The sequence below is a fragment of the Pseudopodoces humilis genome, chromosome 1 (assembly GCF_049639895.1).
Source record: "Pseudopodoces humilis isolate 2021_Gansu_Grassland_sample_001 chromosome 1, ASM4963989v1, whole genome shotgun sequence".
In the NCBI taxonomy this organism is placed as follows: domain Eukaryota; kingdom Metazoa; phylum Chordata; class Aves; order Passeriformes; family Paridae; genus Pseudopodoces; species Pseudopodoces humilis.
In genome coordinates, this window is record NC_142200.1 from 147,520,250 (window position 1) to 147,581,197 (window position 60,948).

The 60,948-nt window shown below is 47.9% G+C and overlaps 2 protein-coding genes and 1 long non-coding RNA gene across 8 annotated transcripts; 2 read left to right on the forward strand and 1 right to left on the reverse strand.

Annotated features, from left to right (window-relative positions):
- Positions 1-4,158: 4,158 nt before the first annotated feature.
- Positions 4,159-23,969, reverse strand: LOC148185261 (uncharacterized). Its single transcript, XR_015774431.1, has 3 exons — positions 23,797-23,969; positions 22,521-22,628; positions 4,159-4,278 (listed from the first exon to the last, which is right to left on the reverse strand). It is a non-coding gene; the product is annotated as an uncharacterized LOC148185261 (long non-coding RNA).
- XIRP1 (xin actin binding repeat containing 1) lies at positions 7,561-41,118 on the forward strand. 6 transcript variants are annotated; one of them, XM_014256766.2, is made up of 8 exons: positions 7,561-7,691; positions 9,070-9,209; positions 10,430-10,484; positions 11,798-12,214; positions 13,687-13,768; positions 29,394-29,626; positions 30,812-30,865; positions 32,459-41,118. In XM_014256766.2, exons 2-8 carry the CDS (start codon positions 9,082-9,084, stop codon positions 40,145-40,147), a joined length of 8,658 nt encoding a protein of 2,885 aa, XP_014112241.2. In that variant the 5' UTR covers positions 7,561-7,691; positions 9,070-9,081; the 3' UTR covers positions 40,148-41,118. The 6 variants fall into 6 exon arrangements, with proteins under 6 accessions (XP_014112241.2, XP_087922311.1, XP_087922309.1 ...); XM_088066185.1 differs by having other exon boundaries at positions 29,394-29,548; XM_088066183.1 differs by having other exon boundaries at positions 7,677-7,691; positions 9,073-9,209.
- A 12,920-nt stretch (positions 41,119-54,038) lies between these two features.
- On the forward strand, positions 54,039-60,023 carry LOC102100192 (solute carrier family 22 member 13-like). Its single transcript, XM_014256731.2, is given in 10 exon segments — positions 54,039-54,410; positions 55,670-55,773; positions 56,225-56,379; positions 56,483-56,651; positions 57,087-57,207; positions 57,803-57,897; positions 58,398-58,612; positions 59,373-59,481; positions 59,601-59,811; positions 59,937-60,023. Coding segments are annotated over 10 exon segments (1,638 nt in total).
- The last annotated feature ends 925 nt before the right edge of the window (positions 60,024-60,948 follow it).

Sequence of the window (60,948 nt, forward strand, 5' to 3'; positions counted from 1 at the left end):
TGTGTTTGGCAGCTGTGGGATGCACACAGGCAGCCCCTGAATCCCTCAATGCACCATTTCCTGTGGCCAGAGAGCATTTTCTGTATTTTGAGTTAATGGTGGCACCACAGGCTGGGTGGTTTCAGGCTTCACAAATCTGTTTACAGAAAAAAAAAGAAAAGAGCTGGAAGCAATCTCTTACCTTTTCTGCCTTCCAGAGACTGGCAGAAGCACGCCACTGTTAATAATAACAATAATAATAATGCTGAATAAATCTCACTTGGAGCCTACTTTGGTATGCAAATGCTTCCTCCTTATTTGCATCTTTCCAAAGATGCATGCAGATACGAAACCAGATCTATTCCTTAATGGTTGCATAAGGTTGGGATGTGAAGACCTTCAAGAAAATTATATAGGATTCAGGAATACAGCTCTTCAGTGAGGACTTGCAGGTGTAAAAATGAAATAAAACTGATACCCAGATAGTTCATCTGTAGTCTGCAAGCCCGCTGCAAAAAAAAAAAATAAACATCTGCACCTTTCAACCTTATAGTTCCATGTGGTGTCTGACCTTGAAGGTCAAATTAGGCTTGATGGAAGGAAAAAAAAAAAGCTGTTTTTTAGGCTAACATGAGCAGTTTGGAGTCCTAGCACATGGACACTGATCCAATTCTGCCCCATTCCACATCCCCCGGCCCAAAGCCCTTTCCCTGCCCCTAACCACGTACCAGGAGGGAAGTGAACCCGAGGATCGAGAGGAGGGAGGCAGTGACAGCTGGAGAGAGGCTGAGGATGGAGCAGGGCTGTGTGAGCTGGGCTCTGGGGAGGTGCCCCAGCACTTCCCAGCATCCTGGATCCCGATCCTTGTGCCCCAGATGTGCTCAGGGCCAGAGCCCAGCTGAGAGCGATGGAGCAGACACATTTTCCTCCCCGTGAGACAAGGGGAGCCGGGTGTGCTGCCGGGGTTTCAGCAGCAGTGCAGTGATGCAGGACTGGAGCTGTTCCTTGGCTCCCAGCCCACTCTGCCCAGCCTGAGTGGGGAGCAGCTCCCTCTCACCCAGATACACCCCTGCTCACATTCCCCGGGCAGTTCTTAACAGATTCCTCACCTCTTTGCTGCAAGGCTCGTGGTCAGGGCTGGCAGGCAGCTGCTGTTCAGCCAGCTCTCTCAGAGTTGCTCCCTTTCCTCTCAGTCTGCATTTTCAGGTACAAGAGTTTTTGCTGCCAAGAGCTTCTAGTGCACAGGGGAAAAAAAAACCAAAAACCACAGTCGTGGTCACCAAACCTTTGCACTCTTTTCAAACAACCCAAAAATACCCTGCAAACTGTGCCCAAAGGCGTGTTTACCAGGGATGCTGAGAGGCTGCAGCTGCCTTTCCCCTTCCTTTAGCATAAGTCAGGGAAGGGTATATGCTCCAGGCCTTAAACAAAACAGGGATAAGCCTTATATTGTGTGGCTTTTGCCCCATATCTGCCCAAAGAGTAAAAAAGCACAGGGTATGCACAGTGTGCAGCTTGCAGACACACACACACACACACAGAGCCCCCATGGTGTCTTAGAGGCAGCCAGGAAATATTTCCTCCTCACAAGAAATGTATTTTTGCTGGTTTTAATTTGCAGAGCTTCCCAGGGGGGAAATAAAAAAAGATACTTTTCAATGAGAAACTGAAGCCTGAACAATCTGCAGTTTCGAGTTTTGCTGGGTAGAAAGAGGGTGGAAGGAACATCCACCTCCAAACACTTTCATAAAACCATCACAGGCAATCACCCCTTTTCACGGGGAAAAGCCTGTGAAATAAAAACATGATCAGCCTGAAGGGACACTGCAGCCTCATACAGTCAGAAGATGATGGTTTATACACTAAAGATTGAAAAGATGAGGTTTTCCCTTGAGAAAAAGCAGTGCCTGGGATGAGCAGAGCACTCAGCATAAGGAGAATCACCCAGCTTTTTGCTGCATGGGCTTATTGTATTCAGAATTAAAGGTAGCTCTAGTTCTTCCTTTCTTTCCTTCTTTTCTTCCTTTTTTTCTTCTTTGCTTCCACATAAACAGGCAATTTCCCTGCTGTGATGGGTGGGTGAAGACTTAGGGGATGTGACCAACACCCATGGAAAGGTATGGGAGAAATTAAGGGGATGGTCATTTGACTTTGAGAGCAGCCCAGGAAAGTCTGGGGTGTTGATCCACAGACATGGTTGCAGCAGTGTTTCCTGCTGTGTGGGGGAAAGCTGAAGTTCCCCTTCCAAACATCAGCATGGGAGGTCCACGGTCAGTCCGTGGATCCAGGAGGGGCGGACTCAGCTCAGGATTCCCCCAGATGGAGCCAGCTGTGGGGGTGGGCACAGAATCCACCTGGGAGCAGGGCAAAGCAGGGTTTAAGCAGCAGCATTCTGGGGAGATGAGTCACGTTCTAAGAAGGGGAGCTCACACCCCTGGGATTAAGCTGCACCACAAGAGGTTGTGAGCATTGAGAGGAGCCCGCCAAGGTGCAGCATCTGTCCATGGTGGAGATGACTGACCTGCAACAGCCTGGAAGGAGCAGTAGAGAGGAAGGGGTTGGTCCCTTCTCCCAGGTAACAGGGATAGGATGAGGAAATAGCCTCAAGTTGCGCTAGGAGAGGTTGTGGTTGGAACAGTTTCTTCACCAAATGGATTATCAGGCACTGAAACAGGCTGCCCTGGGAAGTGGTGGGGTCACCAGCCCTGGAGGGATTTAAAAGCTGTGTAGATGTGGCACTTGGGGACATGTTTTAGTGGTGGAACTGGCAGTTTGGGGGTAATGACTGGGTTTGATGCTCTCAAAAGTCTTTTCTAACCTAAATGATTCTCTAATTCCCTTTCATGCAGAGGGCAATGCTCTGGTGTGGCAAGGGGAGACAACATCAAGTAGTGCTCAAGGCCAGCTCTGGTCCTCAGGGAGGTGGAGGCTGTGTCTGAGTGCAACCCCACCCTATCAAACACTAAAAACCATCCAACACCAAATAGACCTACTGCTGTCCCTCAGCTTGGTCTTGTGCACCATGAGACACTCAAATTTGGGCAGCATTTCAGGGTGTTATCTACTCACAAACCCTGCCAGGTCCTGCAGGCTGTACCAGTGCTGTTCTCAAAGTCAGACCCTAAAACTCTAAACTAAGAGCACTAGAAGCCTTCTTTCCTCTTCAGGAGACCAGTGTTTCATTTCTTACAGTCCAGAATGAGCTTCATTTCACACACCCTGTGGTGGTGGGTGGATCTATGGCAACATTGATGTCCCAAGAGCCACCTCTTGGCTCCACTAAAATCCAAGATTTGCTGCATTCCACTTCCTGAGGCCAAAGAGGAGCTGGAGTTGGCCTGGGATGTCCCCATACCCTGAGCTCTACATCCTTGGCCATCTCTGCAACTCAAACACCACCTGAACTTGAGGGCACAGGGTCCAAAAAACTTCAAAATTTGTATCTTTTCATTTCCTTGGGGAAGCCAGGGGCTTCTCGAAGTGGAAATTGCCACCACAAAACCCAGCAACTACAAAGTGCCCCCCAAAAAATTCTTAGCTTTCCACCCTGCATGAAAGAAAATCAGAAGAAAACTGTGGCAATCAGGGGATACTCAAAGGGAATGTGCATTCATGAAGGCTCTTGCAGAAGTTTTCCCATGCTTCCCACAGAGCAGGCATTTGTGTTCCTACATGTTGAGGTGAAACTGGAGCCCACAGTCCCAGGGGCCACGGGGTGAGCACACGTGGGTCCCTCCCCAGCATGTGCCAGGGCTGTGGAAGCTCATTAAAATGGACCAAGGAATGTTCCAGCTGCAAATGCAAAGACAGGTCTTTTCAAATAAGCCCCATTAGCTCCACATGTGCATTTAATAGATAATTTATTTTTTTTGGGGGGGGGTGTTACATAACGTGAAACCAATAATTATAGAAATGAGTGTGAGGATCCAGACAGTCTCCAGAGGAAGAAGGCAGAGAGAGGGAGAGCAAACAATACCAGACTTTGCAGGGATTTTTTCCTCTCTTAATGCACCCATCCTTAGCAAACTGCTCGTGCAGATCCCTGCTCACTCAGCAGACCAAAGGAAAGGAATTGGCTCTGGGAGCTTCACCTCCCTGGAGCTGCACTGGGCCTTCAGCTGCAGGATTAAAATCTGGCTGTGCAGTCACATACCCAGCCCTGAGGCCACACAGGCAAATGGCTCTTCTCTTCTCATCGCCAAAAAATGTGGAGAATGTGCTGGAAAGAGTGCAAAATCTGGTTCTTCCCTCAACTGCTTGTAGCTAGTTTGCTGTGAATTCCATGGTTGGGGATCAAATCTGGAGGAAACAAACATCACAATCAGTATTTTTCAGAAAATCATTTATGCATCAATCTGTTTATAACAAATAGCAGATCTCTATTCACACCCAAATTGATTTATTCTCTCATGCTTGCTCACACCCCACTATCCCCTCTCACACTCCTCTGACATGCAGAGTCCAAATCTGTGTGCAGCAAAGCTGGGCACATAGGGAGGCAAGAAAGAGGAACACACAGGTTTTTAGTGAGAATACAGCTATCAAAACAATGTTATATAATTGGGGGGAATAAAAATTCTATTTAAAAAAAGAAAACTAGAGGCGATTATGTAAACTGCTGTCCCTGTCTGGTCAGCACAAATCTCCTGTGGGCTTAGGTCAGTCTGTTTGACACAGCTAGAAATAATTGTCTGTGTTAACCATTAGTAGTTCCCAGTTCAAAGTTCCCTGTGAGCTGCCTCTGTTCCCTGCCAGTATTCCCTATGCCTGCCTCAGGTAGGATGCAGGCAGCACTGCCCACCCCTGTCTGTGTCTGTGTTGGAGAGCTCAGCACTTCAGCAGGGAATGAGGCACCAAACCTCAGCTTCCAGCCTGGATACTCCCCACAGAGTGTCTGGCTACAGCAAACAAAATCAAAAATCAGAGCTTATTGCTCTTAGTGTAGTGGTCAGGAGATGTCCTGGGCAGGCAGTGGGGCCTCAGAGTGCCTGGAATAAAACTCCAGCCCCTACCTGGAAATGTCCTGGGATGTAAGCACAGGACAAGGAAGGGTGGGTGGTTCAAACAGGTAGAGGTGTGACCCAAAGGAGAAGCATGGAAGTGGCATCATCTGCTGCCTGTGGAAGCATCTGGAGGACTATCTACCACCCTGCTCATATTCTGCAAGGAAACCCCCTCTGTCTGAGGGAAAAGGGTGTGATTTGGCTGCTTTTCACCAGAGGAGAGAAAAGGAAGCTGGATTCTTAAAACCTCTCAGCTGCCTTTTCTGTCCAGATGCCATCAGGATAGAGACACACATAAGGAATGTGGTTGTTCCCACCTTTCTGCAGGAAACAGAGGAGGTATTTGAGGCTGGCTGCTCTTTCTACCTCAGCAATCAATTTTTAATTTGAGTTAAGGACATCTGGAAAGGCCCTTCCAGAGGTACAGTCAGTGCTGAACTGTTTGATTCCCTTGGAGAACAGGAGCAGAGCAGCCAGAACACAATCTGTGTCTCAAATTTGTCAAGGGTTGCTGGAAAGAGCATTTGGGGACCACAGAGATGCTGGATGATCCTCACAGCACCTCCTTACCCGTTGTCCTTCACCTGGGGAACTGCTGAAGCTCAAAAATTACATCCCAGCAAAGCTTCCAGTTTCTTCAAGGTGTCTCTTCCAAGTTCTCACAAGGCAAGACACAAACCCCAGGAGTCTTTAAGAGTGATTATTTCCCTTCCTTGGTTGCTGGAAGAAAAGTTGTTTTGGGGACTGGTACATCCAGTCCCTCCATCCTCTAACAGTCCCCCACTGCCTTGATTTGCTACCTGGAGGCAAATCAATGTGATTCAGGCCCCTCTTCCTAGAGACATCTCAGCATGAAGAATTCCTTCCCATCTTCCCACAGATCCTTGCCAACAGAGCACCACTAATGGCGAAGGCTGAAATCACTGTGAGATGAGCAAGGCTCCCAGCAGAGACAGTAGCTGAGGAATCAGCCTAAGGCTCTGTAATCCTGGCAAAAACAGTTTCAAAACACACTTTATCTAGTGAGGGTGCCTCAGAGCTGTGCAGGGAATTGTTTCATGCAGCCCTTTTATGGAGAGAGGAGCTGGAGAGCAGTAGTCCCCAAAATAATTCACGAGGCTTTTAGCAGCCTCTATTACTCACTATTGGAAGGACTGCAGCGCTCATTGTTTCATTCTGGCAGCCAAATCCTCCTCCACTAAAATAAATAACGAGCAAGGATGCATCCCAGCTTCAGAGCTTTGGGTTGCCCACAAAATTCAACTCCTTCTATCCTCCATCAGGTTTGTCTCTTGATAATCCAGCAGCTGCTACAGTCACTGGAATTTTCCCATTGCCATGCAGGGCATCCTGCACAGTCCTCCAAGAGCTGAATTGTCCCTCAGTTCAGGGACACCCTGGGAGAGTGTCTGGCACAAACCTGAGCACATACAAAGCCAGGGGTCAGCTCCAGGCTGGTCTTAGGCACTGCTGAAAGGAACACAACTGACGCCATGACCTGGGTCCACCATGTGGAACCAAACTTGTGTCTATCCACAGGACAGAGAATTAAAACCATTAGGGCTTCTCAGTTGTTTTAGATGCTGAAACAAAAGCTCAGTAAGGAGGTTAGTTCCACCAAGAGCTGAATCAGAACAGATGGAGAAGTGCAAGTTATTATTTCCTACAGCAATGACATGGACAATCCATTTTTATATCCAGATCTCTGCCTTGCCCTGACTCACTGGCTTTCTCATCTCAAGGGTTTCTTGCTTAGCTTAGTCATTTCTGGGTAAATTATTTTCCAACTTTTGATGTCAAATGTAGCTTTTCTTGTTCATTATAAACCAGCACAGTGATCTGCTCTTATTTGTGCACTGGTTCTGCTGCTTGGTCAGCTTTCCTGTGTGGAATAAATCCCAGGGAAAGCTTCACAGTAACCCAGTTATTGTTAAGGTGAAAAGCAGCTCTTTTTGTGGCCATGGTGCATTTTGAGAGATTGAGGAGGCTACTTTTGCCAGACTTTGCCTTAAATCCAACTTAGATTTTGGCTAAATCAAATCTCCTCAGATGGTCCTGCCCTCTGCTTCCCTTAATGGTGAATTATTTCAATTAATTCCATCTGGACCCTGGCCTGCCTTTCATTTCTGCCAGGAGGAGCAGTGTGCTCCCTGGAGCTGTTGACACCCCAGAGAGAAGCCCTCTCCTGCAGCTCCTGCAGAACCTCCCCAGCAAAGCCACAAGCCCAGGGGACAGATTGAACTGAAAACATTCTCTGGTTTGGAGTATGGGTGTATGACCTGTGCCAGAAGCATCCATTTAAAAATCCCCTTATTACAGTGGACCTCATTCTGAGACAAGGTGGGGACATGGATTCCAGCAGCTTCCCACCTAAATCTGACTCCAGCTTTGGGACTAGATGGCTGTGGGTGCCCCAGCCAGGATCTGGACTTATCTGGTGATTTTATGGGGAGGAATGAGACCTCAAAAATTGGCTAAAAAGGAGAAGGGAGGAAGCTTCATCTCCTCTGCTCTTCATTGTCAGCTCTCCAATTCAACACCATCCCCATTTGCACATCAGCTTTTAATATTTAATTGCAGCTCTGCCAAGGGACTTTGCCTCCTCTCTTGCACAGGAGAGGGAGAGGAAGGAGTCAGCAGTGTGGTGCTGGAGAGCCCCAAGGAGACTATCAAATGGCAGATCTCAGGCAGAGGGAAGCGCTCTAGCATGTAAGTGATTTTACACAAAACCCCCTCCCAGATCACAGGAGTTGGAATGAATTAATATCAGAAAAATCCTGTAAACCCTTAGCAACTGGAGGGATGCTGTGCTGGCTGTGGGAACTGTTCAGGGTGGGCTGGGAAGGGTATTTTCCTCGACTGCCTGTATTTAAGGGAAAGGAGGGATAGGGAATACTGCTCTCCTAACAGGCTCATTTTGCCACAAAGTAAATCCCTGGAGGGCCCTTAACCTGGAACTGTTTAATGTTAGACACCACCAGAAAAATGGGAAACAATCCCTTAATTGTGGGAGGTGGGAGCCTGTGATCTGACAGATCTGTCTCTTCCCTAACACCATGGGAAATGACCTGAAAAACAAAACAAAACAAAAACAAAACAAAAACAAAACAAAAACAAAATAAAAAAAGGAAATTTTTTTTAAGCAATTAATTCAAAATGTATTCCCCTTCCTCTGGTCCTTATTTCAGATGTCTTAACAGGCATTAGAAGGGAAGCAGATATTCACAATTTGCTGAACAACATTCTTATCCCCCAGAAAATCTGTCCCTTTTGAGTGCAGCTGGAAGTGGACACCCAAACATGGGTGGACAATGACTGGACACTGAATAATATTCAGGCCAGAGCCGCAGAAACTGCTGATGAAACACTTTTTTTACAAGCAAAGTGGCTTTTAGAACAAATACTTTCAAAATGTAAATACAAGTACTTAATAATCCCGTAGTTCAAATGTCTGTGTCAGTAATTAAAAAGCAATTATGTATAACTTGTAGGTCCCCAGAGCTCTGTCTACATTCAGAAAATGAACCCCAGATGACCTAATGTACTTCCAAGTGTCAGATCAGTCACTGAAAATACAATTCCTGAGACTTCTCCTGCACATTGCTGAAGTCTGGAAAACAAGAACATTTTTGGCAGAAGAGGCCAAGGGGTATTTAAATCTCCAGTAACTGTCTGAATCCAGAGCTGGTTCAGGTCTATGTGACACTGGAAACATCAGAAAATTTTAAATAATGATGCATATGCAAATTACATTAAATAACTTTTAAATTATTTAAAGCTAATTTTCTTCACATCTTTTCTTCACGTCTCTCACTGTCATAGAGATGAACTTGGGGATCTAAGAGAATAAGTGGTAGACAGAGTAGAAAAGACAAATTCTCTGCATTAATTCAACTTGTGTCTGCTTTAACCCCATTTTGTTTTTCAAAAGTGAATTTCAGTGGTGAGGTTTGCAGATGTACCCGTGAAGACAACATTTGTTCCACAGCCCATTACTGATGCCCTGGTCCCCTGAGTGGAGATGGACACTCTGATTTTGGCCTCTTTTCCCTGCACCATAACCTTTGCTCTCTTGTTTCAATGCCAGCAGACAGAAAACATGGGAAAAGCTGAGAAGCTGCAGCCAGCTCAGTCCTTCCCTTCTCTGTGCCACCCTCCAAGGAGCAATCCAGAGCTCAGGACAGTTCTTCTGAGGAAAGCTGTGTCCGTCTCAGAACTGGTTGCCAGGTGGGTGTTTAATCTGTGGTTTCAGTTCACCTCAGATCTGAGGGGTTCCAGGGAGGACTCTCCCTCTCCCACCTCTGTAACAAACAGATCTCACTCAGAGAAGACCTTTCTCAAGCACAGCATCCCAAATTGCAGGTCTCAAGTGTTTTCTGTCACGAGTGCTCCCGTCTGTTCTACATTTCTGGTGCATTATTATGTCTTGGAAGACAAGTCCTGATTTAAAATCCAGACACACTCAACAATCCCCACTCAATTGAATGACACAGAGGAATTTGCCCTTGACCCCAAGGACTGGACCATTCCCAGGTGGACAATTAAAAGTTTTAATCTTGGTAGCCACAAGGGAAAGAGCGAATGCTGGAGAGATGAGCTGATGGGGAAGAGGGGTATGGGCACTGCATCCCCTCCTGGTTTCTCTCAACTGTCTCTTACCAAAAGGCTCCAGGGAGAGTCACATTTCAGCCCAAGCCTCTTAAGGGCTGATTTCTCTTCTTGTTACAACCCACAACTGAGATCAGACCAAAACGCTGCCAAGCATGAGACAAAAAAGATTAGGAACAGAACCTGAAATACATCTCTCTCCATGTAAGAGTGACAGAGCAGCTGTCAAGTCTGTCTCTTGAGCTTCCCCGTGGGACACTTTAGTTCCAAATATCCCACAATTGGTTAGTTTCCATTATAAATAGCCATCTCTCTGGCAGGGTCTTTGGAGAAAGCTGAGAGTGCACCCGGAGCACAGAAGTGAAGAAAGGTGGTTTCTTCTGCAAAGGTCTCACTCATCACTGGTGTTTATGTTAGGCCAGGTACTGACTTGATAAATCCCTTTACATTAGGTTAAAGCTGAATGAATTGACCTTCTGGAAAGCCTGACTTCAGCTCCAGGCTATAAATCAGCAGAGTGCAATAATACACCTCGTTCAGGCACTGTAAACCCCCAGCACATCCCCCACCAGTGGGAATAGAGATGCTCCAAGGACACTTCTGCACAGAGTTTGGGAGACAAGGGCTCACAATGGCTCTGGCAGCACTGTCCTGAGCTAAAACCAGTCCTCTTTGGGAGATACCTCATGTCTCTGTCACTCTTCAAGCTTGCCTTTGGATTCTATTGGCTCTGTTATTTTCCAGAGGGTAGGGGAAGGCAGAACAAGCCTGCCCACAATACACAAAAATATATTCAGGCTGAAAAGGGACTCAGGTGCCATCTCCTGTCTTCCCTGCAGGTACCAGAGCATCCTGAATGGTGAAAAAAACACAACCAAGCAAGAACATCTCAAGGTGAGAGCCAAAGTCTCAGAGCTGTTGGTATGGGCTGTCCTCACAACATAAAGCTCCAGTTCTTGGCAATGAGAGACAAACAAAAACACAGCATTTTCTGCAATAACTGGTGCTGTTCTGAGGACAGCCCAGGACAGGTGGAAACCAATTGCCTCATAGTGTGTACAGATGGACTGGCATACATAGGATACTCCAGGATGGAAATTTCATGGATAATATTCAGGTTGCTGTGGAGTTAAAAAAAATTGTGGAGGTAGACACTAACAGAAGACAATCAAGAAGTGAAGGACCTGGCAGAGGATTTAGCAGTGGCTTGAAAGTCATTGAGGCACCACACTGGGCTGGCAGGGATGACACTGGGGCACCTGCACCATCATCAGGAGGTGTTTTGATGTTGCCCTGTGTGTCTCAAATTAGGGGCTTGTGTAATTTCTGCCATTCTTCTCTGCCATTCTAGCACTTTCTTGGTGTTTTTTACTGAAGTGGGACTTAGACATCAAGTTCATAGGTAGATTTTGCATTTAGGTGTTTGCAATTCGGCATCTTGAATGGAATTCCCCCCACAGAAGCTGTGACTACTGTTCTCACATCATGGCAAAGGGACACCTCCCACCTGCCAGTGTTCCTCATATTCTGATTGCAAACTCATTGGCAAAATGTGCAGTTCTCAGCTCTGTGTTTGCTCATTTGACCCTGCTTTGTGAAGAGGGGCTTATACCTGGAATAAAAAAGGGAAGCTAACACACCAGAAGGCAGATATTCTGAACTTTATCCAGCTTTTCTGCTAAAAATGGGGTTGATTCCCACTGACCACAGAAAGGTGAATTCCACCTAATTAAACAAAAGGCAGAATCTAAAAATTTTATTTTCAGTCCGGGTTTCTAAGAAGAAGCTGGAGATTTCCTATTAAATGATAGAGAGGGTTTTTTTTCCTGACTGTTTGGAAACACATTTTCATAGAGTAGGAGGATGAAGATGGGAATAAGGCAATGATCCAAGAGAAGAGACAACCACTGGCCATATTTTTTCTACTCCAAGGATTTCTTGCATGTTCGTGGACAAGTCAGGAGGATTCACTGGAAACAGGCAAGACAGAAACTTCAACACTTCAAAAAGAAGCTGTTGTGTCCTTAACATTTATTTCTGAGAGCATAGAAAGTGGTGGGATACTCTTTCATTCCACAGAGCTAGAAAATCAACAGATGTGATGCTTGAAGTAGAAGAGCAGGAAATAAAAATGTCACATGATTTATTATTGAAATGATATAAGAACCTATTTTGATGTTTTGTGGGGTTTTTGTTTGTTTTTTTAGCTCATGGAAGCAAGATATCCATCACAGAGCAATGCCATTCCAGTGGGGAAAACCCGTGCCTTACCTCGCAGTCATCCCTGTGACATGTGCTCAAGCAAGCCCGTGGAGGATGTTCCCATCCCTAAGACTGGTGCTCCAGTAAGGAATTCCAGAGGGCTCCTGGCCAGCTCTGACACCCCTAAAGTCACTGTCCCACACTGTCAGAGTTCACCCTGTGCCCCACTGGAGGCACCAAGTGCCAAAGGCCCTTTGAGGAGGAGGGAGGCTGATCACACCAGCATCCTGACAACAATCCAGCCCCTGAGCATGGAGAGCAAAGCCCACAGGGACCCAGCCTTCCTTGCCCCTCTCCAGAGCATCCAGAGGAAGGCACGATGGAGTCCTGCCACCACCCCAGGGAAGGAGTCTGCTGCAAAGGTCAGTAGGTGCTCTTCCTCAAAAGGCCCTGGAAATACATTTTATCCTTATAAATTCCTGGGCTTTGTGGTGGTGATTCATCACCCACTGATGTCAATCCCTAGGCACAGGGGACGGGTTTCCCTGTGGATGTTTATGTCTAGTGCCACCCAGCTCTGGGTGGTTTAATGCCACCAGGGACAGAGGTCAGATGTTCAACAAACTATTCCTTGTTGAAACTTTTTCGCTGTTTGGTGCTGCACCTCTCGAAACGGATTTCTCTGTCTCTTCTGAGCCAAGCTCTTTTGGGATACTCCTTCACGGGGAGCTCTGTTTTTCTCAGTTTTCCTGGTCAGGAAGAAAACTTCATTAGGATCTTAAAAAAGTTCGTTAGGATCTTGCTTCTCGTGTTTATTAGGATGTTATCAAAAAAATTGGCAGGTCCCTCCAGACTTTCTGCACAAGTTCAATTCACTATAACCTGGCTCACCTTGGCTCTGAAGGTACAAAATGGCCTCAAACCTCATGGCTGTTTCATCTTTATATCTATTTTTACCTAATTAGCAATAGACATGTGTATTGTTTTTATATATTAACAAATAAGCTTTCTATAGCTACTTAGGTAACTAAAACTGTGACTAACTTTCAACCAATCACTCTTTGTGTTACTCAAAACTGCAGATTCATGGAGAAGCAGGAAGAAGGAGAGCTAAGAACTACACCCTTTATCTTCTATCTTTACTCCATGTATTAAACACTCTAAAATTTATATTTTTTACTTCAGTGACATACTAAACATTATACTACTTTCTACTTAATTTTTTTATAAATCTTGATTTACCCAGGGATATTTGGAAGCCTTTCTGTCAGTGACAGACAAGATTAATACCTTTTTGGAGAATAGGACAAATGGAGAAATGTTTCTCCATTTCTGGATTCTTACACTTGTGATGATCCTCTTCCTGGAGGGAAGGATTTGGTAGAAATGAACAGCTCAGACTGGAGAGAGACCAACATTAAAGAAACATGGGAGATGATATTGACATGAAGTTGATATAATCTGGAATATTAAACACAGATGAGATCCTATCAGAAATCATCTTGTTCCTCTCTTTGTTGTGTGATATCTGCCCCTGTAAGGGACTGGGTCTTCACTGGGAGGGCAGCAAAGGGCAGCACCCCTCTCTACAGGGTTTGAGACACAAAAATCATTGTGGGAGTTGGTAAAGGAAATGGATGGATAATCCTGTCTCTGAAAGCTGGCCTCGAAATCAAAGACAGGTAGGGAAAATACCACTTAGCTCTGGAAATGAGGTGGAGTATCAAAGGAGAGAACAGAGCAAAGCCAAGGCTGGGTCCTGCAAGAATAAAAAAGCTACCTTTGGCTCTGTAAAGCCTCTGGTGCTGTCACCTTTCCCACACCACGTCTTTGTGCAGTTCCTCTCCTCTATTTGTGGGCACTTACCTGTTTCCCTGCTGTTGTTCCCACACAGGAAGGGAAGCAGTCCCGGGACAGGCAGGGGATCATCTCCTCGGTGCCAGATACAGCTGATGACTCAGCCACGGGCAGAAGCTGTGAGTTGGATTTATTTTGGTTTCCAGGCATCACTGCTAGCCTGTTTCCACCTCTATGGATGCAGCTGGGAAGGGTTTGCTTGCTCCTTACACGGAGTTGTGTTTCCCACAGAACCCCACAGCAGACACTGAGCGGGTGATGCTGGCTGGGGACACGTGGGTCCTGCCAGGACTGGACATTCAGGAATGTGGCCAAGGATAGGGAGCACAGAGAGCAGACTTCACTGCAGCCCTGATCAGTCCCACTGCACGGAGCTGGCAAATCCCAGCAGAGCCGGGATCTGGGCCAGTGATGAGTCCACAGAGCCATGCTGGCTCTCCCTGTGCTGTTATCCCAGCAGTTAAAAATAGCTGCTATTAAATACCAAGGCAGAAATACATCCATGTTTAGTTTGGGATGAGTAATATCTCCCTGCACCTCAGCCTTGAGGAGAGGAAGAGGGAGAGGTTCCTTTGTACCTAACTAAGGAGCCTTGGCTGGGCTCCTTTTTGAATTTGGCAGCAGTGGTGTATCAGAGAGAGTCATCCTTGGCTTAAGATAGGGCATGTAAGTGATCCCTAATGTTATGATATCATTGGGACTAAAGCAGGTCAGGGATATTTCAAGGCAAGAGGCATCTGTCAAGAGTGAGAAATCCAAGCTTTTCATGGGAAAGATTTTGCTGGACTTCACTGTTTGAATTGGGGCAGAAAAAAACAGATCTCCAAAAATCCCACAATGGCTGGATTAGAGACCACTGGACCATCCCACAATTTTTAGCCCTGGATCAGGAATCCAGGGTCCCCTTAAACCATTTACTTAGGATTTGTTTCTTTTTCTTTCCATTTCTTTCTTGCCTTTCACACAAGAGGGAGAAAAAGGATCACACACTGCCTGGATTTGAGACCCTGTATTTAATTACCCAACTGCATGGGAAAAGTCTCTTACACGAGCACACAAGTGATGGAGCTGAGGTTTCCACAGCATTGCTGGGATTTTTTTTTTTTAGTATCAGAGCAGATGATGTCACCACATTGTCTAGCTCAATGCTGTCACAGTTTTCTGTGCCTTTTCCAGTGCCAGGAACGTCTTTTCCTCTGGCTGGCCAGGGGTGAATCATGGCCTATCTTAGATCCTTACACCACTCCCCAGCCCCTGACTCAAAGGCCTTGTAATAGCCATGGCTTCATGTGGTCGTGCTTTGTTGGAAGGGCTTCGTGTGAGGTCCTTCTGGGGAGGCAATTCCATCCAGGGAGCTGGGAATACGACAGCTACCACTGGGGTAGGTGCTGGATTTGCTCAGAGACAGGAGTTGTAATGCTTCCCAAAAAAGTCCAGGAGCCAGCTGTCCCAAATCTCTCAGGGACCAGACACATCCAAGGCTGTACCTGTGCTGTGTTCCGTCATTCCCATGGGGAGAGAGAGATGTTGGTGTTCTGTGAGCCCCAGCAGTGACCAGGGCAGATCTTCTGTGGGAACCTCCTCACTACCCCACAGGGACGGCACCACTGCCCTTCCTGAGGGGTGAGGAGGGGACATCCCAGACTTGGCACGGGGAAAGCAGCGTCAGGCAGTTTGAAGCCTCGCAATAACACAAGTTAAGCACAGACCACGGTTCTCAGGGGCTGGGATGTCTGATATGGAAGGCAGCAGCTTGGCAGTGCTCAAGAGTGCTCTGCTGGCTGGAGCTGGGTTTATCAGCAAACACATCAGTTTGGAGCTGAATAGCTGCACAAAAAGTCAAAGCGCCAGTGGCTGCATCTCTTTCCAGGCACAGTCACACCTGAGACTCTGCTGCAGGCCTGAGCATTGCTCAAAGGGGATGATTTACACCCCTGAGAAAAGTACATTCCCAGGCATCCAAACCAGCTGGGCTGTGCCCCTGGTCACGCTGGCAACATCAGATGATCCAGAGGAAGCTGCCACCAAAGACGTCACCAAGACACTAATTAAAGAGGTCCAAGTGGCTGTAGTCTGCAGTAATGAGATTAAACTGAGCCCTGGAAGACTTACACAGCAGAACAAAATTCTTCCTAGGAAGGAAGGTGTCAGATCAAGGAACCATTTTTCCCAAAGGGAAACAGTTGAAAGCTCGAGTCCTTTAATATTCAAAAGAAGAAGGCACCAGTTAATTTATTGCAGGTAGAGTCTTCTGAGTACCCTGGCTTTAAAAATCAACAACTTCTAGATTAATTTTGGCAATCGGAGAGAGGGAATTGTGGCCCAGGAAGAGAGAAGAAGGACATGCACATAGGTTTGTGCCTGTGTGTATAACGCTGCTCCATCATGCAGGCTCCCAGCTGAAGGGCACACGGGGATGTCACCTCGGTGCAGAGCAAAGATGAAACAGGAGCCTGAGGTGACTGCAAATTACAGAGCATCCAGGCAGCCTCAAACCCACCTGCAAACCCCTCCTCCCCCTTTCCATTCTAGTCTACGTTCATTTCGACCTCTACACAAGGGGAATTTTCCAGGCAAGGAGAAGAGGCGAAGGAGAGGGCAGGAAACAGTGGAGCCCCCCACCCTGCACTGAGGGAGAGCCGGGTTTGGTTCAAGGGGAGGATTCATCCCCTGCCCGTCCTGCTGCAGGGGGTGCGGTGCCATCTAGCGACAGCACAACTGACTCGTTCCGTCCCCAAATCGGGCTCCGCAAGGATGCTCCGGACACTGCATCCCAGCCCCAGCGCTGGCCGGGGCCGCCACCCTCCCTCTCTCCGTGAGCCGGGGCTTTGCAGGCACCATTCTGCAGTCTGCATCACGCTGCTCAGCACACGGGCTCGGCAGAACATCTCTATTTAAGATAAAAGGCTGGGCTTGTGCCAGAGACTGCTCCGAGTCCAAGGAAGCTCCAGCACTTGCCATGATAGAGGCTCCTGCAGTCAAAATAATCCTTAAAAGCCACTTCCCCTTCAGCAGTGGCTTTCCATGGGCACGACAAGCAGGAGGTGTATGTCAGGACTCCTCTAAGTGCCAGCTCTCACTGCTTTGTGCCTCTGCAGCTCGGGCAGGAGGCAAACTTGGGGTGTTTAAGCACAAGATCCATCTCGTCCCCCGACTCAAACACCTCTCATCACAGAAAGAAGGGGCAGCAGGACGTGCCACCCATCCCCTGTCACCTCTCCCAGTCCCTGTGACTGATTAGGGAAGCTGAGGTCACAGGCATTTTTGGGGGACGCTGCCATGGGAGCGCACAGCAGTTCCCAGGGATGCTTGGAGGGCAGGGGAGGGATCAGCCTCTGCTGATCAGCCTGGCTGGGATCTGCCAACAATCAAAGCAGACAAGCTTGTCCCTCCTAATTGGCTTTTCCTGCAAGCCCCAGCCTCTGCTTTCACTCAGTCTAACCTAAAGAGCCTTTCCCTTGCTAAAACCCTCCTGCCCTCTTCACTGAGCTGCCAGCAAGAGCCAGCCCATCTCAGTCAAGAGCTGGGGGCTGCCCTCTGCTCCAGGGCCTGCTGACCTCTCCCCTCACACACCCAGTGTCTCTCAGAAAATCCCAGTGCCTCCGTGATTTATTTTTTCTCATTTCCTGCCCTCTAATTAGCTGCTGTCTCTCAGACAGGAGGACAAAACCCTTTCCCCAGGAGCTGTGCAGAGCTCTCAGGGCTGCAGTTTGCAGAGGCACTGATGGGCACACACGTGGAAGCCACTGCCCACAGCAGAGCAGGTCCTTCACCTGGGGATGGAGAGGGACAGCAGGGGTGTGACCAGCCAGCCATGTGTGCAGACAGAACACAAAGACACTGCGGATGAAAACAGAACTCCACACAAATACACACCCTGTGTGCCCCCGCCAGGCACAGGCAGGCCACCACACACAAACACCCACTGCCAGCCGCTGACTGAGCTGGTTTGCTCTGCCCTTCACCTCCTGAATTTACGTCCCTCCATCCACATGGAATAAATAAGATATCTCAGCTCCCAGTGTGCTGCTGTGTTTGCAGACACCGCTGCCACCCACTTGGTGCTACCTGAGTGGGTGTGTGTCTGCTGAGAGCCCCTGCCAATCCCAGCCCTCTGCCCCACCACCTGGCTGGTCGGCAGGGACCTGCCTATCACCCTCCTGACAGCTCTTTTCCTGATCCTCATTTGCAGAAGGAAGCAACAAAGAACACATCAGAGGGAGGAGTGATGGTCTCCAGAGGCACTGGGCTCAACACAGACAGTAGGGGAATAACACTCACAATATATAAAATAATAATTCACAGCCCTGTAGGATGGGTAAAGAAACTGGGCTAAGACAGAGAGGAGCTGGGCCCTTCCAGGAGCCCCAGTGAAAACAGATGTTCATCTGCAGCTGGACATGTTGTGATGGGATGTGATGCCACGCAATGCTGGCAAGGGAACCCCACCTCATGCTGAACTGCAGCCTGGGTGATGTGTAGCATCCTCTCCTGACACCTGCATACCCACAGGGAAAAGAGACAACCAAACAACCCTGTAAAAGTCCAGCAAAACTGTTCAGGAGAAGTGCATGAAAGAAATTAAGCATCTCTGTACTTAAAGGGGGAAAGGAGCCTTTTACATGGGCACATAGTGAGAGGACAAGGGGGAATTATTTAAAGCTAAAAGGGGAGAGATTTAGATTAGATCTTAGGAAGAAAGAGTAGTGAGGGTACTCAGGGGGTAGTGAGGCACTGAAATGGGTTGCCCAGAGAAGTTGTAGATGCCCCATCCCTGAAAGTGCTCATGGCCAGATTGGATGGAGATCTAGTGGAAGTGTCCCTGTCCATGGCAGGGGGTTGGGAACTGGATGATTTTTAATGTCCCTTCCAACCCAAATCACTCTGGGATCCTGTGAAACTCGAAAATCAGCATCAGTTGTTTCGCCCTCTGCAACAAAGAGCGTGGAGTGTTTTATCTCAGGTGATGGGGACACCAACCCACATCTTCCATTGCCATGGGGTGATGTTCTCAAATATACACCCTCCAAAGGTGTCAGAAAAGCAAACCAAAGAGAGAACTGCTGGGCCTGGTTCAATTTTACTGGGTACATCAGTCTGCTAAAGTTGGACTCTGAAAAGCACCCCCAGAGCCTTTGGTTATGTTTGTATTTGCAAATCAGCTTGGCCAGGCAGGATCACCAGCACTGGCACACAGTTTTACACACCATTAACATGCTAAAAATAGTACCCTTTGCCCAGCTGAACTTTGAGGGTGTCAAGAGTCCTCCAAGTTTGAGTGCTTTATTATTTTCCCTCTCCAAACACTTCCCAGAGCAGCTACCTGTGACACCACATTGCTGCAATGATAGGAACAATTCCCAGCTTAGCATAAAGCAGGTCAAGTGGTTGTCCTTTAGTCACTTTCCCAAAGTAATTTTTTTCATTCTTGCTTCAAAAATGCTGGAACTGATGAGGAAATAGGGGACCAGGAAATGTAAGTAATACCTCTCACCTTCCCAGCTTTTCTCTTAACACTTTGGCTGTGGCCAGAGGTGACAGAGGGGCCTGGCTGTGAGGATCACAGCCTGAGGACATGACAGTGAGTCAGGGAAATGCCTCTTCCCCATTGCACCACTGTCTGGATGCATCCCTGTCCCATACCAGGTTACACCAGGGGTATTTTGAATGAATAAACTCTGAAAATAAGCCAGGGCCCCAGCCTTTCCCAACCCCTATGCAGGGTTGCTGGGACTCATGATTGACTCAGCCTGGTGGAAGAGCAATTTCACTGTTCCCTAAAAATAGACCAAGTGGTTCATCCTCTCAACATAGCCCAGCACTGTGAGATAAAACCCGCTGCCAGAGACCACTGGGAGGCAGTGAACAGGACTGAGGGTGTGGGGTGTGGAGCAGGCTCCTTTTGGGATACACAAAGGGCTGCCTGGCCCTGGGTTTCTCACAGATTTTCCACTGGGGCTGTCTGAGACACGACCCACCTGTTGGGACTACAGAGACCTCTCTGTAAGTAATTTTGGGGTAGATTAGAATGGGGTGAAGTGTCGCATGAGAATGAACCTCAGACTGATCCTAAAACGCAGGGCAAAGGAGGATGCTTGGTGTTTCAGGCTATGAAAGCGGTGTTGCAGCTCATGGAAAGCCATGGATTTTATTCTGCTGGCCCAGCAGATAAATCCTGGTAAATCCTGCTCTGTGCTGCAGGTATGTTCCATGTACAGTGCCTTTGGTTTGGTTCAAGACCATGGTTTAGGGCACCTCAGCATGTTCTAGACAGAAACAGAGAATTGTAACTGTGTGCTTTTCTTCTGTCCTAAAGTACTGAAAATCCCAGCTTTGAAGGTTAAATTCATGGGGACAGATCTTAGATCCAGATCTCTGTTAGATCAGAGAGAGTGTCTACTCTCTCCCCCCAAAAAATGCTGTTATTTATGATGATTCTGATCACTTTGAGCACCAATAGGGGAAAGAATCTATATGGGATCCAGTTGAGCCAGAGGGATGTTGGGGGTGGAGGGGACACCTTCCAGACCCAAACCCTATTCAGACTGGCAATGAGTAGGCAGCAAAACGTGGACTGTTCAGAAGGAAATGAGCTTTGCTTCATCTTACTTCCCTAGGGAACAGGAAGAGGAACAGGAGGCAAGGAAGGATTAGTTAAGGAGGGAATTTCTTTCCCTCTCTCTTTAATCCCTGTCTCCAGAGAGAGTTGAAAAATTTGTTTGTGACCTTGAGCCAAACAAAGGGCTTCAGGAGCCTGTGGGGTCAGCAGCATTAATATGGCTATACCCCACTCCCTGTTTGTGCTCACATGTGTGAAAGGACACTCCAAAAACCTGTGTCACTCTAAGAGGGAGCAGAAATGTGCCCCTGTGTCTCACACCTGATTATTCACCTGTCTTTTGGCCCTAAGGGCTGACTTGTGGCCACCAGGAGAGCCAGGACATCAGGTCCAGCCCTGGGGATGCCCCTCAGTCACCATGGGAATGGCCTGGCCTGAGCTGAAAGCAGTTTTTTTTCAGCTCATGCATTTGTTGAACATTGATTTGTTGGCCAATATTTCCCTCTGAGATTCACATCCAGCTGATGGCTGTGAGAATAACAGAAATTCTGTAGCTTGTCCCAGCTCCCTCCAGGTCTCTAGTTTTCACCTAAATCTTTGTATCAAAAAAAAAAAAAGTGAAGTAGCTTCAGATTTTTGTTAGAAAACAGGGATTTAGGGAAAGAAATGTGAAGTTGTCTTCCTTTCCATATGCCTCAGGTATCTCACAGATATCACTGTGAGAAGTGGCAAAATATAAAAATCCATACTCTTGTTCAGGCAAAGCAGTAGATGATTCACTCATGGCAATTCGAGGATTCAGCATGAGTGGAAATTTGTAGGAACATCTTGCAAAGGCTGTTTTCAGCCCTTGAACAGACTCAGTATTTTACAGGACACAAAAGCTTCCTTTTGGGGAGAAACAAGGCAAGGATGCCCTGAACCTGTTACTAAGAGGAAGAAAATCCTTCTCTAGCACTGTGAAAGTCCCAGGACTGGGTCTGAGCAGAGTAGTAGTAATATTTCCTTGAAGTACTGTACCTTACTTGTCTCTTACACTTTCAAGCCAACCCTTTCTCTCCTCACCCATATTCTCGCTGGCACTTTTCTTTACTCAGAAACAAATGGAAATTCCCAGGAATTCCAGTAGCTACAAGTGGGTTTGGGGTTTTGTCTTTAAAGGATACTGCTAATTTGGTTTGGGGTGTGACTCTTTCGTCCAAAACAGTTTTAAGTTTTCTTGGCTGCCGGCAATAAAGAGCCGACGGCAGCATGGAAACACCAGGACAAGAATAGAAAGCCAAGGCAGGGCCTTGCAGCTCCTCAGGGCTCGTGGCATCCCTGCAATGCCCCCACATAAACACCATGGCATGGCACAGAAATGCTGAGAGATGCACGCCACAGCCCTGATCCCAGCTGGGCCCTGCATCCCAGGCAGGATGTCAGGCTGGGGATGCTCACGGGGCTCGTGCCTGCACACACATTCCCAAGGTATCTTCTCAGAGGGTGAGAGAGGGCTTCCCTTAAAAGGTCTGGTATTTGTGGCATGCCAAGAAGCCCTCTCCCCAGGCTGAGGCTGTTCCAGTGGGGAGCAGGGCGTTGCTTTCCCTGGGGAAGGGGGTTTTTTTAGAGGGAGGGAAGCTGCTGTCCTGAACTCCGGGCTGTAAAAGCTGCAATGCTGCGCTGCAGGAGGGAAAAGATCCTGGGAGAGGGGTTAGGGATAAAATAGTGCTGATGGTGGGATAGGGGAGATGGAGAAACAGGGGAAGGGATGTCAAGCAGGGGTGTTTATCACCATTCCATGAAAAACCCCTCTGTGAATAGCAGGTAGAGTCACTGGAGGGTACGAGAACAGTGCCAGCGTGAGCAGGGCGTGACCCACCATGTGTCAGGGCAGTGCTGGACACCCCCAGTGACACACAGCAAGGGACAGCCACTAAACATCCACTCGGCCTTTATTAACCCTTCATTAACCTAGCAGAGGGGCACAGAGAACGAGGCAATGCCGTGGGCACAGTCAGGGCTGCACTCACCTCCCCAGGCCCTTGGTACCCAAAGCGTGGGGTGATGGGGTGATGCTGGAGCCCTCCCTAAGGAGAGATAAGGCCACAGCAGTTGGCCCACGCGGGAAGGCCATGTCCCCAAACAGCAATGCCACCCGCAGCTGTCTCTCAGCGGAGCTTCTTGGCATTTTTTTGGTGCCCAGAATAGAGTCCTCCACATTCCTGGATTTTTGCAAAGCTCAGAAATAGCCCCGAGCTGCCTTGGGGCAGATACTCAGCTCTGCCTGAGGCTAAATTTTCCCAACACTTCTCAGAAGCTCTTTAAATTACCTGGGGGGGTCATGATGCTCCTCCTGCAAAGGATATTCCAGCTGATACCGAAGAGCCAAAAACAGTTGCAGAAGCGACCAAAGATCATGAACCTTCAGTTTGGATATACTGGAAATTGCAAAGTGATCTGATTTTGAAAATCAAAGGCAGGAAACGACACTTTTTTTTTCTTTCACCACCTCCCACCCTCTCAGATCTGCAAATGCAACTTTATACATGTGCAAAACGTTAATTATCTTACTATAATTAGTAGAAAAATCTTACTGCATGAAATGATCATTTAAATCTTATTTCCTCTTCAACACAGCTGGTCTTTAGTTACATTATTTTATTTTATTTCTTTGTCTAGCACCTTCCTCTGTTTCTAGTGCTTTTATTTTCAGACCATTTCCGACCCCAGAAATCACCTATTAACTCTATGTACCAGAGCTCATTTAATCTTTGCAGGAAATGGCTTGCAGACAGGGAAAAATCTCTCTTAAACCCTTTCAAAAGAGAATTATTTCTATTTCTTTACTATGTGTTAATCATTACATTTAGGTTCTATACCAGCAGGGCTCCCCACCTCCAAATCAGGGATCTATTATATGTGATGCTGGACAAATTTTTTTGAAAGGACAACGTGTACTCATGAAAGTTTGAAATCAAAAAAAAAAAAGCCTTGTTAAGTTGTATGATTTTCATTAATCATCCAGCTGTAATCAGTGCTGTTCTTGTATCTGAGTTGGTAGGTGAGCATGAGAAAATCTCAGTATTTACTTTTAAAGGTTGTATAGTTATAACAGATTCTCTTGGACCAAAACAGTAAAAAAAACACATGAATTCTGTTATAATGAACATGTTTACAACTGCCACTCTGGCACATAATGGGCTGATCCGTGGCAGAAAGAAAAAGCTTGAATTTCAAACACTCACAGTCCTTTGTAAGACTGAAAATGAGAGAAAGTACTGTGGTTTGAAAAGAGAACAAAGTGTGATCCAGCCATCAGGAGGGAGCACCCATGAGGGTGAGCAGAGTGTTTTAGAGCATGACTGGTCCTCAGTCTTTGCTAGATTCTAAAATCCCATAGATTCTCCCTGTTGCATCTTTGTCTCACCTCTTTTTCTCCTTCCTTCAGAAAAAAAACAGATGGTATTTTAACACTCTCTAAAGACTCATGAGTGGGTCATGATGGCAATGAGGAGCAGATAGAGATTCTCTCCTGCACCAATCCTCATCGTCCCAGGACTACCCTTCACTTCCCACCCATCACTGAAGCATGCCAGAACCACTCACCTTTTTAGCAGCCTCCAAGCTGGGGCAGCAGGGAGCCTGCCCTGCTTCCCACACCTCTCTCAGAATGTGTCCCATCTGGCAGAGCTTCCCTGTGGACCAGGGCCACTGGCAGAGGGGTTAGGGCAGAGATTTAAACCTTTCCCCGCTGACTGAGCACCACAAATGGGCTGCCTGGCTCCTGGATTAAGCAGCAGCACCGGTTTCCCAGCCAGCTTTTATGGGCGCTCACCCATCCGTGCAAATTCCCCCAGCCCAGCCATGGAGCTGTGCAGTATTTAGGAGTCACTTTTGTCAGGGAACTGATTCTCTAGGGGGAAAAACTGGGAGGAGGATGGGACAGAGGTGATTCTGCACATGCAGCTGCCACATGCAAGGGCAGAGGCACTTAGAAATGGGGTCCACACCTGCAGGGATGTGCTTCCAGCTTTGGGACAGGTCAGTGAGATACTAATGGGAAAAACTGGGATGAACAGGGACAAGCAGGTGATACTGGGGACATGTCCAGTCACACAGGGGTGTCACACACTCCTGGGTCAGGAGTCTGAACTGGCAGTGACTGTCTGATGGGGGTAACCCATGGCTGATCACAGGCAGGGGGGAATACCAGCCCCAAATTCCCAGGAAACAGCCAGCCCAGAGAGCCTCAAAGCAGCATTTCCTTGTCAGTTCACCTCCATTCCCTTGGAACAGAAAGTTGCTTTCACAATCTGAAGAAATAATTTCTTTTCCTGCCTTGATTTCCCCGGTGTTAAGGAGCTCCAGGACATGAGTCTTCTCTTTGCTCCTGCTGACCTCTGAGAATTGGGTTTGGGACCTGCACCATGGGATGCACCAAATGTCTCGTGGTACTGGAGTCCTGGCACAGCCAAGGCACAAGGCACAAGACCACAACATGTGGCACAAGACCACAACATGCCCATGTGCTCCATGGCACAAGGCAGGCCAGGCCCAGCAGCCAACATGGCAAACCCAAAAGTGACCTCAGGGCAGCAAAGTCAAGCAGACACTGAGCAGGGGATGGAGGATGCGGATTCAGGAGGGGATGCTCTCTGCAGCACTGCTCCCATCAGTGAGCGATGGAAAGGGACAGAACCCTGGCAGAACTTGCCCCACAGGGCCATCCCTTTCCCTCTGACTTCTGCAAGCGCTGTTCAAGCCCCCATCCCATCCCAGTCCCCGTTACACAAGCCCCAGCTCCCGGAGGGGCGCGGCGGCGACACAAAGGGCTTTGCTTAGCAGCTGTGTTTGCTCAGGGCGGCTGATTTTGGGAGCACAGCTGATGACATGTGGTTGGCCAGGCGACCCGGGAGACTGGTGCTGAGCTTGCAGCTTCCTTTTTTAATAGGTGACTCAGGCGCTCGGTAGCTCACTGGGGTTGGTGGTGGGAGCCGGGCTGTGAAGGAGTGCCAGCAGAGAGGTGGTGGACACCAACAGGTGGGTAGCGTTGTTTGTTCATAGGATAAAGTGGTTTAAATAGAAAGTAGGGTGAAACAGAGCTGCCCTGTTACTGGTGAGATGGGGTTTTCTCAGGGGAGGGAGGGGGCAGAGGTTTTGTTGGTGATTTGTTTTCCACTTTTTAGGAGCTTGCTGCCAGGTGTAAGATGATTCTGGTTTAAGAGACCTGCAATATTATCTTCAGCAGGAGACAGAGCACTTGAGTGATTTATGGGCAATAATTGGAGAGGAAGTGAGTGAACTTTTAGATGAATGTTTAAGAGTCTTTTCCCCCCATTGCCTTGCCTTCTCCCCCTGTGTTTAGAAAGATCAGTGAGGACAAAAGAATATGAGGAATTCTTTTCCCCTGTTGCAAGTTTCCATGTCTCACAGCCCTCCCTGGGGTGTGACGTTCGGGGCAGAGAGGCTGTAAACCAAGCCCGACCTGCACATACACGGGGCATGGGAAGAGCTCAAGAAGCCCGACAGCTGCTCCTTATGGGCAGTCCAAACACCCCAGCCCCTCACACAAAATGTGCAGATTCATCCGGCACCAGACACTGACACGAAGGACATTTTGCCGACAAATGCCACCAGGGAGGAGCATTCCCCGTGCCCTTCATTCGGACAGCAGCGCCGCCGGCCGCGGTGCCAGCCACTGGGTGGGATGGAAGGAGGGGGGTTTCAGGAGATTTTTGCCTCCTATTTTAGCTCACAGGCGATGCTTTAATGCCTGAAGTATCGTGTTTAACACCCCTGGGGCCGCAGTCGTGCAGTCAATCAGCGCGGCGCGGGATGCATCACTCAGCGCTGGAGCGGATGCCGGGCGCACCAGCGGAGCCCTTTCGCTCAGCGAGACAGAAATGCAGAGCCCGGGGCAGATTTCAGACTGGGCTTCCACCTCATACACAACAAATATCACCCTAAGCCTGGTGTGCAGAGCGACCTTTAGCCGTGTTTCAGCATCCGCAGCTGGGAAGCTCGGCGCTCCCTCCCAGGGGATGCTGTGATGCCGCACCTTGCTCCCGGCCCCTGCGATGTCCTCGGCGCCGCCCGGATGTCGCACACAGGACAGCTGAGCCTCCTCGTTAGCAGAACGAGCTGCTGTTCTTCGGCTCTTATCTATAATTAGAGATTTAGAGGGAGGCACCAGCCTGTTTTGTCAGGCACAGACCAGATTTTGTGGAAGGGCAGAGCCAGCACAGAGGGATGGAGCATCCCTCCTCCAAGGCAGGAGGTTTTGTGAGAAATGAGAAGCAAACACAGGGCTGTGCACAGCCTGTGCATTGCACAAAAAAAAAAACCAAAAAACACAAAACAAACAAAAAACACAAAACAAACAAAAAAAGAAGTCTAAAATGAGAAGGGAAGAAGAAAAAGAAAAGAAAACAAAGGCAGTGATAAGGGGATGCCTTCAACAAAAGCCTTGTATCTAATTATATCTGTCATTAAAACAAGCCTGTGGCCTTTCATCCATCCAAGCTAAAGGGTGAAGGAACGGGCAACACTGGCACTGTGCTATTTCCCACTGCCTGAACTGAAAATCTTCCTTCAGCTGCACTATTTGTTCGAGGCTGGAGGGTCACGTTGCTTTCCTTTGTGAAATATATGAACCTACAGGCCTATAGGTCAATGCAAATAATATAATCTCACTGCAGTGCCCATAGCCTGGGGTGGGAGGAGACCATTAAACATCACCAGCCCAGCTCATGGGCACAGGGATGCTTTTGCTAAGCACTTCTCACCAAAATAGTCAAGCACAGGAGCACTTGTGTCAGCCTAGGCAGGGTCCCTGCCTTGCCATGAGGTGCTCCCACCTCCTAGATGTGGTTTTCAAGGCAGCCAAGGGCTTGTGTTCATTTTTCCAGCCAGAAAGGCTGAAAATGTGTGCTTGGTTTCCTTTCTACCTTTAAGCTAGTAAGGTTCACTATGCCCAGTTCTCCCCATTGCTCTTGCTGGGGGACTTAGCCAAATCTCATTATCGTGCAAAGAAAAAACTTGCTGTTTGCCAGACTGATTGGACCCCTTTATGCCTTTCCAGTAGGTAATTCAGCAATGTAGGATGAAAGAAAGACATTTCCAGACAAGATTTTTCAAATTCCTCAAAAAGGAATGTTTTTAGATTCCCCAAAGGTTTCTGTAGTTAGTTCAGCACACACTGCAAGGACTCTCCTGACGTCCCTAGGACAAAGAGGAACACTTCTTCCAGTGAATTCTTGCAGTATTTTAGAGAAAAGCTTTTAAACTAAAAGAGGAGAGATTGATATTAGATATCAGGGAAAATGTTCTTTACTGTGGGGGTAGTGAGAACTGGTTGCCCAAAGAAGTTATGTATGACCCATTCCTGGAAGCGCTCAAGGCCGCACTGGACAGGACTCAGAACAACCTGATTTAGTGAGTAGCATCTCTGCCCATGGCAGGGGGGCTGCAACGAGATGTTCTCCAAAGTTCCTTCCAACACAAACCATTCTATGATTTCCTGAGTGCTGTTCATCTCAAAAATCCAGGATCTAGTCGAAGTTTGGTGTGTCTTGAGCAGAGTGGGGAAAAATGATGCAACTAGAGGATGGTTGCAACCTCACAGCCTATCTGAGGATGCACCAGGTCTGCCCCAGCCTTGCCACTGGCTGCAGTGGCTGTAGACAGATAATTCCCTTTGGCTCAGTGTTTAAGCTGTGGATAGCAGAAATCAGGGAGAGAGGTGCCATATTTAGATGGAGATTTAGCAAAAAAAAGGCAACATATCATTAAGGAAATACCTTCTGTTTCCTCCTCTGGTGTCCTGGCGATCTCCAGCAGAACTGGGCAGTTAAGTCTGTATTGCATCCCACTGCTTCCCCAAGTATCCAGCCTTGGTTCTGCATCAAAATACCTGCACACCTGCAGGAGCAGCTGGATTAAAGGACAACAGAAATCTTGAGGTTTGGCCCCTTCCAGCAGCAACTTACTGAGATCTCTCTGCTCTTATCATCATGGCTTTTTGGTGCATGTTTGTGCCTATAGGAACTGGTATTTCATTTGAAGCACACTTTTAGTGCATGGAGTTGCTTCTTGTCAATTTAAAACAAAACTGAAGTATTTTTCAGGATTTTAGAGAAAAACTTGAAAATCTACACTTAAAATTCAGAACACAAAGAAGAAGAGTAATTTGGTTTGTTGTTTTCTAATTCTCGTGATTTGGGGGTTGAGGTTTGAGGGCAAAGAATGCTGGAATGGCTGCAATGCTTCTAGTGTGCACATATTAAAAAGTACATCAGCCCTTTCCTGGCTGTGCAGTAGCTGGATTTGTGGAGACAGAGCCCATTGTTCAAACAGAAAGCATTGCAAATACCTCACTAAATCCGAATGTGACAGCACAAGCCCTGCAGAGAGCGGGAGAACCTTCTCGTGTTTTTACAGTGGGAACAGAGAAATCACAGCCCTGACTGACCTGGAGGGCTGAGATGCACCCTATAGGTGTAAAGCTCTATATCCTGTGGATATCTGTGGTGTGAGGTGGAGAGAACTGTCCTCACACCTGGCAGATTAATACAAAAAGAAAGTTCTTGGCTACATTTTGGAGTTGCTTCTTTCATTGAACACTGAAGCTCCAGTGGGGACCCCATGGGAGCTGGTGCAGATAAAAATATCAGATCTCTAAATTCAGAGCAGGGTTTGAAGGCTCTACCAAGTGCTCCCTGCTGCATCCTGTGGCAGGTCTCACACACTTTTCACCTCTCCTAAAATGAGCTTCCAGGGAGAGGCAAAGATAAGAGGATGTAACTGTTTGTGAGACACACCCACAGGACAGTGCTGTGGCCACTGAGCAAAAATAGCAGGAATTGGCTCAAGTTTGATATGTGTAGTTCTTCCATGTCCTTTGACATGCTCATGTTTGGTGATGGCCTTGCCCAGAGAAGCAGGAACGGGGCCATCAGGTCACTGCCAAAGTGTCACTTTCATCCAGGCTCTACTGTCCCCCTCAGCCATGAAGGAGATGGGAATGTCCATGTTTTTTCCCTGAATAGAAGAGTGTGATGTTGAGTTTTGGGGAGCAGAGCAGGGGATGTGAGGGGACTCGGTGTGCGGTGCCAGAGGCCTGGCAGAGCCCATGGAAGGCGATGCTGGCCCTGCCCTCCTGCCTGTGGCTCGTGGCTCACCACACACGTCTGTCCCTCTTTCAGATGATCCCGCACGGTCATTTTTAGACCCATCAGGCAGCACCAGCCACACACTTCAGCAAGGACGAGGGAGGTGCTCTGTGCCCTCCGTGAAGGAGCTGTCAGCTCTGTATCTCTCACAGACAGCTGCTGCTGCTGACGCCAGCCCCGCACAGCCGGTAAGGAGCGCGTCCTCCCCCTCCCCAGCCACCAGCGGCATCCCAGCAATGTCCCATCCAGCGAGTGGCCATGAGAGGGTGAGAGAGAACCTGTCTGGTTTTGTAAATCTGAACAAACCCTTTGTTTTCCCAAAAGTGACCATTTTCCGCTCGCTGCTTGCAAATGTAAGATAAATGTGTGCAAACGGCGTATACCACATACTTATTAAATTCACACGTGCAAACACACACACACTCCTACATCCACTAGCCTATATGGTTTACTCATAATAAGAATTCCTCTTTATTTTCACATTTATATTCACATACATCCATGGAGGAAATAATTAGTACAGAGCAACACATACGTCTTACATGTCTCCATGCCATCCCCATTCCCACACACACAGGAGATATATATATATATATATATGTGTGTGTGTGTGTGTGTATATATATATATATATGTATATATAAATATATATTTGCCACATTCAAGCACAACTTTGCAATGCCACCTCCCTCCCTGTGCTTCTCTGTTTATATTCCTGAGTCTGGGATCCAGGGATTTAATCCCCCACTCCAGGCTGATCATCAGGTCACAGGATAATACAGGTTATAAGGGTTATGAGGCATATTTTTCCCATTTCCCCAGTTCCACTGGTGATCCAGGAGCGATATGGGATGGGATTTCATACCTGACCCTTCCTGCAGGCACATTCATATTTCCCCACACTCTCAACCTTTTATGGGGTCCCAGTTCAGAGATGTATTCTCTCGAGTGTTTATCAGGGAGAGGTCCAGATGAAGCAGTTACAGTTGAAAATAAATAAGTGGAGATTGCATTTGGAAAATTACAGCTGGTTAGAGAACCAAGAAATTATTTTTTTAAAATTACAAAGCAATAAATTACACAATTCATAATGCAATTACAAATGTAGATCTGTTTCATTGCTTTAAATATTGAAGTATAAGGAACAATATAGGCTAAATGAAACTTTGGAGAGATCAGTGCTAGTTTTGTTTCTCCCCAACCTTTAAAGAAATATATTTGGGGTTTTGTTTGTTGACTGAGACATTAGGAAACAAGTATCTGATCAACTTGGAATAAGACTGCTTTTTCAGCTGTACAGAACTGAACCAAAAGAGAAGATTACACCTGCATGGTTTTCAGTCCTCTGTAATTGATATACACATTAGTACATATAAGTATATAAAAATATACATGCAGAGAATATGTCTTGCTGTGCAGTTTCATGGCATTTCTCCTCATATCTTTTCCAGAGTACTGTGAAGGACAACTCCATTCACTCTTCCCACAGAGAGAAAAAAAGCAAGGTAGGAAATGTTTAAGATAAGCACCGTTATCTAACCAAATATTTGTAGCCTGTGAGTGTGATCTAAATACCCACACAAGGCAGCCAGGAGCACTTACATACTGAATATAGCTATCAGCTGCTCAGCTGCCCTTCCCCACATTCAGAAGTTCTCCAAAGATTAAAAAAAAAAAATCAAACAAGCCCTTTATTTTAAAAAGTGCATTCCAAGTACATTGGCTCATGCAAAAGATTTGCATTTTTCACTCGCTGCAAAATATGCTGATTTTGGTGTTCTGAGTGTGGGTTTCTTTTACTAATGTTCAAAACTTATTTTTAGCCAGAACAATCTGTGTGTAACAGAGTGAAATAACACCGTGCACCACTGCTTTGAGCAACAACTAATAATATTCCAGGCATAACTCTGCAGACGTAACTGCACAGGCATGCCAAGGGTCAGCAGATCTGCTCACTGAAAGGAAAGCCACTAGGATTGTGGTCTCTTTTAAACAGTGATTAAAGGCTTCAGCTACCTTCCCTGTGCATAAATGCCCAGGCAGTGCAGGTTGCAGGTATTCAGTTCAATGTTTGGTGCCCAGGATGCACAAACTGAGGAGAAAATTGCAGAAATGGAGGCTCAGAGAGAGGATGGACAACCACAACCCACCCTGTACACTTCTGTGCCAACACTGCTGTGAATCTGAGATGAGCTCAGTCTGACTGAGTATAAACAGGTCTAACTTTCCTGGCCTCCAGCTATAGGTGTTACCCCAACCTCTGGTCCCTCAGACTTGCTTTTCCTCCTCAAGCAGCACAGATAATCAGGCTGCTGATTCCAGCAGTTTGCAAACCTTATCTAGCCTCGTGCCTGTACAAGTCTGCAAGTCAGAAGAGCTTTATTTAAGTCTCCAACTGCGTAAATGTGCAACTATTCTTGTGCAAATGGTGACATGGGACACACTTCTGAGTGCAACAGAAGAAATCATTAATCGGATCAACATCCTTCCCCAAGCCCTCCCTCCTGGGCAGTAAGTGGGCACCCTACCAAAATCTCATCATGTTACCTCACTAGCCAACCTCACCAGCTCAGTTTGACACTTAATTCCTTCTCCCCATTTTCTTCTTGAGACCACTTCACAAATAGCTCCTTGGCTTTCTCCTGCACCCAGATCTTTTGTTTCCAGACTCTCTGCAGGTCCTCAGCTGGGGACACAACACTTCTGGGCACTGGACAGCAGGAGGGAGAAGTTAACTTTCTGCTGACTTTTCTAAGTCATCCATATCCCTCTTGGGGTCTCTCTCTCTCTCAGTGACATAGTCCAAATCGGGCACCTCTGTTGTGCTCTTGCTGGACAGAATCCTGGGAATTGTAGACTAACCATCTCACCTGGATTAGAGACCTCACTTTGCTGTGGAAGCAGGGCTAACACCAAGCCTGGAGCATGTGCTGTGGTGTGATGTTTTGGAGTGCTGTGTGCTACTGAACCAAAGGTATGGAGCTTACTGGGTGCATGGATTTCCCCTGCTGGCTTTTCCCTTTGCCGTTCACTCCACTAACGGCCAAGGGGATGGGGGGTGAAAGGTGATGCTGACGTTTAAAACTGTTTCCCCAAAGATGTCAGAAGCTCAGAAAACATCTAAAGTTGCCATGAAGAAAATAGAAGATGACTTGCCGCCTCCTCCAGCCGTGGGCTCAGTCCAGGTCATCGCTCCAGGGGGTCAGGATCTCAATGCACTCCCGGTGCCTCCTCCAAAGCAAGCCTTCTCCAAGTTCTACCAGCAGCGCCAGGTGAACGAGCTGAAGAGGCTCTACAGGCACATGCACCCCGAGCTCAGGAAGAATCTGGAAGAAGCTGTGACTGAGGACCTGGCAGAAATGCTTAACACTGAGGATCCCAATGCACAGGCTTCTGTGAACCTGGATAAAGTTCTCCCGGGAGAGGTTCAGTCCATGCGCTGGATTTTTGAGAATTGGGCACTTGACTCCATTGGGGACCATCAAGCCACAAAGAAGCTGACAGAAGAAGAGATAATTCCCAGTGGGGATGTGAAAAGCACTTCTCTGAGGTTTGAAAGCCAGTCCATAAATGGATACAATCTGTCAACATCAGCCAAGGTGTCGGAAACAGACCTTGCCAGAGGGGATGTTCGCACTGCCCGGTGGCTCTTTGAAACCCAACCACTGGACACACTAAACAAACTGTATTCGGATGAAACTGAGGTGCAGGAGGCAGTTCTCAAGGAGCCTGTCCAGGGAGGTGATGTGAAAGGGGCCACACAGCTCTTTGAAGCACAGTCCTTGGATGCCATAGGACGCTGCTCCTCAGTGGAGGAGAAGAGCATCCTACAACTCAAGTCAGAAATCCAGGAGCTTAAAGGTGATGTTAAGAAGACTGTCAGGCTCTTCCAAACCGAGCCACTCTGTGCCATCAGAGACAAAAGTGGGACTATCCATGAAATCAAGTCTGTCTGCCGAGAAGAAATTCAGAGCAATGCAGTCAGGACGGCTCGCTGGCTCTTTGAGACTCAGCCCTTGGATACCATCAACAAGGACACTTCCAAAGTGCAGATAATCCGTGGGATTTCACTGGAAGAAATTGGAAGGCCAGATGTCAGTGGAGCAAGGTGGATATTTGAAACTCAGCCTCTGGATGCCATCAGAGAAATCACAGTTGAAGAACAGGACTTCAAGGCTTCCACAGATTTTGTCACGGGGGCAGATGTCACTAAACAAAGATTGCTCTTTGAGACCCAAACTCTTGACTCCCTGAAAGGAGAAGCTTCAGAAAGTGTTGTAGCCAAAGAACAAGTCATTGGAGGTGATGTGAAATCTACACTCTGGCTCTTTGAAACGCAGCCAATGGAAACCCTGAAAGACAATTTTGAGGTGGGACGTTTGAAGAAAGTAGAGCTTTCAGCAGAGGAGAAGGGAGATGTGAAACAAAGAAAACATGTCTTTGAGACCTGTCCCCTTGGCAGTATCTCCAAGGCATTTGAGGAAGAAATTCCAGCCACCAGCATGGAAGAGGTAGTGAAAGGGGATGTTAAATCTTTCAAGACCCTGTTTGAAACTCTCCCCTTAGACAGCATTAAGCAGGCTGATGCTGAGCCTGCTGCCAAAGAGGAGGAGAAGATTCCACCTGGCAATGTCAAAGCCAACCAAATCCTGTTTGAGACAACACCCCTGTATGCCATCAAGGATAGCTTTGGCAATTTCCATGAAGTCACTTCTGTAAGCAGAGAGCAGATCATCAGTGGTGATGTCAAGAACTACAAGTGGATGTTTGAAACCAGGCCTTTGGACCAGTTTGATGAAAGCATCAAGAAAGTGGATATAATACGGGGGATCACAAAACAAGAGGTGGTGGCTGGTGATGTCAGGACAGCTAAGTGGCTCTTTGAAACACAGCCCATGGATGTCATTCATCTCCAAGCCATGGAAGGGGAGAAGCATCCCTCAGTGAAGCGGGAGATCTCCCAGAAGGGGGATGTGAAGACCTGCCGGTGGCTGTTTGAGACCCAGCCCATGCACACCCTGTATGAGAAGGCTGAGAAGAAGCAGGAGGAGGATGGCAGCGTGCCCCAAGCTGATGTGAAGTCCTACACATGGATGTTTGAGACTCAGCCCCTGGACTCCCTGAAAGGCCAGGAGGAGCAGTATTTGCAAGTCAGTAAGGCCTACAGTCAGGAGGAATTACAAGGAGTGGACGTCAAAACTGTCCGGCACCTGTTTGAGACTGAACCCTTGGGCAGCAGCACTGTTAGTGAAGCTGACCGGAAAAAAACCATGCGGTACTCCAGTCGTGTGGAGTTCCAGTCTGGGGAAGTGTCCAGAGTGAAAGAGTTCTTTGAAGCCAAACCCTTGGACACAGCCACCAAGCCAAAATCCCAGAAGGATGCTGGAACAATTGAAGCTGGGTCTGTGCACAAGTTCACATGGCTCTTTGAGAACTACCCCATGGACACCCTGAAGGACAGCTCTGAGGGCATCCAGGAAATACCTCCTGAAAAGAATATCAAGGGGGAAGATGTTGGAGGGAAAAGGTTCGTATTTGAGACCTATTCCCTTGATCAAATCCATGACAAAGTGGATGAGACAGAACTCCAGAAGATCCAGAAAGACACCATGAGCAAAGCCAATGTCAAGTCCTGTACAATGCTCTTTGAAAGCCAACCCTTATACGCTATCCAGGACAAAGAGGGCCGATACCATGAGGTCACCTCAGTTCAGAAAGAAGAGATCATGAAAGGTGACATGAAAGGTGCCCGGTGGTTGTTTGAAACTAAGCCCCTGGATCAGATCAAGAAGGAAGAAGAAGTGTTTGTGATTAGGGCTGTCACCCAAGAGGACATCAAGAAAGGAGATGTCCAGACTGCTCGGTGGAGGTTTGAGACAGAGCCTCTTGACTCCTTCCCAGGGGGAAAGTTGTCTGTGCCCAGAACAGTAGATGATGTGCAGAAGGGTGATGTTCAGTCCAACAAGCAGCTTTTTGAGTCCCAGCAAGTGGGCCAGAAGAAGTATGTGAGGATGGTCAGCGTCAGTGACGTGCAGCGGGGTGACGTGAGGACGTCCACTTGGCTCTTTGAGAACCATCCTGTGGACTCCCTGTACGGGGACGCAGAGAGAAGCTCATCCATGAGCACAGTGCAGAGAGAGGACAGCCAGAAAGGGGACGTAAAACGCTGCACCTGGTTGTTTGAAACCCAGCCCATGGACACCCTAAAGGACACAGAGGTGACAGCCAGCACTGGGCCCCAAGAAGAGATTCCTCGCGCAGATGTGAAAAGCACGACGTGGCTCTTTGAGAGCACACCCCTGGATAAATTTAGTGCTTCTGAAGGTAGCATAGAAATAGAACTGAAAGAAAGAACCATGAAGGAGACCTTAGAGACTCTCTGCACTTGCCAGGCTATCCAGCATGATGGGATCCTCATTGAAGCTAATGATATGGAAAGTGTGAAGATGGTGAAGTACCAGCTCAGCAGCCCAGGAGCTCCAGAGATCCTGAAAGAGGAGATTGTAGGAGGCCACTTGCAAAGGATTATGCTGCAGCTCCTGCACAGGACCAATGTGGAAGCTCAGAGCATGCTGGTGGAGGAGGACAGAGAGGGCAAGATCAAAGTAAGCCCATTGCAGCTGCTGGACCAGAGTGAAGCCATTAAAGGCAAAGAGGACTTGAGTGGAGATGTAGCCAAGGCCTTACAGGGTCTCCTCAGTCAAGATGCTTCCATCAAAAAGGGGATGGTCCTACAAGAGACAAAGTCAGGATCAGTGAAGATGACCCTCTACTCCCTCCTTTTCCATTCTGTCCAGCAGAAAGTTGTCAAGGGGGATGTGAAGTCAACCATTGGGAACTTGTTGGCTTCTTCTCAGGAGCAGAAAGCAGCAGCCACCATCAAGCGTGAGGATAACGAGAAGGGAAATGTCCAACTTTTTGCGAGCTGCATTGAGAAGGGAGACCTCAGCTATCTGAAGAATCTCCAGCAGGAGTCAGAGATACAATCCCTCATCTCTTCCCAAGCAGAGGAGGAGGGGGCAGATGAGAGCGGCCCACGGGTTGTGCCAGGGGCTAACATACATGTCTTGCCAAATAAAGAACAAATAGAGAAAGTAATTGCAGGAAGTGAGCCAGGGGCTATGGAGGGAGACAAAAAGGGATTTGTATGTGAAAGCAGGGGCAGAGAGGGTGTGTTAGAGAGAGAGGCTGTGCATGCAGCAGGTGTGACAGGCACCACTGTGCAGTGTCTTGGGAAGCCCCTGCCCACAGCAATGGGAAAGGAAGAAGTTCTGTCTGGAGGGCTTAAGGTGACTACAAAGTCAATCCAAAGGGTTGCAGATGCCAGCAAGAAGGCAGAGAAAGAAGAAGCCAGCACTGCCCATTTGAGGGAACCAAAAACTATGATACAAGACCCATTTCCAACCCAAGTGAGAGCCAACCCAGCTCAGAGGGCAGAAGTGGATGGGAAACAGCAGCGTGTGGTGCCTGGGGAAGCCAGCCAGGCTCAGACAGAAGAAAAGGCCCTGGGGACTGATCTTCAGGCTGCAATGCAAAGCCTAAGGCTGGCAACAGCAGAAGCAAAAAACATTCAACACCATGTTCAGAGCAAGTTCCAGAGGAACAGGGAGGAGGTTCACACAGCCTGCAGGCAGCAGACAGTCAGCTCACAGGGGACCATGACCCTTCAATCGACTGTACACCAACAGGACTCTTCATCCACCAAACAGGAGAGCACCAGCACTGCCACCAGGACCACCACCACTAGAGTCCAGGAGGCATCCAAGACCCATGCAAGCATGTCTCAGAAGAGCATAGCGTCACACAAAAAGGTCAGTGCTTCTGAGGAAGTACAGGGAGGACAACTATTGAGCCAGGAAATCCAAGTTGTGCCCAGTAGAGATTTTAGCATTAAGGATGGCCTTTATACTGCCACACCCGTGAAAACCTATATAAACCCTTGTGTTGAGTCTGATTACAAAGAGCAATCAGTGCAAGAAGAAAGAGATGTTGGTGTCAGAGGGGATGTGCAGACAGCTATCAGAGCACTGCAAAGTGCCGCCACAGAACAGCGCCTGGTAGAAAAGGAGGACGTTGTCCGAGGTAATTTAAAAGCCACACTTCAGTCGCTGGAAAAGTCTAACATTAATGTCTCCAGAGGGGATTTTAAAGCTGCTATGATATACAGAAATGCAGGGCAGTCCTATTCTGTGTGTAAAAAGAAAAATGAGACTCAACTCGCTAGTAACGAGGCTGCTGTAGTGGCTTCAGGGTCACAGGCTGATAATGACTTTCCTCCTCCTCCTCCCTCAGTTGCTGTGATGAAAGCAGAGCATTGCCCACCCTCAACTAAAGCAGCAAGAGAAGGTGCCCTTCCATTACCAACCAGCAAAGATGAAGCCCCAGGATGTTCTGCACTACTCCAGACCCCTCTTCCTGCTCTCTCTTCTCTGTCCTGCAAACCCAGTGACCAGAGCCCTGCAGAGGAGCCCAGGACTCCTCCAAAACCAGACACTACTGCCCCACCCAGGAAAAAACCTGTTCCCCCTCCAAAACCTGAGCGCCTCTTACACGAGGCACATTCTGCAAATTACAGCACAAACAGATCGACAAAACCCATCCCTCCACCCCTGCCCCCTAAACCTTCAGGGCTGAGGGAGTTCAGCAAGACAAGGCCCTCCCCCACAGAATTGGGATTAAGCTGCATGGAAGTTCATGAACAATCAGGCTATGAGGAGGTTCAAGCAAAATGCTGCAATTTAGAGACATCTGTGAAGAAGTCTGTCACAGTTCAGGGTATAAACCCTGAGAGAAAGCTGCCAAAATACACTGCCAAAACCCCTCTTCAAATAGCAGAAGAAAGGTACAAGGCCAGCAAAGGAGGACAAGGAAAGGTAGAACTAGACAGTGCTAAGACCTCAAAGACAGTGAAAAATGCAGTGGTTGGTTTTGAAGTCAAGCAGGGAATGATGAGTGATAAAGCAGCTGCTCCAAGGAGATGCTCAGGAGAGGTGGCTCAAAGGCAGATAGAGCTGTGCCGAGAGGAGAATGGGTGCTCTTCACTGTCACCTCCAGCCAGTCCTGGCAGAGCACAGACACAAGATGTGCCAGGACAAACTGAGCCAAGCACCTCCCCTGTGGGTCACAACAGCCCTCCAAAAAGAGGAGATGGCACTGCACAAAATGCCTCATCCAAGGTGGAAAGGGAAAGTGTATCCAATTCTTATGGACTGTGGGATAGTCAGAGAGTCGTGAAGCAGGTGCATGAAAGGAGGCAAATGTCTCAGTCAATGTCCTTCCATCAGCAGTCAGTGAACTCCTTTGAGGAGCACCAGCAGGGAAATAGCAGGCAACAGAAATGTCCTGAGAGGGAGGAAGAGACACCTGCCCAGGAGAAGCCAGTGGTTGTTATGAGAGAGAAAAAAAAGATAGAAACGGAAGATGAGCGTCGGAAGAGGTTGTCAGTACACAAAGAGGAGATCATGAAAGGCAATGTCAAGGAGACTATGGAGATCTTTGAGAACCTCAGGAGACAGGAGCAGCTGCAAGAGATCTTGACCAGAGTGAGGGAGTTTGAGGAGGAGACAAGCAAAGTGGATGTGAAAGCTCTCAAGAGCTTCTTTGAGAAGGTCCCCGAGTGGGTTGTGCGCCAGAAGGCCAAGCAACAGGACAAGGCCGAGGCAAAGGAGGATGCTGACAGTCTCTCCTCAGTGGACCTGGCTTTTGAGGACCTGGAGCGAGCAAGTGCTGAGATTCTCCACCTGAAGGAGCAGACACTTGCCCGCATCCAGGACATCGAGGAGGCCATCAAGAAAGCTCTTTATTCTGTTTCTAGTCTCAAGTCTGAGTCAGACATTGCTGGGCTCTCAGGGCTGTTCAAGGAGTCTCTGGGGAGCGCTCAGAGCTCTGTCAGCAGTAGCAACATCCGCAAAATCAGCATTGTTTCAAGCAAAGCCAGGCAAGAGGAAGTCATGCTGGAGGCAGGAGAAGCAGCATCTGTGGAAAGCGCAAAGGTGGCAGAAAAGATGGAGGCAGCCAAGGCAGAGCTAGAGGTCCCCCGCCTCATTCAGTCTCGTGTCAGCTCTCCCTCCTCACCTTCCTACATCTCCATTGAGTCTGCTGCCAGGAAACCAACAGAATCACCCAGGACAGCACATTCCCCCCAGGATGGCCCTTCACCAGACTGTCTTGACTCTCCAGGAAAGAGGGATGCTTTTGCTCAGAACAGCTTTAGCTCCTATAACCACCCCTCAGCAGGGACTGCTGGGCACGACACAAAACCCTTAGAGAAGAGGCCAGACCCGGTCCAAATGAAAGCTGGGCTGAGCTCCATGAAACAGCACACACTTGGCAATGCCAACCATCCAACAAGTGACAAAGAGAAGTGTTCTCTGGACACCTCCAAAGACAGCTGCCCCTGTGGGATGAAAGGCAGCTTTTCAGAATACCGCTCCCTGAATGTCCCCAGCCCACAAAATCCAAGGAGGCAGAAAAGCATCTTGGAGCTGCAGACAGGGCCCGACGGGTCCAAGCTTTATGGAGCCACCCGGACTGTCATGGAGCAGTATGAGGAAATGGACCAGTTTGGAAACAAAATCATCACTTCGTCCACCACAGTCACCAAGCAATCCGAGACACAAACATCTTCCACGTGCGATGTGGTTTCTCATCCCCAGTATGAGGTATCTGCCTCACCTGTGTTTCGGAGGTACTTGAAGAGCCCAGGTGACGACTTCCACACCAATGGGAGTTTTCAGGAGCCAGGAGTGGTCTTTGTCACCTTTGGCAACTCCAAGCCAAAGAAATAAGAGATTCTGGAGAACAAGAAAGGACTGTGTAAGACAAAAAAGAAAGGCCACGATAAACATTTCTCCTGTTTTATCCACATTACACACAGGGATTTACCTACGCCATAAGGACTTCTCAGGGTCATCATTTTGGTGTTTGCACACAGACAGGACAAGCGCAGCCTGCCTTGACACTGGAGAACAGCCCTCAGCTGGCCAACCCGACAGAATTGGTGCTGCACCACAACCCAGAGTCCTGGCACTGTTAGAAGCACAAGGGAAAAATCCATCCATGGGCACCTTAGGTTACTTCCCCCTAGAATGTTTGGTGGGAGTGGTTGGAGGTGTTGGATCAGGCTTCTCTGAACTACTGCAGAAGGAAGGATAGGTAGGATCAATTAAAGAACCAATCAATGTGGTCACTGGCAAACAAACACCTTTATGGTACCTTCTTTTTCTAAGAAGGGCATCCTACACACACACATATATATACACAAGCTCATATTGATGGGTGGGTTGGATAGGTTTTCTCTTAGCCTTTAAGAAAAGAAAAGGAAAAAAAAATATATCTTGAGTTTTTGTCACTCTTGGACTTGGGGGAGTTATTTATCAGTTTGTTTTTCAGTTCCTGGAAAGTGTTTGATGATACTGGAAATTGTAAAGCCAAGACCTACGGCTACAATCAATGCCATTCCCCCTAAGAAAGATGCTGTGAAAGATTCTTGAGTCAGAATGGTTACTGCTTTCTTTTCTTTATTTCTAGAATTGTAATTTATTATTCAGTATACACAAATCCCTTATTTTAGATTTTCCATGCTTTCCTTCATGTTTACTGTTTAAATTCATTTTGAGACTTTGTAAAGCATTTTTTCTTATTATTATGACTTTGTTTTGTACATTCTCAACTCAAGATTTAAGATATTTTGTGGCTTTTTTTTTTTATTTTAACTTCTATTGCTGCGTTCTGACGGTAAACTTTACCTCTGAAAATACTTTGGTCTGGTTGAGTTTATTTTGTTCAGTGCCTCTTTCCTCTGAAAATACCTAGAAATCATCTCTTGATGGACTGGTTGAATCACACATTGAGAGCGCTCTGAGGGATTTGGTCTACATCTGCTTTGTGGTGTGGGTGGATCATCAGCCCTGCAGCAAAGAGCATTCATAGTCTTATCTGAAAAATGAGTCCAGGGTGACACAGACCCCCCAGTCCAGGACTCTCTGAAGGTGTGTGGATGGGTACACCAGGAAAGGTCTGGACACCTGTGTGTATTCCTTTCCCCCGTGGGAGAAGACAGCTGAGGTGCTGGGCTGCCACAAGCCTTACAAGGAGGAGCAGCTGATGAACCAGCCCTTACTCACTGCTGTGCCTCAACCTACCTCACCCTGAGCTCAGGGCTGGCTGGGTGGGAAGGAGTTCTCTCCAGGCGTGGGGGAATGTGAGGAACCCACAGAGGGACCAGATGGTTTCTCAAAGAATCACAGCATATCCTGAATCCTCAAGGGAATCCTCAAGGCCCATTGAGTCCAGGTCCAGGCCCTGCACAAGAAATCCCCAAAAATCCCACCATGTTGCTGAGAGCACTGTCCAAACACTTCCTAAGCTCAGGCTGGTGCTGTGACCACTTCTCTGGGCACCTGTTTCAGTGCCCAGCCACTCTCTGGGGAAGGAACATTTTCCTGACATCCAACCTCCCCTGACACAATTCTAGGCCATTCCCCCAGTTCCTGCCACTGGTCACACAGAGAGGAGATCAGCGTCTGCCCCGCCTCCTCATGAGGAAGTTGGAACTGCAGTGAGGTCTCCCCTTCAGTCTCCTCTCCTCCAGGCTGAACAGACCAAGTGTCCTCAGCTGCGCCTCACACGGCTTCTCCTTGTGGCCCTTCACCATCTTTGTTGCCCTCTCTTGGACACTCTAATAGTTTCATGTCCTTCTTGTATTGTGGTGACCAAAACTGTGCACAGGACTTGAGGTGAGGCTGTGGAGCTGAGTCCTGCAGCCTGGCTCAGACTTAGACTGCCAGTCTCTCTGTCTGACTGTAGCTCTTCTGATTGTTCTACAGGCAGACACCTCATCGCTCAGTTTATCCGAGAATGGGACAGTAACTTCAGTAAAAAAAAAATAAGTTGGTACAGTTAATGTTTGCCTTTTTTCCTCTGAGGAAAAAGAGCCGACACTAATGAATTAGGAGCAGGACTCTGGAGAGGAAGGGACAGCTCAGAACCTAACACTCCATATCTCTAAGCCCATAGTTAGGTTTCAAATAGCAGTTGTCATCTTGCATTATGAATACCTTGTTTGAGGTGTTCTAGACCACGTCGGAGTTCTGCTTCTTCTCCAGAAAGGAGGTACATAACCGGAATGCATTGATTTACATCTAGAACCCTGTGAATTTGAAAGACATGCCAAAAGAAGAATAGGGACATAATTTTTAGTTCCACACTGAAGGCTGAGCTGGAAGAGTAGATCATAATAAACTGAGCAAATCTCTTTTCAGGCAATCAGAAAAAAATAACTGCTTAGACCTTCCCAATTCCTTTAGTAGGACCAGTTGCAAAAATAAGGGAGACTTGTTTATCTGGAGATCATCTTCAAAATTTTTTCAACACTCCTTTCTTCTCCCTCTTTATTTCCATCTCAGCTTCCATCACACATTTGTTTAATTTCTCTTGAAGGACAGCTGTGGAGCAAATTTAGTAAGCTGCAAACAGGTTATTTGGGCAATGAAAATTACTCCACATAAACTCAAATAAACACAAATATCCTGCACTGCCACTGCTTAAAAATACCAATCTTATTGTTTGTGTTCCTGGTTTTACAGGATTTCTAAATGTCTCAAAGAGCCATTTATGAGGCTAAGATCATTTAAGATGTGTTTCTTTCATGGATTTCCATCAGCTAGAAACTGAAATATGATGAGGAGACAGATGCTGCATTATTTCAGCACCATACATGGCTCCTTGAGACACTGAAAGAGATGGAAAGAAAAAACAAATGCAGATTTGAAACTCAAACACAAGCTGAAGGATCAGTTCACATTCACTGCACTTCAGACTTTGCAATAATAAACCAGCAGAGCACATACAAACTTTCAGATCCCAAATGAGTTGTCACAGATTTTCTGTGATTTTGGGGTACAAGACATGATATTGTTCACTGTTCTTTGCCCTGGTAGCTCTGCTTTCTCACACAGTAGATATTTTCAAAAGTGAGCAGGATGGGAGAGTTATCTGGACCAGGAGACAGAGGACCATTGGTAATGTCAGAACTGTATCTCCTTGAGGGGTCAAAGGACATTCAGCTACAGGTTTAGTGCTTTTGCAGCAGTGGACACGAAATAGGCTTCGTGTGAAGTGCCCACAAAAAGTGCTGCCCTTCCCAGCTCTGTCAGTCACTGGCCTCCCTGAGCACACTCAGTCTTCAGTCTGAAAGATTTGTGCTCACCATGGAATCACAGAATTGTTAAGGTTGGGAAAGCTGTCTAAGACCATTGAGTCCAGCCATTAACCCAGCGCTACCAACATGCCACTAAATCCTGTCCCCAAGTGCCACATCTATATGTCTTTTAAAGTCCTTCAGGCATGGTGACTCCACCACTGCCCTCGGCAGCCTGCTCCAATGCCTGACAAGCCTTTCTGGGAAGAAATATTACCTAACACCCAATCTAAACCTCCCCTGGCACAACTTGAGCCCATTTCCTTTGGTCCTATCACTTTCTACTTGGGAGAAGAGACAGCCCACACCAGGCTCCCACAGCCACCCTCCTATCAGGGAGTTGTAGAGAGTGAGAAGGTGCCCCTTGAGCCTCCCCAGCTCCCTCAGCTGCTCCTCACAAGCCCTGTGCTCCAGACCCTTCCCCAGCTTCTCTGCTTATTGATAACACAGGCGTTTTCAAGATGACCTCTACTGCTATATAAAGGTTTTAATTCACACAAGGAAAAAAAGGCAACAACTGATAAGCCATAATCCAGCTGCAACGTTCAGCACTGCAGTAATCAGCAGTGTGCTGGAAAAGCCTTCCAGGAACACCCTGTAACTGCATTTCACAGAAGCCTTAGGATAATTTCCTTGCCTGCAGTGCCATTCAATTGCTTCTAATCACCTCTCTATCTCCCGGACCATTAGGAAGACTTATTCCTGGGGCTGACAAATACACCTCTGCAGAGCAGGAGTGCTTGTCATGTGTCAGACAAGGAGCACTAAAAATAAATCCCCCTGTGAAAAAGACCAGTATCCCCTATAAAAGATTATCCCACCTTGGAAACACACTCCAGGCATTCAGACATTCATTCCCAGTTCAGAGGAGAGAGATCCTGCTTGTTTGCTAAACAGCTCTTCTTCCTTCTTTGCTCATGATTAAAGGAAAGCATTTTTTTCCTTATACAACAGAGATGTTGAGTTACTCTCTTCTCTGCCAGGACCCAGACCCTTGTGCTGGGTGAGAGCTCATCACCATCAGAGGAAGCTCTGCAGTCTTGTTGGTGAAATTCACCTTGCAAGCAGATCAAATTTTGTACAACTACCTGGACCTGCTTCAGGGTAGATGTTTCATATTCTTTAGAATATTTAGATTCCCTCAACTGGACCTCCACTGAGAATAATGGGAGCTTAGACACCCATTACTTCTGAATTCACTTACAGACCTATGGTCTGGTCTCTGCAGAGGACTGGAAGAGCAGAGGGGTGCTGGGGTCATTTCAGACTGAAGGAAATGCAGGGATTTTGTTTGCATGCTTCCCTCTAGAAGGAAGAAAGAAACCTCAAGATGTTAAACTCATCTTCTTGAAAGTGTTGTCACAGGAAAGCAAAGATGACTTGGCCTTAATGTTCAGACAAATGGAAGTTAAAAACTTAAAAATTGGTTCCCCAGGCATCTATTGAAAGTAAAAAGACAAGGTTTTGTTCCTGTGCTTCTTCGTGTCAACTCATCTCTTGAGATACAGAAACATCTTTCCTGTTTCATTGAAACACAGAGTCAGAGAATGTTTTGGGTTGGAAGGGACCAAAGAGGTAGTTGCCAAAGAGGCAGTTGTCCTGATATGAAGGAGTGTCAGAACACTGACCTGCCAGAGTTAGGCAGGGCCCAGCTGTGCTCCTTCTGGGCCTTTGGAAAGCCCTGCATTTTCAGATTAACTCACCAGCTAAGCTGAGCCTCTGCTTTTGCACCACAGTGAGGAGTGCACAGACATCCTCACTGCCACCTGCATCCTCGGGGTCACTTGACCATGCAGAATACCTGGAGCTCTCTCTACAGCTGGGCTGATAGCCAAGATTCTTTTCCCCTCTCTCTCTCTCTCCACTAATGTGGCTGGTGCTGGCAATGCATCCCAGAGAGATTCTCTGGGCTTTTCACATAAAGAGGTGTCTGGGGAATCAGGTCACAGCACACAACACAATCCAGAGAGTAAACACAGTGGAGTAAACCACCAGGTTCATGGAGCTGTGGAAGCTGTATGCTGATATCAGCTGCCTTTCCAGGGTTTGGACTATGTCTGTGTGAGTAGCCATAAGATACCAGTGATTCCAGGAGTTGCACAGAGTTTTTGAGTCAAAGCAACATTTCTCACCTCACTCAAGGTTTTTAAATTATTCAACTGAATGAATCATTTACTCTCAATCAAATGAACATATTTTTTCTCATCAGAGATCCAAGGGTGCTCTGTCTCTCTGTTCTGATTAAAAATTAACACCGACCCATCCAAGACTGAGTCAGGCAGGAATCTGAGCTCTCACAATACATATGCAAGAGAACAACAAGAAAACACAACGCAAGCAGGAGATTCAGTAAATCTCCTTGCACATGCACTTCCAGGTGGTCATGATTCAGTTATTTAACCTCAGTCTCTCCTTCTTCAGCCCATGTTGAAAGAAATGTGTGCCTCCTGCCTGAAGCCAGTCTATCCCATGGAGAGTGTGGTCACTGACAAGGTGTGTGTGCACCGCTCGTGTTTCTGCTGTCAGGTCTGCGGGAGGAAGCTGAGGTGAGTCGTTGGACCTTGGTGTATTTATTTTTAAGGAATGCCCAAGTAGTTTCCACCAAATCTGTCCAAGGGTAATTCTGACAGAGCAGGACTCAGGAAATGAGAAAAAGGGCAGGCAATTTCTCTGATCCCATCTGCGTCTCCATCACTGGAGGATGAAAACTGCCTGCCTCAAGCCTGCAGATGCTTCTGGATCAGGAATCTGCACGGATGGTGGTGGGAGGGTGAGCTACAATAAACATTTACAGTTTGAGAATACTGATAGGAGATGTAGTTGGAGGAGTCATTTGGGTGCCTCCTATGTTCACAGAATCATTAAGGTTGGAAAAGGCCTCTAAGATCATTGAGTCCAACCATTTACCCAACTCTGTCCACCACCAAATCCTGCTCCCAAGCATCACATCAAGCCAGGTATGTTGGAAGGCACCTCTGGAAGCCTCCACTCAGCCTTCTCAGGCCCAAGGAGGGCAGCAGTTCAGGAAAAGTCCAGGAGAGGTGTGAATGACTATTGTGGAGGTAACACAGTCTCAGCTGGGGCCCTCTGAACATCTGACCACCAGTGAAAATGGTTCTTCTTGCATCTCATCATAATTCCCTGTGTTACAACTTGTTCTCACTGCCTCTCATCCTGTCACTGCCCCTCTCCAGGAGCACTCCAGCTCTGTCTTCTCTATAACATCCCATAAAATAGACACACACAGACATGAGTTTCTTCCTCCCAACCTTCTCCTGGCAGGTCCTGGCTAAGCCAGCCCTCAGCCTCTCCTCAGATGACACAGGTCCCTCCCCACTTTAGTGGCTTTTTTCTGGATTCCTTCCAGGACAGCAATGGAGGTTTTTTTTGCTGTGAAGAGCCCAAAACTGGACAAAGTACTCCACATGGAATCCTTCAGAAATCCAATACAGAGGAAAGTTCACTTCTCTTGGCCATGCAGCTCAGCCTGTAGCTGGCTGCCCTGTCACCAGGGCACAATGCTAACTTGTTTTCCACATGTCAGTGGCTGACACAGCCACCCCCTGTGAAGCTGCTTGCAATGCTGTTGTCCCCAGCTCTGCAGACACTTCCTCCCATCCTGCAGTTGCTGTACCATGGGAGCCCTGGGCACTTTTACCTACAAGGTCCATGCTGTGCATACAGGGGCAGAGATGAAGCACTGGTATGTAGCCTGGCCTGTAAATGAGAAAGGGATTGCACATAACCTGGGCTACAGCCCCCAGAGGTATTGCAAGGAAATGTTTAATTTTTCATGTTGTTTTGGTGTTTGAAAGAAAAATCAAATATTTTCTGGGAAAGCCAAGACTACTTTTGAAAGGTTTCATTCTTCAACCCCCTCCCCCCTTCCCTACTGAAAAATGATTTTGCTGAAAGCCTGTCCATCAGTGCTACAGCTCTCCTCCCACACAGACACTGACAGCTGTGCCAATGTGTGTTTCCAGCTTGCAGAACTATGCTGCCCTCCATGGGGTGTTTTACTGCCAAGTCCACTACAAGCTGATGGCTGGGGCTGGAAGCAGAAGTGAGATGGAAAGGCTGGAGCACCTCCACGTTCAGCATGGACCACAGCCCCAGGACTGGTGTAACAGGGACAAAAAGGCTGAAACAAGAGAGAAACGCTCATTTTTCAATGCACAGTGTGATCTGCAGCTGGCTGAGCACAGGAACAGCAGGGCTGTCCTCTTAGGGAACAAGCTCAGAACAGTCTGGCCACCTTCAGAAGCAGCCTTGGCTGTCAATGGGAAAGGTGGAAATGGACTGTATTCCTGGAAGAAGCCTGCACTGAGCCTGCCAACCTACCAGGCTGCAGGCAGCAGGGCAGGCAGGATGGTGCTGAGGGGTCAGGAGGGAGCAGTGGAGAAGGGGAGATTCTTACCTGGAATCACCTACACCAAGGAAAGAGAGCAGGTGTGTTCCTGGCCCAAGAACAGAGAGCAGAGAGGCCATGGAGAGATTGGGGGTGGGGGTGTGACTGAAGGGAAGCGGGGTGGGAAGGTGTCCCAGCGAGTGGCTGCAATCCAGCAGGCTCAGCTGAAGAGAGGACCTGCCTGTGCCTCCCTCCCTCCTGTCCTGGAGCCTGTGAAACCTCTGCCTCGTGCCTCACCTGCTCCCCACCCTACACACCAAAACACTAAATCCACCCCGAGGATGAACCTGGGGGGCACAGGGGGCTGCACTCTCACTGCCACAGAGGCCCCAGGGACACAAAACAAGGTCTGTGGGTCACTGAGCACACCCAGAGAGGGAGGCACAATCACAGATGACAAGCTTGAACTGATTGTAGCCAGCCCAGATACTGCAGGGACCAAGCATCACCTCGGAGAGGGAATGAACAGCACACAGACCATTCATGTGCCAGGAGAGCCCAAAACCAGAAACACCACAAATAAAGAGTTAAAATATATAGCTGAGGATGTAGATCCCCCTGAAAATGCATCAGAACAAGCCCATTCCCCCTCTGGTATGTTGAGGACCTCTTCTGTATCTTCTGGTTCCCTGGAAGCAGAAGGGCTGGGTGTGTCACCTGAGATCACTGAAATATTGAATGAGAAATCAAAGGCAAACACCAGAGAATTCCCTGGGAAACAGATGCCATTAACTCTGGGGGGAGCTGTGCAGCCATCCAGCAGAAGTGAAATGCCTGGAACTGACAGCAAAGGGGCAGAATTTGAGATGACAAAGGAAGAGAATCCAGTAACTATGTCAGAGTCTCTGGAAGAGCCCAGTCCTGAGCATACATCTCAGGAAAATGAAGCTGAGAAGAGCAGAGCCTCTTCACCTGGTTGTCCATACAGGACAGATGATCACAATATGTCTTCTTTACAAGAAACAGAACCTCAGGACACATGTGGCCCACAGAAAAGTAACACTAATGAGGGTATTTGGAGACATGATATTAAATCATCTGGCAGGGATTTTCTAGTATCAGTAGACACATCTCTGCAAGGAAATTGTGCCACTTGCCCCTCATATGATGAAGTCAACAACCCCAAATCAGAGGATTCCAGGGAAGTTCTTAGTGAAAACACCTTGCACATTTCTGAGCAACCAGCCAAGACATCAGAATATTCCAAACCAAATACATCCTTGGATAAATCCAGAGGCCATCCAGTAGGTGAAGGAAAAGTGGATCTGAAACTTCCAGGGGAAAGCAGTGTGTCACAGACTGGTCCCCACAGCAAGGGGGCCAGAAGCAGCCAAGGCTGTAGAGAGACATCAGGTAAAGGTTTCAGGCTTGGGAAAAACCCTTTCATTACCCTTTTTGGCTCTGAAGACAAAGGCAGAACTCCCAGGAAAGAAACAACCCAGAGGAAACCCACGAAACCCCAAGCAGCCCTTGCCACTTTGTTCGGTCACACCTCAGAGAAGAAGCAGAGTCCACGAGAAAAACCTGCAGGATCTTCAGAACAAGCAAATACTGATGGCAGGACAGAAAAGGCCCAGGGCCTCCTCAGCTCCTCCAGCCAAGCCAAGCAAAATGCCTCCAAGAATGATCAGCTGCCACAGCCTGGAAAGACAGAGGTGTTCCCTAAACATATCCAGGAGAGCTCTGGAGGATTCTCTGGCTCTACTGCGGGGAGGGAGACTGATGTCCTGTTGTCAGCTCCCAGCACAGCCATGTCACATGAGGACAAATGTGAGAGAACTGAACTTGACATTCATGATCAAGTGTCTCTAAATAGTCAGGTTTGGCAGCAACAGGACAGCTGTCGGCCCCCTCTCATGCCAGCACAGAAAATTCAGAAAGAATCTGCAGGAATCTCAAACCATGGAACAAACTCTCTACAGCTTCCTCTAGAGCTTGTGCCTGCAGCTGACAACAGCAAAAATCTCACCAGAGAAGGGAATCATCATGATGCTCACCTGCCAGGATCCCAGAACCTGCTGAGTTTGGATGTTCAGGACACAGTGGAACAGGATGGGATATTTTTTTCACCAGGCAATTCAGAAAAGTTTTCCAAGGATGCTGAGCTTCAGTTCGGCAACATGGATTTTCTGGGGAGCAGTAACTTTTTCTTTTCTAGAGAACAAGATTTCCCCAGTATAGCAAATAAAACTCCAAATTCAGATTTGCAAAACTCAGAGGCAGAAACTCCACCTTACTTTGATCCAGATGCTTCAGATTTATTCCAGGAAATCTCATCAGAAACAAATGCTTCACTAGAGCTCTGGGACACCTCCAGCCTCTCGCTTCTTGATGGGCAGGATGAGATTAATATTGGAGACCTGGAAGGGATTCAGAGCTGTGAACTCCTGCTGCAGGTGGATCCACAGTGCCAGGCTCCAAAGGCAGCAGAAGAAATGTTTGGAACGGGTGTCAGTGCTGAAGGCTCCACAAAAAAACATCTCCCTACACAGGATGACAATTTTCCCTTAACATACATGTTCAGCACCTGTGCTGCTGAAACCTCTAATCAAGGTGTCTTTGATCATTTTGATGTTGATTCAACCAAAATGGGCCAGGAGGCTTCTGAAAAAATGAGCAGGAGCAGAAAAACATCAGGAAGCAAAGAAGATTATGACAGTCTGTCTTCCGAAGACTTAGAGACGTTAAAGTATGACCTTTCAGAGAAGGAGTTCTTTATATAGGTAGAAAAAAAAAAAATAGGTTAAAAAGACCACACAGCCTCCCCTGCAGCACAGCTTAGCTGAAATGGGACCAAAAGTGATTCTTGAAATCAGCTGTACAATGATAAGCAAAGAAAAGTGAAATTACCTTGCCAAGGTCAGAAGGGCAGAGGAGGAACATGAACCCTGGTGTCTTGAAGTCTTGGGGTGTGGGGACATTGCTAAATCTGGTTTCCCTGTGCCATTGCACTCTGCTTCTCCCTGACTGCCCGTTGCATAAATATTGCATAACATAAATGTTATAGGAGTTAACAATTATACTAATGATAAACAAGCTCACGAGAAACCCCAGAGGGTCAAAGCATAAACATGTGCACTATGAAATGGGTCATAGAGCATATCAATACACATGTTTTAATCTGCTGTCTGTAAAAAACAAATAAAAATAAAGGTGTTAAAATGATTAATTTTTAAAAATGATTAATTTTTAAAAATATTTTTAAAATAGAACAAAATGAAATAAAATTAAATAAAATAAAGAAAATAAATTAAAAATAAAATAAAATAAAATAAAATAAAATAAAATAAAATAAAATAAAATAAAATAAAATAAAATAAAGAAAATAAAATAAAATAAAATAAATAAAATAAATAAAATAAAATAAAATAAATAAAATAAAATAAAATAAAATAAAATAAAATAAAAATAAAATAAAATATAAAATACCCCAACAGTCTCCCTGCCTCACCTGTGCCAAAATAACCCTGTCTCTGTCAGATCTGCTGGAGGAATAAAGCTGCTTAATGACTGCATCTGCTGCAAAGCAGTGTCAGTGCTCTGTGCAGGGAAACTGCTCAATCAGCATAAATCAGGGAAAAAAGGGATATCCTCGAAATTTATATGACTCATCAAATGCTGAAGTCAGTCTCACCTTGGGGTGAGCCAAGGGGCCCAGTGTAAAGGAGCTGCTGTCTCAGAGCTGTGCCTGAAACCTGGCCAGGCTGTGCTTGGAGGTTGAGAGGAGGCTTGCAGAGATCAAACACCTCTCACTGGAGTAGTGGGAAATGGTCCTGTCACCTGGGCAAGAGGTGCTAGAGTGATGCCCCAGATGAGTTGCCACCACCAGATGACACCCATAAACCTGATCTCTCCCTGCCAGCCCTGAGAGGAAGAGGGAGTAGGCAGGAGCACCACAGTTAGTGGGTATGAATCCATTTCCCCACAATTCACCCCAGCACAGTGGTGTCCAAAGGGGTCTCCAGCCACTGTCACTCCTGATGTACAGAGAAAAGCCAAGTCCATGAATTAATGTGTCAATGCTCTATTTCCTGCATGAGGCCTCATTCCCAGGCAGTGGTTTCTCCTTCTGAACTTTTCTAGGGTGCTCCACCTCCCTTGTCCTTGACAAGGATGTACAGGTTTCCAGGTGTCCATCCCAGGCCTTCCCTGGGACCTGCTGGTTTCTGGTGCCCCTTGACAGAGGCTTCTCTATTTTCAAGAGGTTTTGCAAGCCTCAGTAATCCACCTGAGCAGAGCTGCTGGACAGAGAGAAATAAGCCCAGAATCCCTACAAGTGGGGCTCCAGGAAACAGTCTTTCTCCCTGAGAGATCTCCACCATGTAGGACTGACCCACTCAAATGATGGAGACAGTTCTGAAAACACCTTTCCATGAGAAATGTCATTTGAGGGTGACAAAGGACTGAAGCTTCCCCAGGGCTTCAGATGAGCCTGTCTGGTCATGGCTGGAAGAACATCTTTAAGGAAGGAGTCACATCTGCATTAGCACGTGGAACTCAGATCTGAGTCACCCCCAGGGAGATTTTATTGTCATGAATTGGACCTCTGCCACAGAAATCACTGGGGGTTGAGGAATGGGAGGGAAGACCATGAGCCACACACAACAGGGTGAGCCTGAAGACTTGAGCTTGTTGCACACTGATAGGGAAGGAAGGACACGGACACAATGTCTCTGCCAGAGCAGATCTCAGCCAAGTCATCCCACCAAAAGGCCAGACATGGATTTAGGGTAAAAGGAATCTCTGGAAGTCATGTAGCTCAGTCTCCTGCTCAGGGAATGTCTCTGAATAACAGCAAGTCCTCTCACACAAGGATGTGGATGCAGAGCTGAGTGATGTTTGGCTGTGTGGTGTGTGCAGATGATAAATGCACAGCACTGGTGTGAATTTGCACAACTCTAAGTAACATTTACTCCTCTTTTCCTTTACCCTGAACAGCACTAGCCAGTATGATCTCACTCTCCCTCTCCAGCTTAGGGGCTGATGCTTTAAAATCCAATATTCTTCTCCTTTACTGATTTTTATAAGCACAACAGAGCTATTCCTACTCATGAAACACCAGTCCAGGCTTGTGTGACCCAGGAGTGACTTTGTTGGAGGCTCAGATATGCTATGGGCATTGAGAGGAGATTTGAAAGAGCAGGTTAGTGATGTGTTCTTATCTCTGGTAAAAGCAGCCAGGAGCTCTGGTAAAACCAACCTTTGCCAAGTTACACACAAAATTTCACACACTGAGGGCAATGCAGTTTACCAGGAATAAAGATACAAGCCACTCAGGGAGTCCACCCAGGAAGCAGCTCAGATATTCAGCAGAAATCAGGTTAATCTGCTTTTCAAGTGACATCAGAACCTCAGGCCAAGCCAAGCCGGTGTCATTTCCCAAATCCTGTGTGCTCTGAATGTCAGTGTGTGTAACGTGCCATTTTCCCCGAGGGTACTGTCTAAGCCAGGTCTTTTTTAGGATTATACCCAAGAAACTGCAGTTTAGATCTAGTTTTATGACTAACAAAGGTTTCTACAAATGAAAACAGAGAGCTTGGGACACAGATGTCAAGACCAAGTCTACTTGGACTACCAGCCATATTTCCTGATCCAGAGAAGTGTTCTGCTTCTTACATATAGTCTCCAGGATGCATTATATAGTCATTAAACCACTAAAGGGAGCAGCAAATTTACTCTTGTTTGCATCCCCACACCCAGTAAAATTAACCCTCATTTGTTGAATCCCAAATTCATGCCTCAGACAAAAACCTTATGTTGCAGCAGAGTTGCCTTCAGGTGGCCTTGTGACACATCTCAGGCTGGAAAAGGACAAGATGTCACTATAATGTCTCCAAGAGTGGCAGTGCTCTGGCACCTTTGTTCTATTCCCAAGAGCAGGGAGGGAATGGCTGGTGACAAAGTGCATGCTGGAGGGCTGCACTGTATCATCATAATGGACTGCTGTGCCAGTGCAGGTGCTCATTTTATCACACTGGATTAGGGCTTTAGTGCTCACACAGTTTAAACATTAATATTTGCCTATTTAAGCCACAGGCACCAGCTCAGCCTGCTCACAGAAGTGCTCACCATGGCTGAGTTTGGAGATCTTTTATGTGCTCTGGGGGAGTGTGGGCTCTATCAGAAACTGCTGACCCTGCTCCTCTCCCTCCCACTACTTCTCAATCCATTCCAAATGGTTGGCCAAGTGTTCATGGTTGTGAACGTGCCTCACCACTGTGACACCAGCTGGATCCGCGCCATCGGCCCCAACCTGACGGAGGAAGAGCAGCTGAACCTCACCCTGCCCCGGGGCACGGACGGGGAGTTTGAGCAGTGCTCCATGTACTCCCCGGTGGACTGGGACCTCCATTCCATTGTGGCCTATGGGCTGAATGACACCGAGAAGTGCATCAATGGCTGGGTGTACCCCTCAGACCAGCCACCGTCCCTGCTCACCGAGGTCTGTATTTGCTGTTTGATGAGATCGGGGCATGGAAAGGAGGGGGTGGGAATATCCTGGCCTGTGGCTTGGTCAGCCAGTGCCAGCTGTGGTGCAGTCATGTTGAGATTTACTGCAGGGTTTTGCCTCCATCACAGCAGATGGCAGCTGGAAGCCCTGGGAGGGTGTCACAAGAAGGCCATGATGAAGATGCCTGGGGAGGGCACAGGCAGTGACCATGGGGTGTGAGCCCAGCACGTTCTGCTCACCACCTGTCCCTTTTCCAGTATCCAGACCCTTGACTTCATGATGTATCTGCCTGGAGGGGCCTTTTGGCCATCCCTGCCACAGTATCCCCTGTTCTTCAGCCTGGTTCTACTCACATCATCTTCTCTGTGAAAGACATTTACCTTCCAAGTGCATGTCTTTGATATTTCTTGGCCTCCTTCAGGGCTGCTATAAGACATGCCAGGGGCCATGCAGTTGAGCAAAAGCCTTATCAGCATCCTCAACTTCTCCGTTCTGCCTTATACTTTACATGATAGTGGTCTGTCAAAGATCATACTTGTTCTTGGAGGTCTTTTCCAACCTAAATGATTCCATGATTCTGTGATTCTCCCTCTGTGGACCTTTGTTCCTTTCTCACTTTCCCTCACTCCTTCTCCCTTCTTTCCTACCTGCCAGCTCCAGAATTTTCTCACAAGTACCTTCCTCTGAGGTGGAACAGAGGAGAAAATCCCACCTCTGGCATTTGCAAAGGCTCTTTGGTGTCCCTGAAGCACCAAGTCCATTTCAGACAAGGCTTCTCTGGAGGTTTCAGCAGCTGCATCCCTTCCCATTCCTATGCTGGTCCTCCTTTATCAGAAAAAGCACTGCTCTTCTCCTCTTTCCACCCTGTCCTGTCTTCTCAGCCAGAGAAGGAAGCTGATGCAGCTCTCACCTCAAGGTCACACTTTAAACAAAACTTGCCAACCAGGCTGCTCCCTCAGGGATGTTTGGGCTGGAGGGGAATCCTGCAGATCCCAGCACCCAGAAGATGTGCACCAGGTTGCAGAGGCATGCTGAGAACCTCGTGTGCCCATCCCACCATTGGTTTGAGTCCTAAGTGCTCATCATGAAGGGTTCAAGCCCTTGTGAGGGATTCTCTGCTGCCAGGGGCTGAAGCAAGTGCTCAGGCACCCGGATCCTGGATCCACCATGAACCAGAAAGGCTGCCCACCTCCACAGAAAGCAGCTGGCCTCTGTCAAAAGCAACAACATCTCTGTTTTCCTTCCTGCAGTTTGACCTGGTGTGTGACAGGATGGTCCTGAATGATGTCTCCCAGTCCATCTACATGGCTGGGCTTCTCATAGGAGCCATGGGCTTTGGGATGCTAAGTGACAGGTGAGGAGACACAGTTCCTTCCCAGAGACACTGCCCAGCACCCAGGGACAGCCCAGATGAGGGTGCAGACTGTCCATGCACTGAACAGGAACTGCTCCCTTCACAGGACTCAATCCCCTTGCCTGAGATAGCGCATCTGGGGCCACCTGTGAGGTCTGGAAATGTCTCAGGGTTGAAAAGAGAGGTAAATACAGCCTTGTGGAGGAGAGTTCTTCAGGAATCACAAGTTTAGCCCCTGCTGGTGTCCCAGGCTTTGCCAGAACCATGATGGGTCATCACTGAAGACACTGATTTTTCTGCACATTATTTTATGGGGTGTATAGAAGAGCTACGTTCGCGTGGCTGTCAAATCTCCTCTGGTTCTCAAATCACTTTGCATCCCTTCTTGGCTGTTCTCTCTCCCCTTGGGGTATCTCCAGGTACTGACTGGGTCTTCTCTCTTCTTCCACAGGATAGGCAGGCGGCCAGTCTTTCTCATCTGCATCTTCCTCCAGAGTGTGTTTGGCCTGGGAACGGCCTTTGTGCCCCATTTCTATGTGTACATGGCCTTCAGGTGTGTCGTGGGAGCTGCAGTATCAGGAATTATGATTACAGTCGTATCCCTGAGTGAGTGGGAAGCCCCTGCCCTGAGGCAGCAGATGTGGCCTCACAAGATACAATAACAAAAGAGAGCCCAAAACAAAGTCTGAACCTTTGTTTTTCCTCTTAGTCACAGAATGGGTTGGTGTCGCCTACCGGACAAAGGCACTGCTAATGACTCACACGGCCTTCGCCATCGGGCAGATGATGGTGGCTGGCTTGAGTTATGGGATTCGCAACTGGAGGCTGCTGGAAATTGTAGGATCTGCTCCTATGTTTGCCCTTTTCTTCTACATCTGGTAAGCAGGAGCAGGGCAGAGCTTCTGGAAGACACAACACTGATGTGAGGGGTGGGAATGAGGAGGTGGCAGCAGCTCAGAACCAAGCTGGGCCTTTCCCATTGGAGTGCAGGTGCTGGAGGAGCTGCTGCAGAGCTCAGCACATCTCCCTGGGCACTGCACTGCTGAGAGCAGCAGCTGCTTTGCTTCAGGTCTTCAAATGTAGAGCCTAAATTTAAATTTTACCCTAAATACATTTTGGGTATTTAGACCCATTGATCCTAGGGGCCATCCACTTTAGAGTTGGGCTTGATGATCCTCGTGGGTCCCTTCCAACGCTGAAGATTCTGGGTCTGATTCTGTGGTGGCCAAGGCTTGCTGGACATGGTCCCAGAGAAAGGGGCTGTGGGGGGACTCAGCAGGACACAGCAGCATGTCCTGGCCTCCTCCTGGCAGGGTGCTCCCAGAGTCAGCTCGCTGGCTGGTGACCAAAGGCAGAATCGAGGAAGCCAAGAAGGTTCTGCAGAAGGCGGCAGCCATCAACAAGCGCAGCCTCCCACCAGAGCTCCTGGAGCAGGTACTGGGGGTTCCTGTGCTCAGACACTGCCCTGCGCCTTGCAGCAGCCCCTGGAGCTCAGCTCATCCCACAAACGTCTCTCTGTTCCCACTGGGGATGCTCTGGCCATGGGCTGCAAGGGACTCCAGCTCCTGCTGCATCACACGGGGACGAGGTCAGGGAAGAGGCCCAGCTTCTGCTGAGGCTCAGCCTGGAGCTTTCTGGGGTCACCCTGGGCATGTGGGAGGGACTGAAATGCTTCCCTGGCTTCTCTCCTCTCAGGGTTCCAAGAGTGTGACTGATGAGCACAGAGTGTCTCTTTAGTCTCAGGGTTTCCATGCAGAAGTGCCTGAAGGGGAGGGAGTTCCCTCCTTGCCCACCCCAAGGGTCCTACACTGGGGAAATGTTCATCCTGAGGAACCTCTCAGTCACCACCCCTGTTCTGGGCACCCAGAGCACAGAGGCACGAGCCCAGCCCCACTGGGCTGCTCTCCCTCCTGGAGCTCTGGGGGTCACAGGCCTCTCCATGAGGCTTTCCATGGTCTGCAGGTGGCAAAGGAGCTGGACATGGCTTTCCTTTTCCTGCTCTGACTCTTTGACTTCCTGTGTTTTGAAGCTGAAGACTGAGAAAGAGGTCAAGTCTGGAAGTTTCCTGGATCTCTTTCGGAAGAAGCACCTGCGGAAGGTGACTTTAATCATGTCATGTGTCTGGTAAGACATTCCTGGCTCCCCTCTCTCAAAACTACTAGGTGAAAGAAAACAAGCTGATGGTTGACAAGAATGGTAAATTAAAGTGATTTTCCTGGTAAGATATGTGTGTATGTCTTTATCTGCTATCATTCACCTGCACATACTGGACCAGATTTACCATGTCTGGGCATAGGAAGAAGATGATTATCCATAATACTATGGGTTTTGTTAGAATGGCTTGAGTAATTACTGCTTTGGCTATCCGTGGGCTTTGGAGTAATTTTGTGCCCATCTAGGAGCTTTGGGTTCAGTTTAGAATTTGCTGGCCATATGGAGATCCATTCTGCTTTATCTCCTGCAACTACATCCAGCAGAACTGTCAAAGGCAGTGACTAGAACCAGCACAGAGATCATTGGGAGTTTAAATAAGTCACACGTGTTCTAACCTTTCTAACTGCTGGTTATAAACCCTCATAAAACCATCTGGTGATGTGTTCTATTCCACTTTACTTCAATTTCAGGTTTGCAGACAGCATTGTCTACTATGGGCTGAGTCTCAGCGTTACAGATTTTGGCATGGACATCTACCTGACACAGCTGGCCTTCGGAGCAGTGGAGCTTCCAGCTCGAATTTCCTGCATATTCCTGCTGGACTGGTTTGGGAGGAAGAAAGTACAGGGCATTCTCCTGCTGCTGTCTGGCGTGTTATGTCTCATCCTCACTGGCATCCCTGAAGGTGAACCTTCCCAGCCTGTGAACAGAGCTGGGCAGAGCCCTGGACATCCCTACCTTTGTTCAGACCCATCTTCCCATCGTGGCAGACCCACTCTCACTCCCACAAGCTCAGCTGCCTCCACTGTCACAGCCCAGGGTGATTCATCCCCAACATTCTGGCTTCCCCTCACCTTTGATTCCTTCTCCCTCAGGGCTGTGCCTGGTTCTTCCACGGCTCCTGGCCCTTGGCAGGCAGAGTCCATTAACCACCACCATGACATAACCACCTCCTGGTAGAAAGGTGTAGCAGAAGAACTGCTTTAAAAGTCACCATGTCTCCCTTTCTTACATGAAGAGGAAAAGCAGATGCCCACTCCCCCTCATCTGTTTGCATCTGTTTGTGCCCCAGTCCATACCCCACCCCTGCTGCTGTGCCAGTGCTGTGAGTGGGACTGAAGGTAATAGTGGGGCTTCCCAATGCTTCCAATGGGACGTGGCATCTCCAACCAAACAATCCCCAGATACCTGTGGTGGCTCAGCAGCTCACTTCATTTGCAAATCTAGAAATGCCCAAGGCCTCAGGAGAAATCTGGGTTCTCTTTGCCAGAGGGTATTTTCCAGGGAGGGGTATGCTGGGGATCATTTCCAATGGGTTAGGTGGTAGGTTTGCTTAGCAAGTGTAATAGAAAGAGCTGTCCCAAGAAATCCCACTGCAGAGAGTTCTGGTCCCAAGTGAACCACCCCCTGGAGGTCACAGTGGTTGCCTCTCCTCCTCCCCTCAGACCAGCCCATGGCAACCACTGTCCTGGCCATCATCGGCAAGTTCACATCCACCGCCGCTTTCTCCACCTCCTACGTCTACGCTGCTGAGGTCTTCCCCACCATCCTCAGGTGAGATGTCCTCACACATCAGGGCTTCCTTCTGCCATGGCTGGAGGTGGTGATGGGGCCACATTCAGTCCAGGAGTGTTGACCCCTGCCCACACCTCCTGCTGCCCCTGTCTCCCCAGGCAGACAGGTGTGGGGCTGTGCTCGACCATGGCGAGGGTGGCCGGGATCCTGGCCCCGCTGATCATTCCCTTGGACCAGTACCACCGGGCCATCCCCATGGCCATCTTTGGGAGCATCCCTGTGGTGATGGCCCTGTTCTGCATCCTGCTGCCTGAGACCCGTGGCACTGACCTGGCAGATGACACAGGGGATGACCAACCTCCAGCTCAGGTGGGTACAGGGAACTCTGAATTTAAGGAAATAATATCCAAAACTGCAAATTTAAGGCAAAGAAAAAATGACAGAATCAGGGATGAATAGAGTCTCATCTCCTCCTCTCTCCTTATATTCAGGAGCAGAAAACTGAAGAGTTTCTCTGAGACACCAGAGATGATGACAGAGACCTGGAGAAGGATGTCTACAGATGCTCAAAGAGCAAGTGATGACTGGACAGGCATCTACTGACAGTCTAGTCTGATTCCATCATTCTTGAAGCAGGCCAGGGAGGCATTGCTGCCTGGAAACTGGTCTTTCAGATGATAAACTCAATACCCACAGTCACAGGGAGAGGAAATCTGTATCACAAATTTGGAACAGATGCACTTCCAAGTGTCCCTGAAACCCAGTTTGGTCATGCCTGGCTGGCCTCCCAACGTGTTCCCCAGTCCTTTGCAAGCTGGTACCCATGGAACCATCCCTGTCGTGTTTTACAGCAATAAAGAATCACCAGTAGAGTGGCTGTACTGGGCAAAAGCGGGCGCTGGGTTTGTCCCTCCTGCACTAAATCCCTTGGGTCGTCGGGCTGCACGCCAGCCCAAGCCTCGACGTTTGATCAGGATGTCACTGCACCCCTGTCACACACCTATTTAGCTTTTCTTTCCAAGTTGAGTTTCTACATGAATAATATAAATTATGCTCTGAGTTTGATAAGAGACACTTGTAATGCAATATGTGAATAATAAATGGTGTTGACTCTTTTTTTTTCCTACTGTTTCACAGTTGGCCTTTGTAACTGCTCTTGGCTCTGGAGTGTTTTCTACACAGAAATTGTAAGTCTGTAATTTAACACGCAGATGGAAACGTGCTTTGTTTCCATCAGACACAAACAATGCAAAAAACAGAGTGTTAAAGCAGAGTGACTGAGTTCAATTAGGACTTTTTTCTTTTTTCAAAGTCTTCAGATGAACAATCTGCATTTATTTTCTCTACTAGCAGCTGTAGAAGTTTTCTGAATTGCATGGGAACGCTGCAATTCTATGCCAAACTGTGTGGGCATTTGGACAGCTTTCCTCAGTCATGGTGAGCCTTTTACAGTGACCTTTAGTTCACTGCTGCCAGCTCAGTCATGACATTTCAGTGTCATCTGGT

Bases quoted from the DNA above. Each gene is read 5' to 3' on its own strand.
- XIRP1 (XM_014256766.2), top strand. From the start codon at position 9,082: ATGGGAAAAGCTGAGAAGCTGCAGCCAGCTCAGTCCTTCCCTTCTCTG. The intron at 10,485-11,797 runs GTGAGAGCCAAA...TTGTTTTTTTAG, and splicing joins CCAAGCAAGAACATCTCAAG to CTCATGGAAGCAAGATATCC. The intron at 30,866-32,458 runs GTAGGAAATGTT...GTTTCCCCAAAG, and splicing joins ACAGAGAGAAAAAAAGCAAG to ATGTCAGAAGCTCAGAAAAC.